The sequence below is a fragment of the Pecten maximus genome, chromosome 3, assembly GCF_902652985.1.
Source record: "Pecten maximus chromosome 3, xPecMax1.1, whole genome shotgun sequence".
In the NCBI taxonomy this organism is placed as follows: domain Eukaryota; kingdom Metazoa; phylum Mollusca; class Bivalvia; order Pectinida; family Pectinidae; genus Pecten; species Pecten maximus.
Window position 1 is genome coordinate 8220594 of NC_047017.1, and position 52524 is coordinate 8273117.

Below are 52524 nucleotides of genomic sequence, written 5' to 3' on the forward strand. Positions count from 1 at the left end.
CAGTTGTTCATGGACCTACGACAAGGTGAGGTGTGGTATCGGTATTATACATTACGATCGTGTTAAAGATATCAACAACTCCTGTAAATTGTATTTTATAGAGAATATATCAATGCGTGGTCATCAACGATTATCATTTCCCAGCGCTGTTTTTAGTATCTTGTTTACATCATCATCATCATCATCATCATCATCACAGTCAGCAGCAGCAGCATCATCATCAATGGTATACCTGTATTCTCCTAGTATGTATGTAGACTGGTCTCGCTCTGTCTGTATCACCTGGTGACAGGAAGCACAGGTAGATAGACGTATTGACGTGTGTGTGTACACAGGTGAGGATCCATGGGGATGACATACCTATTTCTGGTACTGCTACTGGCTTTGGATACAACAACGGCAAATACATCAGGTAAGATTTAGTTCTCCTCTAAGTGAAACACCAGATCTTTACGTTAGGTTCAATAAAATAAATGATATATTAAATATCTAATGGCGTTTTGCCAAAACAAACTCATTCAAAAAAGTGTTGTATCAAGATATATGATAGCATTTTTCAAAATATTATGATGGCTATAAAACTAAGCTCAGACAATCTTTAGCGAGTCAATCATTTGTTTGATTTATATATATATGTAAATCCGAATGAAGTTTGAACTTTAGTAATGTGTGGTTTTTGAAATCCAACAGAGAAAATTATGAAATTAATTGAATTGTGGTTTTACAACTCCGTATCCAGATTCTGGCATTTCCTTCGAGCCATTTTTGAATTTTTACCGCATTCATCTATGTATCTACACTTGTCATGGATGCAGTAAAATTCCTGGGGTAGAATTAAAATCTAATAGATACGAACCGTAATCATGGTTTATGTTGATAATTAATTTATAAAATATACCACGTTGTGTTTCACTGGATTCTTTGTTGTGTATTATTTGATTGCCACATATGTAGTTTGATGTTATTTCAACTAAATTCCAACCTCCACTAAAACGATATCAGTTCGACTCTTTATTTCAACGTTGCTTACTAGATCCTTTGTCCCTAACATCACTGATGGATTCTTAAGATCAAACGACGACATGTAGCCTTTTTCTTTCTCCGTTCGACATGTTCTGTCTATTTTTATCTAAGGTACCCTTCTTGTATTTTTCTTTTGCAGCATTTTGTGTTCGAAATTAAAACAAAACTGTTACTACCATTTTAATTTTCAATGTCTGCAAAAGGTCGTTGATTGACACATATTGTATATCTAGAATACAAAATGATTTGTTTTCAGGCTACAAAGTGTTAAGCATTACCAACATATTTCTCTTTGATATTGTGATCTCCTATAGCAACAGTCAATCAATTAATGCTTCAGTTATCATATCTCTTATATGCAGCAGTTCATGGATGGCCTTGACACAATTATATACGGACGAACGAAAAAAAAGCAAAAATACAAAAAACAAAAAACAAAACAAAAAAATAATTTGAGAACACGAACATTAACACTAAGAACCTTGATCAAGCAAATGAGAATGCAAACTCATCTTCGTAGGGTGATCTTCAAGTAGGGCTTGTTGAAGTTTGTGAAAATGAGCTGGGGAAGGAACAAAAGAAAAGAAAACCCCCAAAACATACAGCAAGGGTTTACAAATATAATACCTCAAAAACACAATATCTGTGAAAACACAGAAAGGATACCAGATGGTAGCTCACCGTCTATTAAAGCCCCTCTTTCTTTATAAAAAGGCTTCCTGAAAGCGCAGCCCTCTAATAGGTCATAAACAAGTGAAAATAAGATTATGCCCTGATGTCCAGTATACTTCTATAAAATTGTATCCCCCTGATGTCCAGCATTATTCATTTAAATTGATGTATATATCATTCTCAAGAGGACAGTATCATCAATCATATCTATTTTAATGATTATGTTGTTATATACGATAATGACATTTACTTAAAACCGGAGGGAACTTCAAAATCAATTCATGATTTAAGCTCAATCTCAGAATTTGAAATACAATCATATGACGCAGCAAAGCAATGTCATTATCTATGACGTCAATATAATAAATATTACCAAAATGGAAAGGTTTGTTTGAAGCAGAATTTATGATAAAATCTTAAATAACGGAAGTATATTTCATAGATGTTGTATTGGGAAATAATTAGCATCAGAGCACAGAAAGAAAAGGACTGTCGAATGGCACGGTTAAATGACGACTACTGAAACATACTGTAATCATCAAGTTGTTCATGTCCTTGCACCCGAAGGGATTCTTGCTGCCATTTAAATTAAAGCACCAATACTATCTTTATTAACATAATTTTGAATAGTTTATGGCTTAAATTAATGCGTCTTCAATACACATACATTGCATTTTTTTTAAAACAGGGTCCGATGTATTGAGTTAACAAAAGAAATCGCAAGGTAATATAATCATATTTTAGATGTCAGATGAAAGAAAATATTGAAATAGAAGAAAAGTTTTGTTGGGATGTTAACATCAGTAATCTTGTACACTACACAATCAAATTTGTATACATTTTGTATATACTTATCAATAATGATTAATAATGCTTGAACTGGACGTGTGCAAAAAAAACCCAAAAAACAAACAAAATAGATCCCCCCCCCCCCCCCCCCCCCGGAAAAAGCAAGCAAAAACTACCCCAATCCACCGAAAAACCAACACATCCCATCAAACAGACAAGTTAAAATACATTCAAACTAAAAAATAATTAATAATTAATAAACAAATATTGATATATCTATACATGTATATATAATGCTTAATTATCAAAGAAACTTGAGATTAACTCGTGTATGTAAATCACACTCATCATATATATGACAATTCCCAGTGCTTCCCAGTTCGAGTACGTACATACTTTAGTGGGTTTGATCAAGTCAGTATACATACTGTACTATATATAACACAATGCATTTCATTATAGGGGCCGCGGTGGCCGAGTGGTTAAGGTGTCCCGACACTTTAACACTAGCCCTCCACCTCTGGGTTGCGAGTTCGAAACCTACGTGGGGCAGTTGCCAGGTACTGACCGTAGGCCGGTGGTTTTTCTCCGGGTACTCCGGCTTTCCTCCACCTTTAAAACCTGGCACGTCCTTAAATGACCCTGGCTGTTAATAGGACGTTAAACAAAAACAAACCAAAAAGCATTTCATTATATGATCGGAAAGCTTGTTTTGGTTTATGGCAATATGAATATACAAATGTAGTGTGTCAACGTGATCAAATCAAACATACATTTATAATAGTACATCTATAGAAATGTGTAGGAAGATCTTCATAAGGATGTACTTTAACCGCCCTGAGTTATGATATGATATAATCATCCTGTTATTATAGATATTATTGGGTATCAACTGCAATAACTTTTAGCTCACGCTCTCAGGTGTAAACAACATCAAACAGTTGTTCCTACCCAGTCAACACGTTATTGACATGGTTTATACGATTTTTGTTCGTCAAGGAAATATTGTTTAACGATTCGTTTGGTTTATTTTGTTTAACGTCCTATTAACAGCTAGGCACATTTAAGGACGTGTCAGATTTTTTTTAAAGATATTTATCTCTAAAATACTTTTTTTCTTCCTGGTAATTTGAAGTCATAGTGTGAAAAAAAAAACAAAAAAAAACAAAACAATTGTAATAAATAATCAATGAAATATTTGGACAGATAACTACAAATGATAAATAAATATAAATACAGAGGTAATACATTAACTTTCACATCCAACTGGTAAAGATTACCTAAAGCAACATACTGACATAATAACGAAACCATAATTCAAACTCTAAATCCATTTAACGAGATTTGCATAATTCATGAGAAAGTACAAAGACAATAAGGACTAGGTGACAACACCTGTTATTAATGTTACAATCTCAAGCATTTCTATTTCTACTCAAATTAGACATCATGAAACTGTAGGACTTACCCATACGTCCATAAGGCACATGCAGGGAAAATATCAGTAGGCTTAATTTTCAGGAATCGCTCGAGTTAAAATTAACATATGTTTGAGATTATCATGGCTAAGTTTGGAGAAAGTGGTTCTGTTCTGATTGATCTGCATAATAGGCCAACGTTAGGATTATGAAAATATAACAGATTTTCAACAAAAACACGAATGATGCCTGATTTCGTATACATGTATATTCAAAATTAACTCTTAATGCTGTCAATATGCCTATTTACAATCAAAATAAATTCATGATCATTATCGTATTTTCGTCTTAATACTACTTTTTGGTGATCATCTCATGACGGACTATTTCTTTTAATGCATCCCATTAGACTTGCACAAGTTCTAGTAACTGAAGACTTGTGCTTCCTCAATTTATATAAGAATTGAATGTTGTTTTGGTCGATTTCCTGGGGTGATGAATTGATGAATCAACATAAACTGCTTCACAGTTCATTAGATTTGTCTCAAGAGCAACTCATATCATCATCGCCATGAAATCGACCAAAGCAACATTTAATCTTTAAATGAAAGTTAAGATGGTTACAACGGAACCACGAGGCATATCAACACACACCATACACGTCTTACTTCATCTCGCATAAGCAAGTATAATGTTTCTAATTGACATCATGAGATCGCCCCTCAAACATAATCATGATATTCATTAGCCCGAGTTTCCTCTGGCCCTGACACCAGAGCGCACTACTATATGAAAATATAGAATTCTCCGACACCGTTTAGTGTCGCTAAGATTTTGGTGCAAATATAAAAAAATCGGGGGTGACATAACACCTACATGTACCTTACATTTTTAGACAAAGGAGATACTTGTTTTCCCCAAAAAACCCATTTTGTCCCATATCGATGTTCTATTCCGTCCGTAAAGGCCCTAACAGTGTAACGCTGGTCAAATATTTTGTTTCCGTGTTTTAGATTTCTTGAATACGTTGTTATATGATGACGTCGTTTGGAGTTTATACATCTTTGTATATTGGACTCTTCCAGATAATATCTATATCTAACCACATACTATTATGATTATTTACTATCATATCCCCCCCCCCCCCCCCCCCCTGTCCTTCATTCAGACATTCCGCCTTTTGAATTTCAAAAAGACAGTGACTGGAAATCAGTTTGCCATGCCAAAGAATTGCAACCTAAGGTTCACAAAAAAACTTTTCTCGTTGTTAGTGTCCTTCGTATGAAAGCCAGTTATGTTCGGGAGAATGGCTTTACATTTTGACTGAAAGACGCTCATTATATTGATGTCATGACGTCACGTCATTGTTCTTTATTGTGACGCCATAATGAAATCAAGACTCTTGGCTACACATGCAATTCAGCATCACAAATCATGAGTTTATATATTAGTGCATATATTATTGACATTCGAATCTATAAGCATTAGTCGCAATTTTTTGTTGAACAGAATCCTTAAACTAGGACCAACTAGGAAAAGAATGCAGAATGTTATACAACGTGATTTCTTTTATTTGTCACTGGGCTTCATATTGATCTGTTTTCGTTATCAATTGATTACTACACATAATATCAATCCATGGAATTATCTAAATATCTACTCGTATTCAGATTCCTCACAAAAAAATATTTTACCATAACAAAATCTATGTCAGATAAGTTTTTGTTAAACATGATTTTGAGGAAATTCTCTCTCTGAAGTGAAGGCTGCCAACAAATTGTATAACCCTCCATTTTCCCAAGTTGTCTCCCTTTTATACCCCGTCCCCGGCCTTTCAGTTATCTTAATAACTATCCACCACATTATCTTAATAACTATCCACCAAATTATCTTAATAACTATCCACCAAATTATCTTAATAACTATCCACCAAATTATCTTTATAACTATCCACCAAATTATCTTTATAACTATCCACCACATTATCTTAATAGCTTTCCACCAAATTATCTTAATAGCTTTCCACCAAATTATCTTAATAACTATCCACCAAATTATCTTAATAGCTTTCCACCAAATTATCTTAATAGCTTTCCACCAAATTATCTTAATATCTATCCACCAAATTATGCTGCCATTTCCCAAACAATAATATGATTGATCTTAATGCCGATACACGTGTTGGTACTATTTTTTTCTGACAAAACACGATAGGACATGGAAAAAGTTACACAGCCTTTTTACTAATTTACATGTAGATAAGAAAGAGATGACCTTACAGAGGAATCGGTTCTGATTAATTGTGTATGTCAATATGTACATACATTTGTATTCCCTAAATTTGTATATTTATGTATATGTAGCAAATTGAAATTACTGCGGGACTTTTGAGGTGAACGTCAATAAGGACAGATTTACGACAGATTCATGTTTCACCGCCATGTGACATTCTGTATTGGTGACACATCAACCTCTTCTCCTTCTACTGATATCGTTGTGGAATATTCTGTATATTGACCAATTCGACTCTATGACACTCATTTGTCACGAGTGTTTTTGATCGCGTATTGTTTACTAGACTTATATTTTATAGTATATGAAACGTAAATGTGTAAAAATTAGTCAGCATTGTGGTTTGTATAAAGACTATTTTTGTAGCTGATGTTGCCCTCGCCCTATCATAAAGTTACTGGCATTTTAGTTCATCACATGTCTAAGGGTACACTTTGGAAATGACAGCACAGGCTCACGGCTTGACTTACCGATTCGATTTTGTTTTATATCCAGTGTTCAATCGGTTATTAACGCAATGTATTGAAATTTAAAAAATTTAAGTGGGGATTTTTTTTAATGAAATTTTGAGACCGGACCAGACCGACGAGACCAACAATTGAGACCGGGCCAATGAGACTGAGAACGCACCACGCTAGACCAGACCATGTTTTATAGCATGACAACATAATCTTGAGGTCTGAATAGGTTCTATTAGTGCAAGCAATGTGTCTGTCGATGTCAACAAGAACCAAGACTTGACAACGTAACTAACATATATATTTATTATATGTATTAATGAGCATTATTCAGCATCATTAACTCACAAGAAAAACAAAACAAAATATTGATTCCGGAAACTGAGAAAGCAAATGTCTGTATGGTAGATGCACCCTGATATTTATTGCAGTGACCAAGCATCTTTTATGAATATCTATCACCCATGTAAAAACTTTATACTTACATGTATATATCGTTGTAAGAACAAAGATAGTTTAATTCGACGTTAATGTAAACACAATATTTGGTATCCACCAAAGTATTTTAACATATGTATATACTTTATGTAGCATAATTAAACAGCAATATCTCCAGCACACGATATTTTTGTTTATATGTAGGAGAGGAAAATAATTGATATCATGTAAGATCTTGAGATTCCTGTTCATCCTGTACGCGGCAAATCTACAACAGCAATATCGCCAGCACACGGTATATCATATATATATATGACAGGAAATGTCATTTAAATCTTGTCTGTGATTAAAGCTTTCATATAGATGAAACATTAGCTATTACGAAAACGGGTGACGTGATGAACACTGTATGTAGATCGATCAATATATGCATAATACTCTAAATAAACGGATTTGAAATAAAAATGATCCTTTGCCGTAGCCTATAGAATCGACACATTTCCATAAAACTGAAAATCGATGAGATTTATGCGTTCGTTATATTCGCATTAGTGTAACAAATTACCTCTTACGAGAAATTTTATTTGTCAAGCATTTATTTCACAAATACTAGTGTTCGGTACAAAAACAAGTTTTTGGCGTCATTTTTGTTTATTCTTAAGCCGTTTGAAGATGATCCATGATCTGAACAAACGACAGGTACTTACTCACACTACGTCTTAAGTTCTACCTTTAATGAAGTCAGACTATATCTAGAAGTTGGTAATAGTCAGAAGGTTGCTGTGGTATATATATATATATATCTCATTTAGATCGATAAGCGACTGAGAAGTTTGACGTTTTGCCGACTGTATTGTTTATAACGATTAATAAATTATATTTAAGAGGCATATAGGCTTTTTGGCTGGCAGGCTGGAAAATCGACAAAACACCCGCCTTTCATCTCGAACGCGTTGGTGTAACCTGTGGCAGAGTTGTCAAATGAATGATTTTAAAGTTTGTATTTTACATATAGGTTAATATGACCAGACTGTATATTTTTAACCAATTGGCAAATTTCTTCAAAATGACTCCAACAAATCATGTATATATAGGTCGTCAAGAAGTTACCAGGTATGTCATTGGCTTGTCATAATAAAGCACAGTGGCAAAACAAAATTGTTCAAAGACTTTTTAACTTATGATATATTTTAACATATACATTTTGTTTTTGACTTTTTGATTGCTGTTCCTCTACTTTTGCTTCTTTTCTCATCAGATCAAGTGAAGCAGGCCCTGGAGTATGTATATCGTGTGGAAAACAGCCAGTGTAACGGTGGTACCGAGGAGGTTCTCAATCTGCACTTCAACAATTCGGCATGGAGTGTATACACAGGACCCGCTATAAGAACTGCCAATTTTCTTACCGAAATTATTCTCCAAAACGGAAACCTTCCTCACCTTAACGGACGAAATTCTCTTCACTCTCGTCCGGAACAACATTCATGGCGATGACGTCATATTTGGCTCAGCCATCGCCGTAGAAACTGGCGTAACCCAATACGATTCTTTCTGTCCATATGCATACAAGAAAAATGGGACAGTCTTTGCGCATGACATCGCTATCAATTATAACTACAAATCCGTCAGCACGGAGTGGTATCAAATCCTCAAGGTCAAAAACTGGGACAACGTCACCAGGACAATCGACAAGGTCAGATACAGGTATGTCTTTAAGTTCTTAAGTTCACATCACTATATTTACATACTGAGTGTTGATTCTTTATATGAACATACCAAGTGAAAACAATAAACACTTTACCATAATAACACTATGAATACAGTATCAAAACACCGTTTCTCGTGCTGATTTTCCACACAATACACCGGTTCAATATTAATACGCCAGGAAAATAATCCCCGTTTCATTTCCGTAAATTGTGTTTTCTTTACCATTTATTCACATAAAATAAATCTAATTGAACGCGAATTAATATAATTGATGTTATTTGGTGTCTTTTGTTTCTGGAGAAAAAGACTGGACACTGCGGAAGGACAAGGTAAACGATGGCGTTGTGCATTGGCGAGATCGTTTATAGCTATCAAAAGTTAAACATTTAAAAATGAGTATGTTCTTTACGTTTTTGTTCCAAGCCACCCTAATATAAATATATGAATTGAATAGTTTTGTCTCCATTTTCATTGCATTGTAGCGCGCCTCGAAAGATATGTAGATAACTACAGTCTGCTATTCCGCAATGCTAATAATAAAAAAGAAAATCCATTCCATCCCTATTTAATAGATTAACCTTATACATATGACGTAGTGATGTAGATCTTCTTTGATCTACAAGAGTACCTTTGATCTTAATTATCTCGACTTGAGAAGCCAAAGGTAGCGAGTATAACAGTTTTGCATGAACTAATATATATTTTACGTTACATGAATATTATACACGGTATACTGTTAAATATATTTCATTACATCTCGTCGATTGTTTTAATGATATATTTTGGTTCGTTAGCCTGGAAACACAAATTTAACGAAATGAAGCGGATTTTGTCTCAAATATTGAATTTTTGAAATTCTGACCAAGCATTCAATCTCATTTTTCGTGCGAGATTTGCAGTGAATGATGTGTATTGGCATAGACTATATGATCAATCCCGCAATCGGTTTGCTAGACTGAATATTTATCAAGTAAACGCAGATTGGTGTAAGATTTTTTTCAGAGAGAAATATCGTCAGCAAACTGATAATACCTGTGTATCTGACGTGGATTGCCTTTACACTTTTCAATAGTTGGTGTCTTTGATTTCAGATTTGATAGTTAATGAACTGCACTTGCGTCATAGCTAATTGGCAGCCTTAACACGTTGTGTCTTCCTCACACGCGCGTGTAACGCATGCGCGTCCGAATACGCGCTATCATGCGCATGTCTCAATCAGACAATTATCTATATACACAATAGGAAAGTACATTTATATGAAAAATTCTCAAAATAAAAGTTTACACCAATGCTTAAGTTATTTAAATAATGACGTAAAATACACCGAAGTATTGATAACATTGCATTGTGAAAAAAAGACAATATTGATTACACAGTATTCACAACATATAGAATTGCCATTTGATAAATAATTAGTTATTAAACTTAAAATATATTGCACAACACATATTTATGTAAAATTGACATTTTTTTTGCATTACAGATATGTAGATGACACATTCCAATGCGTCAAATGTCTAGCATAAGATGATTATCAGTTGGATACTATTTCTAAAACAACCGACCACCCTATCTGATGGGCTGAACATGCACAATATGTTCAACAATATGACTATATTTGCTGTTTCAAATAGCATTTCATTACAGCAACTGTATAATTTCTCCTTTCTTCTGGAAAAGCAAAATGTTCATGTCTAGCTTCAAGGGTTAACACTCTTGAATAAACAAAGCGTAATTACTTGCGTGTCCTAGAACAGAAAGCTATTACTACAATACTTATATGGAGGACACAAAGAAATGTGATGGAGTATACTTAGGTAAATTCAAATACTGGGTCTGAAATCTACCCTGATAAAAATGTGGCGAAGTCTGACAAGGCAATCAAATACGTGTGTGTACCCACACTTAATGTCTTTGAACTGTGACGACGATATGTCTAATGTCTAATTAATCACCTTTGAGAAGGTTTCTTCAAAAGCCCTTGGAAATATGAAACTTCAATTCAACAGTCAACAAACACTACGATTTTCATCTTTATTGATACACGCACGCCAAAACGGCGAAGTTCGTAATATCTAAACCTTTAAATGTCCCGAACGTACTTTTAAATGAAGCAATTTCTGTCTTTATAACTGCAGTACTCTATTGGTTGTCAAATAGGGCGATCGAACTCAGTATATGATCTAAGATATAATTAGGTGGTATTATCCCGTCCATTGTGACTTTGTTGATAAATGGAATATTTCTCCAAATCCGTTTGACGAAAAGATTCTGTTACAAATTAGCTCACGAAAGTTATTACGTGGAAGTCGTTAGACAACGTTTTCTCTTCTGGCATGTCTTTTGTGAAATGCTATCAAGGGAATATCCTAGACTCATTTTGAAAAACAAAATCAACCCAAGTACTTTTACCTGTTACCTTATTACGCTGTTAATAGACAAATATCCCAGGACACCCTTTGCAAAATGACCTGACTGGACATAATGGATTACATATAGGTATTTTTGATAACGCTTCGATTATAAACAACATCATATAGATATTGGGGCTTATTTTCATGAGACTTGCAACTTGATCTTGGTAATTTTGCTTTTAGCGACGACCTGATATTGATTGTCAGGGAGATCTATCACCAAAGCGGCATCATTGCATAACATCGCCAAGCGTGATGCCTCTGATACTAGGGGAGTGACTTCTAGTGTATGTAAACATATATCCTCACACTGCTACACAGTTTGACCTTGCCCGATCGTTACTCCCGTCACGTTTTGTCTCAATATACCTTCCCCATATTAAGGTGGAGTTAACTCCGCGTCAAATAAATGTAGTAACTTGAATGAATTTTAAAATCCGAGGAAATTTCTTGAAATGTGATGTAGTTTTAGAACTCTTTTAGAATACCAATTTCTATTCAATTGGATTTTAATGATGACGTCATGTTTATTGTCAATGTGCCTATATGATCGATTTCCCAGTAGGATCATATAGCTTACACAATTTACAATTAGCAAACTGTTCATGTTAAGTACGGACTTTACCCCGATTGTACCTGTATTTTATGGCCGATGTCGGCGATGAAACAGAAGATGTTTACTCTTCCGGAACACCTGGCCCTATTCTCATTGTTCACAGTTCTATCGTCTCCATTCCATTTGTTTGTATTCATTTTGAGTCAGAATTATGTATTCACTTTAATGCCGGTATTCTCTGTTGTTAATTCAAACAAAACAATCAAGCATGTCTTGTTAATGCAATGTTGCTATAGTCGTCTGTCTCTCGGTCTACGCTATTGTCATCTGTCTCTCGGTCCTCACTATTGTCATCTGTCTCTCGGTCTACGTTATAGTCGGCTGTCTCTCGGTCTACGTTATAGTCGGCTGTGTCTCGGTCTACGTTATAGTCGGCTGTCTCTCGGTCTAGGCTATAGTCGGCTGCCTCTCGGTCTACGTTATAGTCGGCTGTCCCTCGGTCTACGTTATAGTCGGCTGTGTCTCGGTCTACGCTATAGTCGGCTGTCTCTCGGTCTACGTTATAGTCGGCTGTCTCTCGGTCTACGTTATAGTCGACTGCCTCTCGGTCTACGTTATAGTCGGCTGTCTCTCTGTCTACCCTAAAATCGGCTGTCTCCCGGTCTACGTTATAGTCGGCTGTCTCTCGGTCTACGTTATAGCCGACTGTCTCTCGGTCTACGCTATAGTCGGCTGCCTCTCGGTCTACGTTATAGTCGTATGTCTCTCGGTCTACGCTATAGTCGGCTGTCTCTCGGTCTACGTTATAGTCGTCTGTCTCTCGGTCTACGCTATAGTCATCTGCCTCTCGGTCTACGCTATAGTCGGCTGTCTCTCGGTCTACGCAATAGTCGGCTGCCTCTCGGTCTACGTTTGTCTTAGAAATCCATCTCATTGAGTTATAGTAACTAATTACTTTTTTTCCACAAAGAAGTTTTAACGAGAGGCTGTATATATTTTGTCGTGAAAACAAAAATCATGTTTTCGTTACTTCTTGAAAGCACATGTACTCCTGTAGTTTCGTTTGACTAAAGGATAAGGTCTTTCGAGATATTGTGTAATAATTCAAAAATTGTACAGAAAGATAATTATAAAGTATTTCATTGTTATTTATCTTTTAAAGGTCTGGGAATAATCTGCTACCATCTAGTGATATCGTCAAGGTGCTGGCGCAGTTGTCAGACGGGCATTGGACCAAGCCGTACTTTGACTGCGGTGGAGGCGATATCTGGATGGTGACCTACTCCTCTCCATTGTTTTACTATAACAGGACAACCGAATCATTGTTGTTCAAGTGAGTCACACATTCATTTTACTATCAATTCGTACTTGGTTGTCGTACGACAACATCATGATTGACATTTTTGTCCATGTGGGCACTACGTTCATGTGTATTTCCAGACATAGTATATCGCGAAGGTAGTGCAGGGGTTTGCATTAAAAGATATTGCTGGCTGGGCGATTAGGTGGCATAGATAGTGATTTCGAGGCTTGGTTAGGGCACGAGTCAAAAATTGTCTCCTTTCGTCATTTGTGTAACTGTGCTATATGAACATATTATTACGTAACTGTGTATTGATAGGCGTTATGGTCAGTTATCTAAAAAAAAATACGATAAGGAGATTTGTTTTTATCAAGGTGTGGTGTGGGGGCGAAACTGTTATGACATAGCAAAAAATGCAGTCATGGACATTAGAAATTATATTCCAAAACAGTGCTTGGAATAGAACACTCTTCCAGAAACTCTCCTTAAAGAGAATCCATAGACACTGGACTGATGACCATCAAAATATTACACTCTTCTAACATGTTAAACAGACACTCTACAAGCACGTGTTGAACAAGTCTCTTGGTTAAGGATCAAGGAACTTTAACTAAACAAATTGTTATTGAAATAATATTTTGTAAAATCCCCAAAAATAGGCAAAATAGATCAATACATAGATTTCAGGAGACCGTCACCATTCCAAAATACCATTTTTCGTGAAGCGTGCATATATAATCTCAAGTGAAAGGAATTGCTTTGGACACCAGCATTAGTACAGCAGATTAGAGAAAAATACTGCATTTCGTGGTAAAAGCATGAAACTTGGTGTGACCAAAGTTTATAACCTAACAAAACATTTCAGATATGGACCCATCGCCAAAAAATCCAAGATGGCCGCTGCGGTATCACAAAAACAAGGTTTTAGGAAAAAACAATGGTTGGATATGTTGTATATGTTAAAAAATGCTTTTCATCAGCAATCTATTAATTTACAAACGAATCAACTTATACTTCATTAGGGTTTTTTTTAATTTCCAAACCAGAACTTCTGTTTTTTTTAAATGGTCGCCATTTTCACCTTTATTGAACAAAAATATTATCAATTCAGAAAGAAGAAGAACTTTGTTTGTGCTTATATCGTGGAAATTATTGCGATGAAACAATATTAAAAATTAGAAACAAGCTACATTTGGCGAAACTTAATTTATTTCTACTTCCGGGTTTCAGGACGAATACAGAATTTATAGATTCCAAAAACTTTACTTTTTAGTAACATACTACTATAATATGATTTGTACCATGTATCAATAGCTGCCTAACAAAATAATCACTTTAGTATTTGTGGCAAGACGATGCCCATGACTTGTTTCCATTTGGATTTTCGATTCTAATAAGGTAATATGAAAAAATTGTCATTCAACTTCCGACTGATTTTCTTTAAGTTAAAACCCAGGGTAAGAGTCAACTTCGACGTAATCAGTTTGGTTTTAACATATTTTTCCGTTCATCTTGTTCTGCTTATATTTTCCGTTTCATGTTACAATATCTTTCAACATTAGTTACATTGACCATTACAGACACAACGAGCTGTGCACGGAAGTGATGATTTTGCACATTTACATGCTCGTCTGCAACCTTTCTTGCAGCCACAGTGTATCAGTTCTTTACAAAACGATGATGCCTCCGGCAATGAAATCCAGACTGGTTGCCAAGTTCCACATGTATTCCGTATCCATCCAAAGTTTTCCGGCTTAGGAACTATCGGTCTAGGATGTAGGGAGTTCGCCCACACGTCACCACACTGGAGGGTTGCACATTTAGTGTGTTGTATCAGAGCATCTTTTGTAAGAGGGATCGATTCAATACTTCGATCTTTGGTCGCAAACATTAATTTTCTGCATACATTCTCATCTGATTCCTGGCTAGCGACATGAAATATACAGTCGCGAAAATAAAGAGCAATCGCTTTTCAGGGAAGTGATGCAGTTTTTATCTTTTGAAATGGGTTTTTGTCTTGGCGTTCGAAGCAATGGCAGAGAGTTTCTCTTCACTGGATTAAAGATAGACACTTTCCTGTCTATCAGTCTGTCTTTCACATAAGTCTTATATTGCTCGATTCCAATGTCCTGAATCTTGCCAATGGCTACTTTCACCGACATAGGTGCTAAATATTTTGTGTCAAGGACAACCAAATCTGTACTGTCTTCCTGAAAAGGATTTCCAAGTCACATCGACCAGGGAATTAACATCAGACACGAACGCTTTCCTTCATGGTGAGAATCATCTTCTGTATTGTCCTTTAATGTAACGAAATCACTTTCGAAATCTTTCGTCATCCTTGCCATCTCAGGGCCCGCCACCATCCATCTCCGGAGGGCTATTGGACTGTCCAGTAAACCAACAGCGCCGCCTTCGGACTTGATTAGAGCATTGTTTTGTCCGTGAGCGTGATCAATGGCTATTCCAGAAAATGTCCTGTTTGTCTTGTGCACCACAAAATTTCCAGAACGAAATTCTATCTCCACGTTCGGATTTTGTAACCAAGGGTTTCCATATCTCGTACATGTACTGATAACCATCGGGCGTAGTGGTAATGGTCAAGAGCGAAGAACCAGGGGATTAACGTGGTCACCACATCTGAGTATAGTTCAAAATTACCTTCTCGGATCGATTTCACAAAAAGCAAGATGGTAAATTCAAGTTAAAACGTTAATAGCCAGTACTTGAATTGTGGTCTTTCGTTTGCCATTCTTTGACACCATTCATCTAAACAGATTGGTTGTTTTTCGAGAGATTCTGCATATTTGTTATAGGCTGAAGTCATCAGTTTATACAAAGCACTTACAGTTAGCTGGTGTGCTCTTTCGTCCGCATTACACGGGAAGCTTTAAGAAAGGCATCTGCTGTACCAGAAGAGGCTACGTTCGCCTGTGCTAATGCGAATGTCCATCCCGATCCTTCCAACCAGTCACCTACTAATTTGAACAGGCCCATCTCAATATGTAGACCGCCAAACATTACAACGGACTGGTTTTCGCCATATGAATCGGGCCAATTTCACTGTATCTGTTTCGCAAGCGCATAAAGCGGTTGATCAAGTGTGATAACCGGAGTTTTGTCCTAGATTTAAGGACTGCACACATTTCCGGATGATCGTCATTGAGTGTTTAATCATGGCCACAGACTTCGATTCTTTCTCAAATAACGGGAGAAGCACTGACACAGCAGGTTGACTATTGAATGAAGTTTCATGTGTAGCGTGGAAAGCTCCCCATGACACAGCAGATGATTCTCCCAAATCTTCAGTTGCTTCTTGTACTTTCTGAAGCCACCTGAATTCGTCTTGGAACGGGGTAAAAACGTCGGCGATATCCATTCTCAGGTCGTCTATTGGAGGTTCAGTCGAAAATTTGTCCCTAAGAATAGCAGGGGGCATTTGAATAAGACTGAGGAAGACTTGACGTGATGCGAACAGATATGTCAGCATCGGGAAGAGAAATTCGGTTGTGCCCTGGTCCCATGAAAGGAATCCTTTGCTGTTGTTGCACTCGGATTATGGTCGATGTTATCAATCGCGGCTGTGGTAAAAACGTCAGTTTTCAAACTAGCAGGGCAAACCAAATCCTCCTCCTGATATTTCTGGCATAGGGATATTGTTATCTTTGTTGACATAGAAAGAACTCTGTCGTATGAAATACATATTCCAAGATGAAACAATCTGTCAATAAGTGTTCGACATTGAGTTTGGCAATGCATAAGAATACCAACATATACAGGTAAAGGTGTTTCACGTAATACCGCATGACGATGACCTTGGCTACCACCAGCTATGAAGGTGCTGTATGTAAGTAATTGTGACATTGACAAAGCAGTCTGTGGAAAACGTTCTACCTCCATACTTGGACCATGCAGAAGCGCGTTTACAAATGTTAGTAAGGACCCGGGAACAGACTCCTCTGGACATTTGGCCTGTAATGAAAAAATGGTGACGACGCTTTTAAAATGTGTTTTCGTAACAGCTTTGCTGCAGCAAGTATGGTCATACAATTGGCATCATAATCCTCGTAGCAAACCGTGTTCAGGGCACTGTCGATATCATCTTTAAAGACAAGTAAATTACCTCAACCTTCCTTGGAGACTCTATGTCTGGACAATGTTCAAGTATTCTGTTCATGAGTCTAGTTGTATGTACGTCATGCTTTGTGTTTAAACCAATATTCTTGATTCTCTCCGCATATTTCTTTGATATATCAGACACTTTAAACACAGGAAAAGGACAAGTGCGATTCCATGAATGATATGTTATTTTCTTTGATCAGAGTCATCTTCATCGCAAAGTCTTATAACTCGATTATAAAGCGAAACTAAACACCTTTTGTGGTACTTAGCTTCTTGAGCTACAAGATCACCAGAACTTAATTTGGCCAAAAGGGCCGTATCCTGAAGTTCCAAGGCGCATTCTTGGAATCTCTCATTTGTACTGAACGTCGACACTTCATGCAAAGATCATGGAGCGGATGGAAGGTCACAGAAAAAAAAACCCCAGATATCATCCTGCATTGTGGCTCTGCAGAATAAGCTTTGTCTCGTGTGTTTTCAACATCCTCCGCGAGATTCGTATTCGTTGTCAGCTGGATGATGGCGCTTCTCAGCTCTGTCTACTTCTTTCTTGTTGTATTATAAAATACAATGCTTGTGCCACTTCGCTTGCTTTGTATATAGCGAGTTTGCAAGTCAACTTCCATCATCCAAAGCACTTATGTCAATGTCACTTTTCAGGAAACCAAGTTCCTTTATCTTCATGAAATTATCCGCCAGAGTTTTGTAACCTGCACCCACATCCTTTCGTTTCGAAGTGGCTGAACACTGTAGTGCTTCTTCGGTTTCTTGCTGACAGATAATGCTTCGCTTCAGATCCAATTCCTTCGATACTCTCTGTGGTGGCTCTGTGTCTGAGGCAACAAACTTGAATATTTTGCGGGACATCTTTGAGAATTGCCGCAAAAAGACAATGTCAAATTAATGTTATCAAATTCAGGAATTCTGTTGAATGTGATTGGCACCTTTATTCATACAAAATTTATAAAAGTGTTCCTTACCTTCAAAGTACCTTCTTTCTATCAATAGAAAATGTCAATAAGCCTAAAATGTTTTCGAACAAATTCTAGAAAAAAAGTTATATTACTACATATTTTACATTTAGGCGCCTCTTCTGCAGGTAAGGAAAAATTGCACTTGCTGCTCCAATTACATGATAGTGAAAGGCGACTGAATTTGGGATCCTGTATTTCTCTTCTTTCCAAACTTTTACTTGAGACCGCCTCACTTTTGGCCTTTGAGTTGCGCGTTCGCATCTGGAAAGGTAACTATTTTATCGCGATAGGTGACCTCCATATTAGATTTGAACCGGAAGTAGTATTTGGAGCATGTTCTAATAATACGGGAAATGCTGCTAGCATATGTTACATTAAAAAAAACCCACAAAATTGAAACTACATGATCGAAGCAATTTTTTTGGTTTCAATTTTAATTGATTTAGGTATATGTGTCCGCCATCTTGGATTTTCGCCGGAAGTAGAGGATTTTGGCGATAATTCAATATCTGAAATGTCTTGTTATATCATAGACTATGTTCGGGCAAATTTTCATGCTTTTACCATAAAATGCACTATTCCTCAGAAAATCGCTAGTTACCTGCCGTACTATATTGAGATCTGGTCATTCTAACACATGGAGTTTGTATGCATAATGTATATATGTAGAAATAATATGTACGTAGCTGAACTTTCTTACAAAATTTGAACCCTCATTAGTATATCTATCATTTTATACAAAAGCTAATTTATATAGTCCAGCAATATCAGAGGATCATTGAAGTCCTATCGATTTTTGGATGAAATGTTCATGCAACTATGTCGCTATTAGAGCCCAGATATATGAAAAACGTTGAGATAGACGTCTATGTCCTCGTAAACCAAGGACACGATATCTCGCACAGTTGGAAGCAAATCACAGCAAATGAAATGGTTTCTGACACAGGTGAAAACTAATCTCATCATTTGGTGAACAATAGCCATACAGGTGGGGAATCGAAGGCGTTTGTCATGGTATCGGCGCGATATTTAATAACGAGTGTTAAGGGGATGTCGATCATAATCAATTTCTATCCGTACTTTTGGCACCGTTGACCGTGTTATATATTAATCTCATGGTGTTAATGACATTGTTTTATTACGCTGATAATGTCACAACGACACCAATTTGGTGCCATACCGACGCTAATTTGTCGCCATGTTGACGTCAGAACGGGACAAAGGTTTAATCATGGATTCGCCAGAAGTTGACTTCACTTACACTTCGTTGACAATTCTACTGATGAGATTTGATTGGTTAACACTTTAACGCGTTAAATGATAACGCACAAGAAATAGTTCGCAGTTGTTTTTGTCATTTTGTTAAAAATATATATAGATTTCTATCAATTTATCGTTCGTTAAGAATAAGATTACCTATCATTTGTTATGATTTGTAAAAAAAAATGTAATATTTATACTCATTTCCGATATTGTTAGTTTTGCATATTAATTAGCGGCATTTCAATTTAGGTCATATCCTTACACCACACCTGATATTATGAAAACAACACACGTTGACACAAAAATAGGCCAATTCATCCTCAGATTAGCTTTTCTATTGCGGCAGAAACAGGTCACACAAACTCCTGGGTGTTTTTATATGGTATTTCCTTCACTCTCGCTAATTATTTTTCCAAAGTTACAAAAAAAAAAATAAATAAATAAATAAAGATATGTAAAAAAAAAAAAAAAATAATAATAATAATAAAACACTCGCTAAAGCTCATGTTTTTGTTGCTTTTGAAAAATTACTAACTCGAGTGAAAGAAATACCATATACAACAATCACTCGCTGTGTTACCTCTATATGAAGATATTGAAGACTGTAACTTCAAGATAAAAAAAAATTGAATTCCCGACCTTTAAGAGTGCAAGTTATTTTAAAATCTGTTTTGTAAAGAAGGGAAGTGCATACAAGGACAATTTGTGTTTTATTAGGAAAAATGGAGTGGACTGTCGAGATTCTTCACAATGTGCAATATCGGTTAACATATTCAATCGAAATCTAGTGCAAACAAACCATCACGAAATCAATTTGGAATAAAGGAGAGTATACATTTAAAAAAATAAAGTACTAGAATAACATCACTCATTTCATAAAAATTGATTTTTTAAAGAATAATTTACGTATTAAGATTTGAGGATCTGAATGTTTCAGGGGCGTGGCAACCATTGACATTGAACTGACTAACATTGACATCAATCAATGTGATCTAGATGAGAGCGATGCCGGGGCTTTGGACGTTTTCCGGGGAACGCACAGCTGTATGCCATCTACAGAGGTATGCCATGTAGTCACAGCAATGTCTTATACAAAAGAAATATGCTGGCACAAGTTAATACTCTAACATATTTATGTCAGAAGAATCAAACATAACCATAAAGCTATGAATCCCGATAAAATTTATTCTTACTCCGTCTCCGTTTGAATTTAAACATATTTTATTTGCTTCAAAAACATAAATCATTATGCACAAGATATAACAACATTAGTAAGGCCCTCTCCACAAATTTTAACTGTAAAATTGAAAAATAGCATAATATGATCACAATGAGTACCATTTGATATAAATAACAAATAAATATACATAATAATGATAATACTATAGTAATAACTATGTCGTAGAGGGATGGGACTAAAGGGATGGGACTAGAGGGATGGAACTAAAGGGATGGAACTAGAGGTATGGGACTAAAGGGATGAAACTAAAGGGATGGGACTAGAGGGATAGGACTAAAGGGATGAAACTAGAGGGATGGGACTAAAGGGATGGGACTAAATGTATGGGACTAGAGGTACGGGACTAAAGGTATGGGACTAGAGGGATGGGACTAGAGGGATGGGACTAAAGGGATGGGACTAGAGGGATGGGACTAAAGGTATGGGACTAGAGGGATGGGACTAGAGGGATGGAACTAGAGGGATGGAACTAGAGGTATGGGACTAAATGTATGGGACTAGAGGGATGGGACTAGAGGGATGGGACTAAAGGGATGGGACTAAAGGGATGGGACTAAAGGGATGGGACTAGAGGGATGGGACTAGAGGGATGGGACTAGAGGGATGGGACTAAAGGGATGGGACTAAAGGGATGGGACTAAAGGTATGGTACTAGAGGGATGGAAGTAAAGGTATGGGACTAAAGGGATGGGACTAAAGGGATGGGACTAAAGGTATGGGACCAGAGGGATGGAACTAGAGGGATGGGACTAAAGGGATGGGACTAAAGGGATGGGACTAAATGTATGGGACCAGAGGGATGGGACTAAAGGTATGGTACTAGAGGGATGGAATTAAAGAAATGGGACTAGAGGGATGAGACTAAAGGTATGGGACTAAAGGGATGGGACTAAAGGTATGTGACTAAAGGTATGGGACTAGAGGGATGGGACTAAAGGTATGGGACTAAATGTATGGGACTAAAGGTATGTGACTAAAGGTATGGGACTAAAGGTATGTGACTAAAGGTATGGGACTAGAGGGATGGGACTAAAGGTATGAGACTAGAGGGATGGGCCTAAAGGGATGGGACTAAAGGGATGTGATTTAATGGATCTATGATAACAAATCAGGTAGCTAAAACTATATCATCTTATATCGGTATCTAATACATTATATACAAATTAAACTATGTTAACCTTATTCCTTCTTTCGTTTGCTCTGCAGTGTGTATTTGAGGCCGGGCTGGGTTTCAAACGAGGAGCGTATAAGTGTGTATGCCAGCCTGGCTATTACTTCTCTGTAGTAGACGCTGCCATTAAATACTTCAGCGGAATTGAGATAGAACGTCTGTACTCAGAAAACAATACCGCCGCCATGGATAGCATGCGCTGTAAGCCATGCGCTGCCGGATGTGACACATGCGTAGACGCTTCGCCGTGCCTTTACCAGAGTCAGCTTGCACTCCGACTTCCGGTCCTTATCTTGACGATTGTCACTGTGATTCTCATTGTTATCGTCGCCTGCGTCACATACAACTTCCGGTTTGAAATGGTAACTAAATCAATTTCATTAAGCAACTTGACTTTAAAATTAACATTAATGATTAAATGTCACCTTTCACCTAAAAATCCGAATTGTCCACAATATGTCTACCTTGTTTCTGTAACTTCAATCATGATAGTTTAATTATATGTTTTATTCATTGAAGAATATACACATGTGTCCTATTAAAAATTAACTTGACACATGAGTGATGTAAAGGACTGTAAACGTCACCCATAGCGTGCCGGTTACGATGTCGCAGAGGTAGCCATGGGGACCGCATTTAAAAAATGGCGGATCTTTGTATGCAATCAGAATATACACGTAACACTACCTCGTCCTTGGAGTTTGCCTTCACATCTGTGCTATCTATAACGGCTATATATATGTACCATAGCAAAAATAGTTCAATCATTGGATATTTGTGGTTACGTGATTTGCTTCATTGTATCAAAAGTAAAGCATTTTGCAACACTATTAAATTGGAAGAAAACATTTCAATAGCACATACGTTTGTTAATAGACATTTCTTATTTATTTAACAGATATTCTTGCAATATTATCCAGAAAATCAGAGTTTAATTTTTATTTTGCTATTGTTACTATTTGTTCCGCTTAGCGTTATTTGCTGATAAGAAATTTTCAATGTAAAGTTGATCTCGTGGGCACACCTTTCCTGTCGAATCAGCTGTAAATAAGTACGTAAGAAGGGAGTGCAGGAAATTTGTGCAAATTGTTAACACCGAAATGGCGGCAGCTCCGGCTGAATACTCCTGAGAGAGTTAAGAAAGACATTTTCTGATTGTTAAAAGTCCAAATACGACGGAAAATAATATGTGAAGGCTTTGAGATGGTTATATTGCTGTGCTATAGCGGTATACAGGACTCCAAATTATTATTATTTCATTCGACAGTGTAAATCTATTCATAAAGAAATATATTGGTAGGCGTCTATATGTACTCCTATATCCCAGGTCCTCAAACATGCGCTTAGAAATCGGCGACAACACATTCACAGGTGTAAATATATGGAGAACAATTGAATCATGGATTATTATGATCGATTGGGAATATCGATTGGTATTAGGGGTAAATGTGTATGTGTCTAGCAGAATTTCTCTCCCCCCTTTAGTTGTGTAGCATTGTCATGTTAATGTTTGATTCATTGACAGGCCATAAAAACCGGAAGTCCTATATTTCTACTGATCATGTGTACCGGAAGTGTCTTGATGTGCATGAAGGTTAGTACCACAGATAATTATCCATATACTGGGATCACCAATATCGTAGTGATTGATATTGTCAAGCCTAGGGATCTTAGCTTTTATTACATTCATTGCATACATGTAAATCGCTATACGGTCAAAATAAGTTATTTCTTATTTGTATGGTAGTAAGTGTATGAGTCAAAGAAAAAAAACGTAATAATTACAGGTAATTAAAGAAATACACTCATTCCGGAAAGTAAGTACAGAAAAAAGTAACAACGAAGGGATTTTTTTTTTATATAAATATTGTAATTCCTAGAGAAATCACAAACATACTGTACTCCCGGGAAGTAACTACAGAAACACGTACTGTACTCCCGACAGGTAATTACCGAAATACTGAACTACCAGGAGGTTAATACAGAAATGCTGTACTCCCGGGAGGTAATTACAGACATGCTGTACTCCCGGGAGGTAATTACCGAAATACTGTACTCCCGGTAGGTAATTACAGAAATGCTGTACTCCCGGTAGGTAATTACAGAAATGCTGTACTCCCGGGAAGTAATTACCGAAATACTATACTCCCGGGAGGTAATTACAGAAATGCTGTACTCCCGGGAGGTAATTACAGAAATGCTGTACTCCCGGGAGGTAATTACAGAAATGCTGTACTCAGGGGAGGTAATTACAGAAATGCTGTACTCAGGGGAGGTAATTACAGAAATACTGTACTCCGGGGAGGTAATTACAGAAATGCTGTACTCCCGGGAGGTAATTATAGAAATGCTGTACTCCCGGGAGGTAATTACAGAAATACTGTACTCCCGGGAGGTAATTACAGAAATACTGTACTCCCGGGAGGTAATTACAGAAATGCTGTACTCCCGGGAGGTAATTACAGAAATGCTGTACTCCCGGGAGGTAATTACAGAAATGCTGTACTCCCGGGAGGTAATTACAGAAATGCTGTACTCCCGGGAGGTAATTACAGAAATGCTGTACTCCCGGTAGGTAATTACAGAAATGCTGTACTCCTTGGAGGTAATTACAGAAATGCTGTACTCCGGGGAGGTAATTACAGAAATGCTGTTCTCTCGGGAGTTAATTACAGAAATGCCGTACTCTCGGGAGGTAATTACAGAAATGCCGTACTCTCGGGAGGTAATTACAGAAATGCCGTACTCCCGGGAGGTAATTACAGAAATGCTGTACTCAGGGGAGGTAATTACAGAAATGCAGTTCTCCCGGGAGGTAATTACGGAAATGCTGTTATCCCGGGAGGTAATTACAGAAATGCTGTACTCCCGGGAGGTAATTACAGAAATGCCGTACTCCCGGGAGGTAATTACAGAAATGCTGTTCTCCCGGGAGGTAATTACAGAAATGCTGTTCTTCCGGGAGGTAATTACGGAAATGCTGTACTCCCGGGAGGTAATTACAGAAATGCTGTACTCCCGGGAGGTAATTACAGAAATGCCGTACTCCCGGGAGGTAATTACAGAAATGCTGTACTCAGGGGAGGTAATTACAGAAATGCTGTACTCCCGGGAGGTAATTACAGAAATGCCGTACTCCCGGGAGGTAATTACAGAAATGCTGTTCTCCCGGGAGGTAATTACAGAAATGCTGTTCTTCCGGGAGGTAATTACGGAAATGCTGTACTCCCGGGAGGTAATTACAGAAATGCTGTACTCCCGGGAGGTAATTACAGAAATGCCGTACTCCCGGGAGGTAATTACAGAAATGCTGTACTCAGGGGAGGTAATTACAGAAATGCTGTACTCCCGGGAGGTAATTACAGAAATGCTGTACTCTCGGGAGGTAATTACAGAAATGCTGTACTCTCGGGAGGTAATTACAGAAATGCTGTACTCTCGGGAGGTAATTACAGAAATGCTGTACTCTCGGGAGGTAATTACAGAAATGCTGTACTCCGGGGAGGTAATTATAGAAATGCTGTTCTCCCGGGAGGTAATTACGGAAATGCCGTACTCCCGGGAGGTAATTACAGAAATGCTGTACTCAGGGGAGGTAATTACGGAAATGCTGTTCTCTCGGGAGGTAATTACAGAAATGCTGTACTCTCGGGAGGTAATTACAGAAATGCTGTACTCAGGGGAGGTAATTACAGAAATGCTGTACTCCCGCGAGGTAATTACAATAAAGCATACTTCCGTGAAGTCATCACTTTCTCATTAACAACTATCAAATGTCGGACATCTCCTCTTATTAATATGGTAGACCAGATAGTCGGTCAGATCCCCGCGGATAATCTCATACTTTGCGTGATTTCCAATAATACCATTTTACGCCCTTTGTATCGAAACATGATATTTTATGTTCTATTGCTTTAGCGAGTGTTTGTTACTAGTCGTCGAGCGAAATGGTTAACACATCTCACAGAATTATGTTATGAGAGATAATCGATAGACCAGATTGTCCAATATTATATCTCATTCATATAACAGCGTATTTTATTGGATTAACTTAATCATGTGTCAGACTCCTAATCAAATCGTTCCCATCGTTTTGCTCTTATTCGGAGCCTCTCTGACATGTTGGAAGGCATTATTAGTCTTTCCACGAGAGTTCCGAGTTCAACAAAACAACAAACAAATGCATATTTCGAATTCGAAATGAATTCGGAAGATAACATAATATTATTTCAACCCGAAGGTAGCAAAAAGCTCAGCTATGGAATATTTTTAAGGGTTCTCGAAGGTTTAAACCGAAAAAATTGTGATCGGTTTAAATATCATCGTCTGCTTCATTGACATGGATCGTTGCGTAGAACTGTAAATGGCAAATGTCATAGCCCCGATGTCCTTTGTAATTCTCAACCTGGAAATCTGCTTGTTTCCGTCTCTGTATTCTGTATCTGTTTACAAAATTATACAGAAATTATCTATATATATCGCGCTATATTTATACACAAAAGTATTCGGAGTCACCAACCAATTCCTGCCGTTCAACCCGGAAATATTCAACATAATTGGAAAAATTAGACTAGATCAACAGATATGTTCGCGCTGGGGCTCGCTAATTGACTACGGTGTAACATAATACTACAATTCATTTCGAATATCCACAGCTCCACGAGATACTCTCTTCCAGTATCAAAATTAATTGTACAGCTGACATACTTTAACGACCAATAACACGCTTTACGCCTATGTATCTAGTGGATTAAAACATGTCAACTTAAGACGACAATTCATGCATGACACGAAAGCAACAATAATATCGAGTAAGGTCGGACATAAAATGGATTGAAAGCTTATAAAGAAATAAGAAATGAAAGATTATTTAACAGATTTTTTTGTAATGTTCGAATACCCTTCGCTTACTAAATTGGTTTTGGTGGTTAGTTATATGCACAGGCTAACTAAATTATTACTGTTCCTTAGTGTACTTATTTAAGTATCACTACTCAATTGTACATCAAATTTCCACCATAAATTGTAATTGTTTTGTATCTGCTCAAAGGCATTATTGCCTAATGCAAATAAAGACATACCATTATTATAAACATGTTCTAATTTCCGCCATTGTTTATTGGTAGGATACTTGCCTGTTGTTAAGAGAGTTAAAACAAAAACCATGCAGTTGTCAAAATAATCTACAAAAATATCACGCTAACCATGTCATAAGCGCATTATAGTTTCATATTAAGCGTCATTTGATAAGTAACAAAGGTTTATATTTATATTTATTTGATAAGTAACAAAGGTTTATAAATAATTTAATTTTATGTTACAAAGGTTTATATAAATATTTATGTAACAATGGTTTATATATATATATTTAATAAGTAACAAAAGTTTATATATGTATTCATTTGATAAGTAACCAAGGTTCATAAACGATTTATGTTTTTGTTAGACTTATATGAATATTTTATGTAACAATGGTTTATATATATATATTTGATAAGTAACAAAGGTTTATATATATATATATTTGATAAGTAACAAAGGTTTATATATATATATATTATGTAACAAAGGTTTATATATATACATTTGTATTTTAAACAGATGTTCATTACCTTCTCAGACGCTACCGAAGCTCTGTGTATTCTTGAACAATGGGTGTTTCATTCCGGTTTCGTCCTAATGTATAGTGCATTGCTACTGAAGACATGGAGGTAAGGGGCGGTTGTATTAATTGTTAACTTCAGAAACCTTTAAAAATGATAGGTATTACAGCAGTATGGTCCTCAGAAATACTCGACATTTGTAATTGATGGATATCATTATTTGAATCTTAATAACAATGAAAAGTATTTCTTTTCTACTTGGGAAATATGAACAGGTAGATTATAACAGAAAAATAAACGAAAGTTATTTGTTACTTGGGCGGACTATACTGCGTTATCAGACACATCTAACTTGAACAGAAACAGAAGACGAGTGTTTTTGATTTTTGTTTATTTTTCTGAACTATATTTTCTTTAAGAAGTTATTGAACACGAAGCGGCTGTATGCCAATAAAAACGTAACAAGCAAAATAGTCATTTCACATATAATTTGATGATATAATTTAAAACTAGCCGTTAGAAATTTCGTTTACAACAGGGTTCAATTATTGAAGTCCGTGCAATGAACTTGAGAAATTAGAATAATATTACTGAAATAGATCTCAACACTTATAAACTGTAAAATAAATAACAACGTACTTACTGCTTTTTTTCGTTTTTTTTTTCAGAATATCGGTTATATTTCGGGTAGGAAGACTGAAGCGCGTGTTTCTACCCGATAAAATTCTCCTTCAGAGAATGATCCCCCTAATGGCGGTTACAGCGGCCTACTTGACCGCATGGACAGCGTCCGAGAGACCTCGGGTGACAACGAGAATGACTGTTGGCAAGCTCAAATTCCAAGTGTGTATCGAAGGATGGTGGTCGTACGGGATGCAAGGAGGTTTGTTATTTCTGTTCACTGTACAGTTTTTATTTATTTATCTATCATTTATTTATTTATTTATTATTTATCTGTTTTGTGAAAAGGACGAATATTTCGAAGCATACGTTTTACATTTTTTATATTTTTTCACACCAATAATTATATCGAAAAATAAGAATCCTTTTAGATAACCATCCCGACTATAAAGAAGAGAGATCGCTTATCTACGTTTAACTGTCAATCATCCAACATATTAAAACTGAAATATAAAAAAAATAATATATTGTATAAGTGCTTTAACAGTAATTTCTATGTACCGATTCTTTTTATATCAATCATGAATTCTGAAGTCGAAAAAAGTGTTCTCGGACTTATTTTTTGTGATGTCACATCGGTTCTATTTGTTTATTTCAAGCATAAAATGTTAAGTAATAATTGATTCCATTATTACAGATATATTTTCGTGTGATATTTGTTTCAGCCGAGGCCATCATGTTACTGGTAGGTGTTTACCTATGTTTTACTGTTAGGAAGGCGCCCGCCCATTTCAATGAGAGCAAGCATATCACCTGGTCAACATACAACGCTATCATCCTCGGAACTTTTCTTGTCATCATAATGTGAGTCCCGAACAAACTTTTAAATCTCATCCAAATCTCCTGCTATTTTGATAGAAAGAACGTTATAGAACTTGTTTTTCGGCGCGAATATAACCAATTAAACAGTACATATGCCGTTAAGTATTTTAAGCGTCTATATAAACATCTGTAGAGGCACAGGTGCCTGACTCGTTTTATAAAATAATAACATATAGAGTACATATAAATGAGAAAGGTTCTGAACTCTCCCAGGCTTGAAATCTGATGTATTTATTTCTAAGTACCGTAGCTTCCGTTGTATTCGGTGGATTTTTTTGAAGTAGGACTTAAATTGAAGAGAAATGGTCAATCTTTAAAATAAGCCATAACATGTTGTCGATTTCTCGATATTAGTTTACGAAATCGGGCGTGAAACTTCAAAATCCCCTCGATTTTGTTTAGTCGGACAAGTTGACGTATCGGGGTCACCACACTTTGACTCTATTGGACATAGCTTTAAATACGAAGTCCACGGGTTTTATCAAGAGGTACGCTTCATCAGATCACCGAATACAACTATTACATACACTTACTTTATGTATACGAGCACCCTATCGACGGCCCCGGGACTTTTTATGCATACTGATAGCAGATTTTCCCCTTGAGTAGCCATGTTGTGTTAGTCGCGGTAAATTTGAACAAGCATTCTGATTGGTTAAACAATATTTCTATAACCAATCAGAATGCTTGTTCAAATTTAAGCGTCTATATAAACATCTGTAGAGGGACTATTTTGTATCACAAATCAGATTGTCAAGGATTACGTTAGTATATTTGTGTCATGAAGCACAGCTCTGTTGTTATGTGAACGTCTCCTGAATAGTTGTGATAGGGTAATGTCTATTAAAGGTGTCTTGTAAAGTTGTATTGTTGTTCCAGGAAAAAACGTGTCTTGTTTGGATGTGTTGTGAAGACGTGTTGTGTGGATGTTTTGTGGAGACGTATTGGGTGGATGTGTTGTGAAGGCGTGTTGGGTGGATGTGTTGTGAAGGCGTGTTGGGTGGATGTGTTGTGAAGACGTGTTGTTTGGATGTGATGTTAAAACGTGTTGTGTGAATGTGTTGTGAAGGCGATTAGTGTGGATGTGATGTGAAGACGTGTAATAAAAAAATGTGTGGATGTGTTGTAAAGGCGATTTGTGTGGATATGATGTTGAAACGTGTTGTTTGGATGTGTTGTGAAGGCGATTTGTGTGGATGTGATGTTAAAACGTGTTGTGTGGATGTGTTGTGAAGGCGATTTATGTGGATGTGTTGTGAAGGCAATTTGTGTGGATGTGATGTGAAGGTGTTTTGTGTGGATGTGTTGTGAAGGCAATTTGTGTGGATGTGATGTTAAAACGTGTTGTTTGGATGTATTGTTAAGGCGATTTGTGTGGATGTGATGTGAAGACGTGTTGTGTGGACGTGTTGTGAAGACGTGTTGGGTGGATGTGTTGTGAAGACGTGTTGTGTTGAAGTTTTGTGAAGACGTGTTGGGTGGATGTGTTGTGAGGACGTATTTGGTGGATGTGTTGTGAAGGTGCTTTGTGTGGATGTGATGTGAAGGTGTTTTGTGTGGATGTGTTGTGAAGGCGATTTGTGTGGATGTGATGTTAAAACGTGTTGTGTGGATGTATTGTTAAGGCGATTTGTGTGGATGTGATGTGAAGACGTGTTGTGTGGACGTGTTGTGAAGACGTGTTGGGTGGATGTGTTGTGAAGGTGTTTTGTGTGGATGTGTTGTGAAGACGTGTTGTGTTGAAGCTTTGTGAAGACGTGTTGGGTGGATGTGTTGTGAGGACGTGTTGGGTGGATGTGTTGTGAAGACGTATTGTGTGGATGTGTTGTGAAGACGTGTTGTGTGAATATCTTATTGTCTTAGTGTCTTTTATTAATGTATATTGGTGAATTTTGACTGACAATCTTAACAATCTATTTATGTTTGAATATTTCAATATTACAGCTATTTCATCAGTCACACAAATTCCGGTCCAGATTATATCTATCTTATATACTTCTTACAAATCCAAGTGTTCGTTACCATAACAACGGCTCTGATATTTACACCAAAGGTAAGATAAACCTTTATAGGTATATCGTTTTACATTAAGCACTTAATTATTTTAAATGTTTTTTATTTAATTGTTTATCATTTGAAATCGAAAATCGTTAATATACTAATAGAAATATATACAAGTACATGTAAATAGGATTTCAACAGGCAAGCATAGGAAGGCTTTATCAGAAAATGTTTGTCCTGTAGTGTCTTAATAATGTTACTAGGACTAGGGATAAGCTGGAATGTTTAGCGATCAAGTAAGCACTTAATAAATCTCAAAGCGGTTGATGAAGATTTTTTGTGCCATTCTGCATGTCGCAAAACTTAGCTCAATCTTTATCTAATGTTTGCAATTTCAAATTGTCACAGTCGGAACTAGTTCGCTCGAAATAATTTTCCCGCAACAGCGCCTTGTATATATGATATTGGTTTGTTATTTGTTGTCGTGCTATATTTAATTACCACGAAGATTGCGAAATTTGATACACCGCGAAAATACCCAACAATACAGAATGCAATTGTCATTCTTTAGCCACGCCAAAGTATAGCTTATATATGTTTTTATATTTCAAGACATTAACCATGTATTCTCTATTTATATGCTGATGTTTTCTGGTAACCTTTTCCCTCTTTTGTATTCTGTAAACATTACTATGAGCGTGGATAATACAAGTTTTTTTATGGCGTTATATGAGATCCGTTAATGGCTGAAGTAGTGAAGTTACAGGATATTGTATACAAATGTTATATGCCAAGATTGGATATATAAGAAGATTCTTTGAGAATTCTTCTCCGGAATGTTTGTTTTTAATTACATATCAATACGTACACGAAGGCCATTCACCGTAAAGAATACCCCTGCCTTGACATATAACCATGTGTACATGACAAACAAGCTATGGCTGTGTCAGTTATCAATCATATCATGTTTCACATAGTGGGTAAACTTATATCCAAATCTTATGTTTCTAGGTACATTATCATAACCTTATAACGTCCTAACTCCTAAACCGGTAATTAACTGTTAATTTGGATTATATAGTGAAACACTTTGTCAATAAAGTTTCGTCAACAACCTTATATGAATAGTGGCTAGCCTTGGCGAGCCAATATTGTTTTTCTGTTACGAGCAACAGCTCATATTTTATGACACTGAACATGCATTCTATTTATCCTCATACAGTCATCAAAAATAATCATTTTTAAGTTGCCTTTTAAACGTTGTTTGACTTGGAAGTAGGTCAGTCGAAATTTATCCTGCAACTAGCATCTGCATTGTCGTAATACACATACAACATTAGTTTTTGCTGTTTGCGGCTGTGACAGAAAACTGCTGTATTTTAAAATCTTAGCACGTGTGTCAATTTGACTGACCTACTTCCAAATGAAATAACGTTTGAAAGGCAACATATTTGGATTTTGTTAATACTGCTTCACTTAAAAAACGATTATTTTTGATGACTGTTGCAGGGTGATTAGAATACAGAATCCATTGTCTTAAAATATAAGCGGTATTTTTGGCTCGGGACAGAAAGACAAAAGTGGCTCGTCAAGGCTCGTCTTGACTTTTGTCTTTCTTTACCCTCGTCAAAATACGGCTTATATTTTAAAACACTACTCATGTATTCTCTATATACACCATTTTTTGACCCTACCTCACTTGGTAGGACGAGATCTCATTCGCATATATTCAGAGTAACTGTCTCTAAATAGTTTCATCTAAGGGAGTGCATTACAGAATATAAAGCTAATTCCTTTACAGAGATTTATCCCAAACGGCACGTAATGATGTCCTATAGATTTGTTTAAGTATATGAAACGCTTATAGGTCAGGGGTCTGAATACACATACATAACATCTCTCAGGTTATGTAACCACTGAGTTCATCAATCATCTATTTTTGCAGTTCTATGCCCTTTATAAGAAAACGGAAGTTCGTGAACTTGAGAATGAGAGTATGCCAACTGTCTCGCACACTATAACAGGACGGGAAAAAATTAACGTGCTAAAGACCATCAACACAAAGGCTCATCGCAAGTCTGTTTTCACTCAAACCGAGAACAAGCTATCACCGGAGTGGGTTGGCAAGGTTAGTATTTTCTTCGTGAGATGGCGATGACTTGATTATTTGTCTTTCTCAATATATAACGCTTCAGCACCACTACATTTTCAGATTGTCTATACTGAAATAACACACATAGCTTTAACTAGGCCTGTATCTGTTGGGGGGAATAAATTCAATATCACCAAATATTTATGTTCAACAATATATTTATTTGAATATTAAGTTTATTGCTTTGTATTATTCACGGATAACATGATGATATAGTATTTAAAATTAAGTACCCCTAGTCAAGGGGTTAGTCCCTTACACAATACTGAATAAGTCTGACTACTTCAAGGAGTTACTTCCCCTTAAGTCAATTTGTCATATCAATGTGTACTTAAATATATTTGTCTGTATTTCTTACCACCTGTTGTTACTAAGGAGAAGACTTAGATAGGCTATGACTGATGTCTTAATCCTATTTTTCTCTGTCAATAATATTTGTTGAAATTGAAAACAAAAATACTTAAAGCTATAACCAGAGATGACAAATGAAGTCTAATAACGAGTGTTATCTCGAGAGTATCGATTGTCAACATTTAAAAAAAAAACTAAAACATGTAACCAAATAATTTGATGAAATTGCTTTGCGGTTTAAAAGACTGTGTTTGTTCATAGTTAATGCATATTAGCTGGCCCTTTGAACTCCCCACTCAACAATCCTAGTTCGAGCCAATTAGTTAATTACAAAGTCATTTTTCAATGCAATAACAAGGTCAGTAATACATGATATCTTCATAATCGTTGACCCAGGTGTGCAAATTAAGCAGATTATTGTAATTGAATGGTAGAGCGACCGAAACATTAGCAAACGCATATACATTTGCTATGATTGTCCTTTCTCTACACTCAACCAATTTCGGATTTTCGGAAATTTAGCCCCCCCCCCCCCCCCCCCCCCCCCCCCCCCCCTCTCTCTCTCTTTCTCCCTTACCAAATAATGTAGCTCTAGATGATATAAGGATGACATGTTTTGGAACTAGATTTAGTGGTCAGAGGCCTAGTATTATCTTATTGACCTTCGTCTGAAGCAAGTGTAGAGAGGTGAGATTACAGTGTTGAGGGGTGAGATGAAGCATGTTGTAGAAAGGGGAACAGGTGACCTACAGCTGCTCATTTAGAGGAGGTTAGGTTACGGCCACACTGTGACGGTTGTTAATGAAATAAAAACATGAAAATAAATGATATAGAGCCATGATTATGAACAATTGAAAAAAAAAAACCTGCCACCAGCAAAGGTGAGGGAACAGACATTTCATTTGCAAATTCAAAGATATAGGAAGCTGCTGGGTTCAGCAGTGTTTTTCAGTTGATTATGATTTAGAATGCCCCGGACGAAACACAATTATGAGGAATAGACAGGAAAACGATTCTCTGAAAATCTGCTTATATCTAACTTGATGTGAAATGATTATATGATTAACTGCAATGCAGCATCTAGGAAAGGGCAACAACATAACCAGAACGATCTCAAATGATAATTCCAGTAATATAACAGTTTACGGATGCCTGGTGTCATTCTCTTTGTAAGCACGATCTACGGGTATGACTGATATGATGGGTAACCTAGCAATGGAAGATCAAAGACAAATTCTAATACATTAAACTATCGTTGTTTAATTAAGTTATGTAAGCTATTAATCACAACAAGGCTGAAGAAATTGGTATCTGGTTACAAATTGACATTTGTATAAAATTAACATTTGACGACGTAAAATTGAAATCCTTGTGGAAATCCTTTGATGATGGGTACAAAGCCAACTGACCCACGAGCGTAACGATGGTTTCGATTCCTGTAGACAAAACTTAGTGAACATAAATGTCGCGTGTTTCTTTCCTCCTGACCCGGAAGTAAACTGTCGGGTTACCTGCCTTTGATGTCCTTGCACCGAAGTAGAGACTAATTAAAAACTGTATACAATGTAATTTGCTTTGAAGCGACCTCTGTCACAGGAAGATGTAGATTGTTTACGATATAGCATGAAATTACTGTATTGTATATCCAAGGCTGTTTGTTTTCAGTGATGCTACCAGTATCCATATAGGTTAAGGTTTTATTATTTTATGAATAAAATATCATCTCGTAGATAGGGGGAACTTTCCAAGTTAATGTTTCTTTTTTGTGTTGTTTTGTTTTTGTTTTTCAAACACAAGCCCGTTAATGTATTTCTTATTTTTGTATCTTCAAATGACTTTTCTTAAAACCTGCACTAAATCTATACTAGCGGGAAGTATTGACAGCTATGCGTTCTTCTATCTTTCAGGCACCTTCTGACATATCCATTCATCTGACGAGCCGAAATCGTATTCACCCTATTAGACAAACACTGTCACCACATCCATCATCGGAGGAAGTATAATAGGGACATCATCTTGTCTTTCCGTCAGTTGGTTCGACATTACCAGGGAAATTTCCTGTCTTTCCGTTAGCTGGTTCCCTGCCTTTCCGTTAGCTGGTCCGACATAACTAAGGAGACTCTCCGTCTTTCCGTTAGCTGGTCCGACATAGAAAGGGAGGCTCTCTGTCTTTCCGTTAGCTGGTCCGACATAGAAAGGGAGGCTCTCTGTCTTTCCGTTAGCTGGTCCGACATAGAAAGGGAGGCTCTCTGTCTTTCCGTTAGCTGGTCCGACATAACTAAGGAGACTCTCCGTCTTTCCGTTAGCTGGTCCGACATATAAAGGGAGACTCCCTGTCATTCCGTTAGCTGGTCAGACATAACTAGGGAGACTCCCTGCCTTTCCGTTAGCTGGTCCGACATAACTAAGGAGACTCTCCGTCTTTCCGTTAACTGGTCCGACATAACTAAGGAGACTCCCTGCCTTTCCGTTAGCTGGTCCGACATAGAAAGGGAGGCTCTCTGTCTTTCCGTTAGCTGGTCCGACATAACTAAGGAGACTCTCCGTCTTTCCGTTAGCTGGTCCGACATATAAAGGGAGACTCCCTGCCTTTCCGTTAGCTGGTCCGACATAGAAAAGGAGACTCCCTGCCTTTCCGTTAGCTGGTTCGACATAACTAGGGAGACTTCCTGTCTTTCAGTCAGCTGACATAGGTAGGTCACGCGTTGGTCAAATCTACTGAAGTATTGAGAAATGTGCATTTTAATCATATTAACATTATAAAATCGTTTATTTTTTTTCTCATCGACTCAGTACAACGAAATCGGCTTCGATATTTCTTGGCGTCTTTGCCATTTGTTGGAGTACCCAGGATAAACAAAAATGTTGATCTTATTGTAGAAGATCATGAGTATAGTTATCACACAGAAATATTATTGAAAACGGAGAGATGGAATGGACAAAGAGCCAACCCAGGTACAACCAGTGAGATTGGAGCATTAAGCGTTTCCGTAAACCAAGAATAATGTACTTTACGCGTAGATTGTATGTATACATTCCATATTATCAAAGTAGATTTTAAAATGCAACGAATTAGACACGAATTATTGGAGCTCTCTGGTTAGCAGATTTACCCTCTCCAGATCCGCTACAAGCTTTAGGATACAGACTCGTTTGGTTTGTATAACGATTAGAGATATTCTGTTCCGAAATGACATTATCAAGATGCAAAGCGATGATCAAATCAGTGTACATTTCTTTATTTGCCTGAAAAAAATGCATCAGCTTTCGTGGAAATGCTCGCGAAAATTTGAAAATTATTATCTTCATAGTAAATAATATTTTATCAAAGCTATTCATTGCGTATATTACTTCAAACATTTGTAAATAATGTGTTTTAAGACATTCCGTCCACGTGGTACTAATAAAATAGGTTTGGTAAAAGTGTATGTTATATATGTAAGCATTTCATTGGATTACCCGTCCATAACGTTTTTGACGTTGCTTTTAATTGGTTGATAAAACGGCGTGATCATTTCCAAGAAAAGAGTCCATCAATGAAAGTGTATGGTCAATCAAATTCTAAGGATAAACTTAAACAGATAGTTTATGTTATGGAGCTAAAACACAGTGTACTTATCATAAAGCGCTTCATTTAGAGAACACTTCGTTGTGGTGTCATAACATAACATATATATCCAAGTTATTTTTTTATAAATAATCCGTTGTACTCGAAATTATTGTTGTTGGCATCAAGTAGTTACATGTATGTAAACAATCCATATTGATTTGTTGTCACATTTGCAGATGTTTGTTACTGTTGTTTTATGTATTGTGTTATTTCCGTCATAGCTTTCACATGTCATGTATTTATTTTCTCATAAATAGTTTAGAGAATATCACTTTAACAGGTATCAACATTTCACACCAAAATATACCATGAACTTAGCAAACGTACTACTATGGTGTGTTTATCGGTATTGGCTGCAGTTAACTGCATTTTCGACCGAATTCAGCTTAATAACAATAATAACGGTATGACGTCATCATGGTAACAGTTTAAATTATGGCATTGACAAAAAAGCAAATATTACCATTTTGACTTCATAAATGAACGAAGAAATTTTTTTTTCATTCGTGACAAGATTGTAGAATTTTATAAACAGATGAGAAATATTTGAATCGCTGTGATTGAACTAGCGAACGAGGTGTAATATTTTAGCTCTATCGTGTGTCAGGTAACAATAGTCATCTTCATTGTGTTCACCATTTAAGAATAATACATTATAATGTATATAATAAGCCCTGTCATCGAGATCTTTCAAGCTCTTTAAAAATTACATAAAATTTAACAACTTCGAAGTTTTGATAAACCCGAGACCATATCATTTGATCTGAAAGCTATTAACATGTACATGTGCTGGTGTGAACGATATTGAATAAAAATTAATTTGATATTAATATATTTTTTTGTTTTGTTTGGAAAATAATTTTAAAAGATGTAAATATATATATATTTATACTATCATATCAGTGTTATGTGACACAATAATCTGTCACGTGCATCCAGTAAATTGCGTACAGTACCATAATGCTTTGCAGGTATTGTTTTCTTCCAGATTCAACACACCGCCTCACATTTGGCATTTCGTTGAGCTTTCGCACATGTGAGGAAGGCTTTGCGCTCCGTCTCTTGGCCAAGATATGTATAAAGTGGTAGTTTGCTCCTTCTTAGCGCTTTTCATTTTGGGGAATCGGACAACTGGTTCGCCCATTGTCAGGATAATGTTACCGGGTGGGTTGTGTTGCTGGGTGTCTTTGACAGTGTTTTTCACTGAGGTAGCACTATGCAGTTGGCATCAGTTGATCCGCGCTATTGTAATCTTAAGACAAACACGAACATACCGCCGTCTCCCAAAAACACAAACATTCGCAACACTGATGCATCTTTATGATCATCACCGTTGAACGTTAAACCACAACACAACACAATCAAGATTTTACAAATTCTGCTTTAGAAGAATAATTCAACAATGGCGTAAGTGAAAGCGAAGATAACCATTTAAAGTCATAGAAACACGAAGACATATTTCCAATTTTTCATGCTTTATTTTGTGCAAATGCATAACAAAGGCAATAGAAACGTTAATGTCAATGTCGAATTAGTATCAACATTGCGTAAAATTACTCCATTAATTACATTGGTGTCGCTATATAATTGTATAATTATACCAAAATGTAGTCATTTGGGAAATATGAAAGTCGTCCTCATGTTTTTCGAAAATAACTGCACAAAACGATAAGATATCCTTTTCAGAAGATAAGAGGATTTCTTTCAACATTTCGCTTTTAAAGAGGTCAACTAATAAACTTCTTCATCAAGTAACGTTTCCCATTGACCACACCTATTTGTTGAGACCGAAAATGGGTTTAACTATTTTGACACCTTACTCCGCCATTGTTGGATCAATGATAAGCTGCTTATCAATCCAAAGAAATATTGAATTGAGAATCATAGACCGATATGTCGGTTAAAATATACATATTTATGGGACCAAAAAGGAGTTGATTATAATTGGTTAAAGTTGATACAATCTTCAAAGATAACAATATCATTTTCAGCTTGAATTTTGCCAGGAATTTTCACAAACTCGCACTGTCATCTAGACATCCAACAAATTGAGAGATTTTGAGATCCTACACTGGCACAGGGGAAATAACTTTTTATAATTTAGTTCACATCTGTTATTTCAAAGAAATGGTCAATCGAAAGGATCAGAACAGTTTACCTTAAATCTTAAAAGTATGATTTTACCGTGTGGTATTTCCTACCGGAGAATGAGAATAAGAAAAACGTAAGTTTAACGACTGTTAGTACAAGTATATCAAATTGACATGATGTTGTCGGAGGTCTCAAAGAACATGTTTCAACATTGTGAAAATTAACAACATTGTGAAGATCTTTTACAAAGACACATCTCGGTCTCAGATGTGTATTTTACAGTTTTATTTCACAAACAAAATCGCAATCAGCAATTAATATTCAATAATAGTCAGCGAAAGCGTAACGCTACAGGGCGCTCCGGTCTTACTCACAATTTTGGCGATTCTTTGATACAAAATACTTGCGTTTTTTATCCCCTCGAATCAAGTTTTAAAACTTAACAAAAACTGTTCGTTGCTTTAACACATGGTATATACTTTTTTCTGTAGGACCTATACCATCAAAATATCAAAAATTACGCTTTTTATACACAAACAAAATTAAATTGTTGGGTTAAAATAAAAACAATCGTTAGGTCATGAATTTCTATACAAATATTTTGGTATAGTTTTCCTTTCATGGACGGAAACATTTTTTTTTCTATTTGTGCATGTCGACAAAACGTTGTAGAGGAATCGGCAACAGCGACCGGAAGTGGATTCTTTGATTACGAATGACCTTGACCGCTAAACACTGAAGAGTGTGATATTTGACTGGACAAATCGTCAATCCGCGAGCGTTAATCATGGCGAAGAGTGAAGTATTGTCGATATCAACCAAATCAACATGGGCTCCGTAATCTAGAAACAATTCAATAATTTTCTTTGTGAAGAAATTGTACTTTTCTATCCATTTGAGATGACTATGGAGAGGAGTATCCCTTTTCAAATCCTGGACGTTGACGTTTGCGCCTGCTTGAATAAGTTCCCGGGTGACGCAGAGATCCTCGTGACGCGCCTCCCGTGGACCCGTCTCCATGAAATGGAACACGATTTTTGGTTTCCTGGTTAGTGACTTGTGTAAGAGGGATACCCCATTGATATCACATAACTCCATCTCTACCAGTCGTTTCAGCTGTGATCTGAAGAAGTGTTTCTCCTCCGAAGATTTATTGTTGACCTTCAGCAGATACATCATATCGAACACGTGGTCTATGACCTTGTCAAAGATATTGGAATTTTGTATGAAGTATTCCGTGTCTGAACATTTTAGCAGATGGGCATTCTCCAAAAAGTCCACCATATCTTTGAAAACGTCCAAGATTTCTTTGAATCTTGGTATAGATACACCACGAAGAGTTTGTATCTGGAATTTCGAGCAGATTTCAAATAGTTGAGACAACGCAAACTCTTGCATTCTGTGAAGAATTTTGTACTTATTCGTCAGCAAAGAATATACGTATCGTGTCATGTCAAACGCTTGAATGAGATTGTCGTTATGCAAAAGTGACGTTGACTGCAGAAGAATTCTCTGTATTGTGTCCCAGTGGGTCGGTCCTAGCTGATGTGACGTAATAGCTAGAGCAAGAGCGTCCATTGAATCACAGTTCTTGGCCAATAAGATAAGATCTGAAATGGAATTAGGAACTTCTACATCTTTTCCGAATATTTCCGGAATTTCCCGAAGAGATGTCTCACCACCTCGTAGCTCAGTCCGGATATACATTGATCGTAACCAGTACTCGTATCCTTCCTTATACTCGCCCCTGCCGACCGCCATAGCTCCCATCAGGTCGTAAATGTCGGCCGACTTTGGCGCGTTTGCGTTGATACTATCCATTAAAAACTCCACGATATCGGGGGAGTAAACTAGAATAGCATATCTCAAACAATCGTTTCCCTTCAAAATCCGTAGTCATAATATCAGCGCCGTTACGGACAAGAAGTTCCACTGTCTCCATATTGTGAGCTTTTATAGCATGATGAAGTATTGAATACTGGTTTTCTTTTTTGTAGTTTACGTCTGCTCCATGGGCAATTAGAATCTTACATATCTCTAAGTTATCTACAGAATCTTTTAAACACGTACTTCCCAGCGTATCCGGAATGTTGACGTCACTTCCGCTATTGCATAATGCTTCTACAAGTTCCGTGTTATTCATATAGCAGGCTGCGTGAACTGCTGTCGAACCAGTAGTGCAAACAGCGTTCACATCGGCGCCATGACTAGCAAGAATCTTCACGACTTCAGGTTTCTCCTCAATTGTTGCAAGCCATAGAGGCGCGACCAACATATCCTTTCCCCCACAGTCAAACCTTCCCTTCTTGTTGATATCGGCACCACATTCCGCCACAAAATACTTCACCGTTTCATCCGTTCCTTTCTCACACGCAACGAAAAAAGCCGTTTTCCCATCTATTTCATACTCCACAACGGCTTTGCGATCGGCTTCAGTTAAATCCTTCAGTGTATACTTTATCGTTCTAATGTTTTTAGAGGCGATATTTTCCTGTACGAATGCAGCCAAGGACTCGGTTGTATCTGGTGGCTCTTCAGTAGGAACCTGATCTTTAATTCCATCTAGGAACTCTTGAACTACTTTTCGAAAATTTATTATTCCTTCACTGTCGACATCCGCTGACGTCTGTTGAATACCTCCGACTTCCGCTGGCGCCTGTTGAGTTCCTCCGGCTTCCGCTGGCGTCTGTTGGGTTCTTTCGACTTCCGCTGACGTCTGTTGAGTACCTCCGACTTCTGCTGGCGTCTGTTGGGCATTTTCGACTTCCGCTGGCGTCTGATGGGCACTTTCGACTTCCGCTGGCGTCTGTTGGGCACTTTCGACTTCCGCTGGCGTTTGCAGAGTACCTCCAACTTCCGATGATGTTTGTTGAGTACTTCCAACTTCCGGAGTTAACAGATCACTGCTACAAACGTCTTGGGTCACATATTCCGCACTATCGGCTACACTTGCTGCCTGTGCAGGACTTAAATTCTGATTCTCTGAAAATTTCTCATCTGGAATAAAGCACTGCCCATCTTTGTTATTATTTTCAGACAAATTCACGGCCGAGTCTTCGCTATATAAGTTACGCTGTGCAACTGATGCTATAACTGATCTTACATCAACTGTTCCATCTACCGGACCGGAAGTAGAGTTCAGAATGTATGACACTCGTTCCTCCACTGGGCCCACCTCGCCTGCTGTCTCCCCAGTAACATAGTGTTCCGACCCCAAAATGCCCGCTCCATTTTCCACGTCAGCTACCAGATTACTTGATCCATTTAATAAAACGTGTTCAGGTTGTGATTCTAAAGTACCTACGTCATCAGTGCCGTGAGGCGCAACAGATGACGCGGACTCCACGTCATATCCGGTCTGTCTTGGTTGGTTGCAGCTTGCTCTGACAAGGCTGTCCGGTTGATTGTTTTCATCGGGAACGTGGGCATCTGACTGTCCATTACAAGTCTGGTCCGTGATTCCCTCTGAAACTGCTGTTTCAGGTGATGTGTCTGTTTCGTTGTTTATTTCACCACTTCCGTCTTCTGAAGTACTTCCGTCAGCCTGATCCATTAGATCGTTCAATGACCTGAAACAGAAATAAAAACAAAAAATCATCCTTCTATCAATGGAGGCATTTGTTTAAACTGAGACTTCATTCTCGTCACAATGCAAGAAGGCGTGCCCCTTAAATTCTGAAATCCTGTACCTTTAAGAAAAATTAATATCACATAAAGGGGCATTCCTTCGTTTGAATAAAGTTTAGATCGTCAAAATTAAACTTACTGAAAAATATGTATTTTTTCCAAGTAGTAAAAGTTATAATCTTTACATTAATACGGCAGTTTTATTCACAACATGATAAACCAAAGTGCTTCGAGTTTTAAATCATGAAAATTCTTAATTCGACCCGAAGTATCACTATAACAAAAACATACGGTATGTGTATACGATACGTCTTCCCCCTGTACATTTCGGCTTTAATTTCATTACATGTAGGCACAGACACTCATGTAATCATTCGGGCATATATTTCATCAATAGATATTGTGCAGGTTTCTGATGTGCGAACGAGGGAATGCCCCTTTAATATGACGCTTGCTTTGTGTTAAGATTTGATTCTTGTCGAGTGAAATAGTTGTTTGCATTTGTATTTTAAACAATTAATATGCAACTAATTCTTTTTTATAAAATAGTATGCAGTCTTCCTTAGATGTGCCAATCATCCATTCTAAAAACAAAATCAATAAAATCTTTTCGGCAAAAATAAATGAATCTGTATAATGTAAGTCACGAATGCGTGAAAATTCAACGATGTGTATCCAACATGGGCACAAAATTACCGAGTTTTGATTCAGGATAAAGGGAAGAAGGATAACTCGTGAACTCTTGGCTTAGAATGAATGTCGTATTTCTCAAGCTTTGGCGCCAACAAAAGGAATATTATATCACACCTTTAAAATGTCTTGCAACTGTATGGATATATGTAGATTGCGTGCAGTATATTACAACTAAAAATTAATGGACCTTTTCGTGGAAAAAATAATTAATTAAATGAATATTTATATTTATATATCATAAAAAACATGGCCTATTACAAAATCAATCGGCATATGAGAACGGATGTCTAGGGCCTAAACAACCACCAGTCACATGAGGACGTGTGTCCAGGTGCTAAACAACAACCAGGGTCGAATGAGGACGTGTGTCTAGGGGCTAAACAACAACCAGAGTCAAATGAGGACGTGTGTCTAGGGGCTAAACAACAACCAGTCACATGAGGACGTGTGTCTAGGGGCTAAACAACAACCAGTCACACGAGGACGTGTGTCTAGGGGCTAAACAACAAACAGAGTCAAATGAGGACGTGTGTCTAGGTGCTAAACAACAACCAGAGTCAAATGAGGACGTGTGTCTAGGGACTAAACAACAAACAGAGTCACACGAGGACGTGTGTCTAGGGCCTAAACAACAAACAGTCACACGAGGTCGTGTGTCTAGGGACTAAACAACAAACAGAATCACATGAGGACGTGTGTCTATAGGGCCTAAACAACAACCAGAATCACATGAGGACGTGTGTCTAGGGCCTAAACAACAACCAGAGTCACACGATGACGTGTTTCTAGGGCCTAAACAACAACCAGAGTCACATGATGACGTGTGTCTAGGGGCTAAACAACAACCAGAGCACACGAGGACGTGTATCTTTGGGCTAAACAACAAACAGAGTCACACGAGGACGTGTTTCTAGGGCCTAAACAACAACCAGAGTCACATGAAGACGTGTGTCTAGGGGCTAAACAACAACCAGAGTCACACGAGGACGTGTGTCTAGGGCCTAAACAACAACCAGAGTCACACGAGGACGTGTGTCTAGGGGCTAAACAACAACCAGTCACATGCGGACGTGTGTCTAGGGCCTAAACAACAACCAGAGTCACATGCGGACGTGTGTCTAGGGGCCTAAACAACAACCAGGGTCACATGAGGACGTGTGTCTAGGGGCTAAACAACAACCAGTCACATGCGGACGTGTGTCTAGGGCCTAAACAACAACCAGAGTCACACGAGGACGTGTGTCTATAGGGCCTAAACAACAACCAGAGTCGCATGAGGACGCGTGTCTAGGGCCTAAACAACAACCAGAGTCGCATGAGGACGCGTGTCTAGGGGCCTAAACAACAACCAGAGTCACATGAGGACGTGTGTCTATAGGGCATAAACAACAACCAGAGTCAAATGAGGACGTGTGTCTAGGGGCTAAACAACAACCAGAGTCACATGAGGACGTGTGTCTAGGGGCTAAAATAACAACCAGAGTCACATGAGGACGTGTGTCTAGGGGCTAAAACAACAACCAGGGTCGAATGAGGACGTGTGTCTAGGGACTAAACAACAACCAAAGTCACATGAGGACGTGTGTTTATAGGGCCTAAACAACAACCAGAGTCAAATGAGGACGTGTGTCTAGGGGCTAAAACAACAACCAGAGTCACATGAGGACGTGTGTCTAGGGACTAAACAACAACCAGAGTCACGTGAGGACGTGTGTTTATAGGGCCTAAACAACAACCAGGGTCACATGAGGACGTGTGTCTAGGGGCTAAACAACAACCAGAGTCACATGGGGACGTGTGTCTAGGGCCTAAACAACAACCAGGGTCACATGAGGACGTGTGTCTAGGGGCTAAACACCAGAGTCACATGAGGACGTGTGGCTAGGGGCTAAACAACAACCAGAGTCATATGAGGACGTGTGTCTATAGGGCCTAAACAACAACCAGAGCCACATGAGGACGTGTGTCTAAGGGCCTAAACAACAACCAGAGCACATGAAGACGTGTGTCTAGGGGCTAAACAACAACCAGGGTCACATGAAGACGTGTGTCTAGGGGCTAAACAACAACCAGGGTCATATGATTCACGAGGAAGAGATATCAATTAAAAATAAGTTTATTAAATATTATATTATCTCTGTTAGTACATTCCTCGAGGATAAAATATCCGATAAATACATCAATACATGTCAGATAATGACAAACATTTTACACTATTAAGAGTTACTTTCCCACAAGGTTATTTATTTAATTAACTTAAAAATTCAAAGTTAATTCATCTCGAGCTTTCCATGACATTGGTGATGATACAAGCGAGGATACCATTGAATTATAATGATGAAATATGAAGATAAAAACACTTTAAAATTTCGATATATTTGCATCACAATAAATCTAAATTACAAATGTACTCAAAACATACGAATGTTAAACATATGCTAATTAAGTTTGGAATATAAAAACGTATGAGCAGGGTCACCAACATGTAAGAAAAAATCCTTCACTAAGACATTTTTTTTCTGCTATAAGGGTTATATCATTTAGAGACATCGATGAACAAATATGGTGTCAATCGCGTGAACAGGGGGCGTCTAGGTAAAAGTGTTTTTCTTTAAATGATTGATGGTTCTTAGCATGAATTATGATATAGCTTACATGTCTATTTCCCCTCGACTTAAAATAGATCTTAAACACATATGTACGTGCATATACGCATTGCGTTTTCCTGTTACCTAGCTCATTATCGTGGTGCATTGTAGAAGCACTTGTTAAATCACAAGTCTCGGTTTCCTTGTTACTGCTCTACACACGTACAAGAAGTTCACAATTAAACGTCCAGGGACGTGAAATACATACCTTAATATTTCGTCGATGTTATAAATTCATGTGTTCACCGATATTCTACTCCCACGAAAGACCATGGAAACTCAATAACGTACGCACGCAGCAATGCATTGATGTATCTATTTATAGATATGCACATGAGTCGGTACAGCGGTAGATCGTGAGCTATATTTGTATAGGCAGCAGGCGGGGAGAACATGTGTGAGGGGAGGGGTTCTTATTTGTGTTCTCTTGTGTACAATGTATTACTAAACTACCGACCGGGAGATATGACTGGGTCGGCAGGTTATCTACACAGAACGTAAATACACGTGCATGAGTTCGTGGCGTAGCTCCATGCTGGTAGAGAAATATATAAGTATAGACTACCCATGTCATTATATACAGACAGTTTCGTTAGAGAAACTAACCGTTCGGAACATCAGGATGGAATGTATCACTGCTATGTATAGACTATGACATGGCAGTACGCAATACTGCTTACTCGATATAGCCAATGTCTCCCGAAAGGAACTCCACGCCATTGGGATTGATTGATTTTCAGTATCATTACGGAACTCGGTTAGTTCATCTTAGACCGAGGCGATCAAACGAAATCAGACGATTAGAAACAACGTAGTTATCGATAATCGATGAGGCAATCTAGATTGTACAAAGGATACATGAGTGGATATCGATTAATTTAAATATGAATTCAGAATAGAAAAAGTACATTAAAGGGCACAGAACTGTGTCGTACAGCAGCTGTTTCCTCTTTTTCAGATTTCTCATTGAAAATTCATTTATATTGTGATAACAGAAATGTACTATGACATATTAATTACGTTATCATCCCTCCTTTTGGCCATGTGCTGTCGTAATGTTATCCTCTGGCTAGTGGGCTTCTGTCGTGTTGCTGCGTCCGTCCATTCGTCCGTCGTTAACTTTTCCTTTTAAAAGACGTATTCCCATTTTGTTTGTTTGGGTTCAACGGCCCATCGATTGCTGTGGTCATTTAGAGCTTCTTCCCAATAGCTAATAGTCCCAGATTGATGACAAAGAGGCTACGGATTTTATTTAAAGGTTACAGAGGTTCAATATTTTAAGAAATTAATCGAATTCTTTTTAATAACCAATAGATCCAGGGTCATTATAGTTCGTTAGTACTGTACCATGCTATGATGAAGGGTTATATTGTTTAAATGAAAGACTTTGACCTACTTTTAATATCACAAGTTTCAAATGTTTTAAATTCTAATACAGTTTCTCAGTTACCAAGAGGGTTTCAATATTCAAGCCAATGGCATGTTTGGACGAAAGCCTACTAAGTTTGTTCCATTGAATGACCTTGGCCTGTTTTAAAGGTCAAATGTATAACCTTTGAGCTGTGATAGTTAACTGAAAGCACACCAAGATGAAGGGACATCGACGTCATTGGTGTGTTTTCATGTCACCTGGGTCAAAGGGCTAAAAAAACCTGACCCGCATGTATCTGTTAAAAATATTAACATTCCATTACTTATACGAAAATGCATTAATTTGCTTTTCTCGACCATTACCTAAATCAACATTCCAATTCACATGAAGGACAACAGAGCGATACAGGCCAATTGAGCCTCACGTTATATATCCAGTTCTTTTATATACGTATATGTTATAGGTGGCATGGTACATAAGAGTCTCCGTGATACTAACTATACCATGAACATGCGTCTTCATCAAATACAATCAGGCATGGGTCCCTTCCTCCAATAAAAAATCGTTCACCTCGAAATCAATTACGCTTGACTTTTGATGACTTTAAATCAAAGTGTTTGGAGTCATTCATGTATAGCTATCGTGAGTATTCCTGACAGCAGTGAATCAGAACTGATTATCCCACAGCTATTGATTTTTGACATAGTCTTCAATACTTGCACGAAAATAGATATCACTTCAAGCCCGCAATGTAACATAGACACAAATATAAATTCTTCAATAGCAATGGTATAGTACACATCCGAATTATTATAGCGGGCCATCTTGGCAAAGGCAAATATCTATCAAGGAGGCGATTTGGTTGAATGAATGGATATTGTCGGCGATTGTTCGACCTTGCAACGGAAACAACATGTAATCATACCTAACAACGGAAATGAACTACTCGCTGATATATTACTGAACACTGGCTTCAGTTAATTTGTCTTCAGAAGCATGCATGGCAAGAAATGTCCCCGACTGATTTTACTTCACACAAGTTACTGAGAGGGCACCGCGTCCAATGCAAAGTCTCGAGAATATTGTAATAATGCCCCCAATTGATGTATAACAATGTAACTCGAACCTTAGGGTTAACAACTTATTGAGCCATCGTGCGGGGTAGGATGTACCAGGCAAGTGTTGATTACTGACAAATGATAATCGTTAATATAACAGAAACACGAATTAAATAAGTTCACTAGCCAATGGTGTACAATACGATATGCTCCTTTCGAACACTCTTGGCTAGCGAAGTTGCGAATCATGAGGGATGATTGATATGTTGTGAGCCTCGTATTGGAGGAGGTACTCAAGGATGTTCTTTTTATGTCCTACTATTCTCTGACTATATAGGGCCGGTTACCCAAGGACTGGTCTCATTTCGTTAGTTTATATCGACGAGGTAGCACTCCAAAGTAAACAAGACAAGCGGCTTTTGCAAAATGGACAAAATCGGTGAAAGAGCAGTGATCCAATATTTGCATGAAAAAGGTTTAACACCTAAGGATATCCATAATGATATGGTTTCCTAGTGCCCAGTCATATACTACAGTGAAAAGGTGGGTGGCGGGATTTAAGCGCGGCCGACAGAGCCTTGAGGATGACCCCGTCCTGGAAGGCCTGTCAATGTTGCAACCCCAGAAATGGTCAATAAAGTTCATGATATTGTTATGACTGACAGACGAGTCATAGAAAGATATATAGCCAGTAGAGTTGGCATTCACAGGAAAGAGTACATTCCATTCTGACCGAGGATCTTGCAAAGAGAGCTTTCGGCCCAATGGGTACCAAGACTTCTGACAGTTGATCAGAAGAACACCAGGCGCATATTATCGCGTGTTAATCTTAACTTTTTTGAGGAAGATCCTGCCAAATTTCTTCAGAGATTTATCACCTTGGATGAAACATGGGTCCATCATTTTACCTCAGAGGCCAAACAACAATCGAAACAATGGAAGCACCCTGACTCTCCCCCGCCAAAGAAGGCAAAGACTGTTCCATCAGCTGGGAAGGTTATGGCCTCTGTTTTCTGGGATGCAGATAGTATTCTGCCTATAGTTTATCTCCAAAAGGGACAAACAATCAATTACACATACTATGCTTCACTTCTGATGCAGTTACGGGAAAATATCAAACTTAAGCGGCGCGGAAAGCTCACTAAAGGTGTGTTATTCCATCAGGGCAATGTTCCTGTTAAAGTATGTCATTCCCATGGCTGCCATTCACGATTGTGGCTTTAAATCGATTGAGCATCCGCCTTATTCACCTCGCTCCATCAGACTTTCATCTATTTCCAAAACTGCTATTTCAGGCACTCACTTTCAGTCCGATGATGACGTCATACATGCAGTGGATGACTTTCTGAACAGCCAAGAAAAGGAGTTCTATAAAAGTGGCATTGAGGCCCTTAAACGCCGCTGGCAAAAGTGTATAGATACTGAAGGGGATTATGTTGAAAAATAATACAATATGTCAGGCCAAATTCAAATCCTTCAATATGAGGCTCACAACATATCAATCAGCCCTCGTAACTAGCTTTCGTCAAGGTCAGTACGGTCAACGTTACTAGCACGCAGTGCTGACAAAAAAATAAACTTAAAATCTGTGAAATACGTGATATTTACCTTCCTACATTGCTTTTAGATAAGACCTGGTCTCTATCGGATGTCAGATTAACCTTGAAGATTATCTTTTGGGAACGTTTATAAATAACTATATTTATTTAGGCGGCCAGCTGGTATGTCAGTGTTGGAATAACTTTACTCGGCAAGCCAAGTTGTGATCATGTTGATCAAGTAATTTACAATATAGATCCATGTAAACAATGCGATAATCTTATTATATAACAAATAAGATATATTATACTTTTCTTCGTTAGATATCTAAGCACTTAAAAATGATATAAGATATCCCATAAACAGAAACAATATATCTTATACTACGTATAATACATCTATAATGAAATACTATTACATTTTTACCAGTGAAATATCGGAAATTATTCATTTTCTAAAAGTGACATTTTTCATAAGTGCGCAGCACGAGTGAAAATATCTAAATATTAGCCATACTCGTGAAATATATTTGTATTATTGAAGGCACTGTTAGATATCTTCTATATCTTATAAAATTGGGTTTAGTAACTTTTTGGTAAGGAAATGAAAATTTTAAGAAATCTCGCGAAAATTCAATATGGCGACTAAGGAGTTAAGTCGGATCTGCATTGTTCCATGAATAATAGCCCGAGTTTCCTCTGGCCCTGACACCAAACATGATGTCAGGACCAGAGGAAACTCGGGCTACATGAATAAATGACAACTTTGCCTTGCAATAGATAACATATACATGTAGTTACTGACTGAAAAGGTCAGGAAGTCGTTTGTATGTCTATCTATATTTCTGTAAACCAGACGAGTGTTTTAGCGATGTTCAAAATTAGACTAAACTATACAATCTATTTATATACAGAACGATGGCGGCACTCCGTTGAAATCAATACATTAGATTAGATTAGATGTATTGTCTGGTGCAGGATGGAAATCATCTTGTCCAGACTCAATACATATAGATTTTGCTATATCACTAAATTGTAGCTTTAAAATTGTACAATATTTCTTGTTTGTGGGCTGTAATACAATACAATACAAAACAATACAATACAATACAATGCAATGCAATACAATACAATACAATACAATACAAACTACTTGATCTTTGACTGGGATAGCTCGGCCATTGCCCAGGAGGAACACAAATTTCACTTGGAGCTAATCTGATATACCTATTTTGATAACCTATATATTTTCTATTTATAACATCAACCGTCCTCGATACTCTAGGTATTATATAAATTTATGTTCCCTTTATGTCAGGGGTTTGGCATAGCATAATGGTTCAGAGAGCGAAAATGAGCCGGTTACCTCATGGGTACCGAGGATGTGTTCGTATTCCATGAAAATGCTTCTCGTGAACTGTACATGTTCATGTATACGATAATGTATTATGACCCATCCAACCAATAAGAAATTATATAACTACGACTGAGCTTTACAGCCACCAGGAATAATTTAAACTCATGTGCCTTTTTAATTCTTACTTTTAAACTGAGCAGTCAGTAATTCTAGAAAAAATTTAGATAGTTCGTTTTTGTTCTGTGTGGTTGAAAATTTTGTATCTCGTATTCAGTCTCGGATACATGTTACAGAGAGTTATGTGATCTTTGACCTCTTGCTATTTTTAAGAGAGATCTATACTAAGATAAAACAAATCTAGCTATTTGTTCAGCAGAAAAAAGATCGCCAATTCAGAACTAGAGTTTTAAATAGAAATATGAGAACTTTAGTGGTAAAAAAAAAATCAAATATAGGGTTACAGATTTATTCATAATGTACAGTTTTACTAGTGATAGCTCGATCAAATGGTCAACGACTTTCAAGCTGGACAAATGTGTGGGGTGGGGGAGGGGGCGGGGAGGTGGGTGTGGGTGTGGGGTTGCGGTGTCTACAGTAAGACAAATACATATATACGTACAGTGAGATATTAAGACGATATAGGGTGCCTCAGTATAAACTACTAAGTATTGGATCTGAGCCCGGGATCTGAAGCCACGCACCGTTAAAAACCTGACATTCCTCTTAATTAACTTTCCAATTTATGAACTTTGATTTCTATGATAAAAATATAGATCTGTCAAGAGTCTTCTCCGTCAAACGTGATCTTATCGGGAAATATTCTGTTTGTATCTCGTTCTAGCAAAACAGGAGTGACTCAGATCACCAGTAACCTCGATATACATGAATAAAAGTCAGGTATTTCACTTAAATTGAATACTTAAACTTATTCTCTACAGTAAACCTCACTTCAGTGTGTGCTGTTTCGCTGTTTATGCTCTATTTATATGTCGTTGTATTTTTGTCGCACTGTCGTACTTTGTTTTGAAAAATAGCTTCAGTGCGTCAATGTTGATTTATGTACGGAAACGTATATAT

The 52524-nt window shown here is 37.4% G+C and overlaps 3 protein-coding genes across 3 annotated transcripts; 1 reads left to right on the forward strand and 2 right to left on the reverse strand.

Moving 5' to 3' along the window:
• The first annotated feature begins 286 nt into the window (after nt 1-286).
• Nucleotides 287-37860, forward strand: LOC117323080 (probable G-protein coupled receptor CG31760). The gene is given in 13 exon segments (XM_033878085.1): nt 287-412; nt 8349-8520; nt 8522-8794; nt 12933-13103; nt 20370-20493; nt 21879-22205; nt 23369-23437; nt 27445-27554; nt 28115-28329; nt 28793-28931; nt 30894-31002; nt 32896-33078; nt 35361-37860. Coding segments are annotated over 13 exon segments (2055 nt in total). The 5' UTR covers nt 287-345; the 3' UTR covers nt 35457-37860.
• Nucleotides 37861-38521: 661 nt separating this feature from the next.
• LOC117323081 (ankyrin repeat and KH domain-containing protein mask-like) lies at nt 38522-46434 on the reverse strand. The gene is made up of 2 exons (XM_033878087.1): nt 46331-46434; nt 38522-42723 (listed from the first exon to the last, which is right to left on the reverse strand). The coding sequence occupies exon 2, from the start codon at nt 42705-42707 to the stop codon at nt 40968-40970; it is 1740 nt and encodes a 579-aa protein (XP_033733978.1). The 5' UTR covers nt 42708-42723; nt 46331-46434; the 3' UTR covers nt 38522-40967.
• Nucleotides 39797-40915, reverse strand: LOC117324595 (protein fem-1 homolog C-like). Its single transcript, XM_033880515.1, has one exon. The coding sequence runs from the start codon at nt 40913-40915 to the stop codon at nt 39797-39799; it is 1119 nt and encodes a 372-aa protein (XP_033736406.1).
• Nucleotides 46435-52524: the final 6090 nt, after the last annotated feature.

What these genes read in the sequence shown, in the direction of transcription:
- LOC117323081 (XM_033878087.1), bottom strand. Translation starts at nt 42,707, where the DNA reads ATGGATCAGGCTGACGGAAGTACTTCAGAAGACGGAAGTGGTGAAATA.
- LOC117324595 (XM_033880515.1), bottom strand. Translation starts at nt 40,915, where the DNA reads ATGGCGGTCGGCAGGGGCGAGTATAAGGAAGGATACGAGTACTGGTTA.